Raw genomic sequence first — 60,948 nt, forward strand, 5'->3', positions numbered from 1 at the left:
AGTAAAGAGGCTTTGAAGTGTACTTCAGTAAAAAGTACCCATAACTAGCAGCTGCTTTAAAGAGTACCTGACCGCCCTTTATATTAATAGAACAATAATGTCATTGTTAGCTAATGAATGTTTCCATGCTGAACAACGGCAACATGACAACGTTTCCATTGGTCCCTCTTCTTTAGAGAAGACCAGGAAGTGATGGATACACGGATCGTGTTCCAACCAATAGGCACGCAATGACTCTGAAGAATAATGATCACGCACCAAACACACATTCAGACTAAAGGAACCAGCTGTTTGGGAAATGTGATTTTTTTTTCTGATACCAGCAAAATGTGCTTAAGTACAGTAACGAAGTATTTGTCCTCCACTACTTCCCATCTCTATTACAATAACACGTGACTTAGTGTATCACCTTACAGTCACTTTATTAAGATAGATGTGGCTCTCTGCTCCCCCCCTCCCCCCTGACTTGCAGTGACTCTTTAATTGGGGCTCAGCTGACAGTGTTCCCCTCGGGGAGCAGGAGCCTGAGCACCATCTGCTCGTGCAGCGGGATGAACAGGTGTCCTGCTCCCTGCTGACGGCTGCACCTTACCCAGCCTGTGGACGCAGAGAAGCTGCTGTTTACACTAGATAAACCGGAGTGATTCTCTTTGACCTGTGTGGCTCTCCTACCTCCAACAAAAGACCAGACATATGGAAGTGCCACCAAATCTGACATGAAAGTAAAAGCCTGTTATTGCAATTCTGAGTCAGTTTCAACTGTTTTAGTTTGATGGATGTATCCATTCATAAGTTGTTTCTAACATGGATCATTATATTATATACATTATATTTTAAAGCTTTTCTGAAGCCTACAACCCACAAAAGCATCAATGAACATTTAGCATATCTATATCTATCTATTATTGGGAAGGTAAACCTATTTCCCATTTTACACAGTCCGAATGGATCTGGATGTAAACAGTTCTACATTTCATTTTCAGAATATTAGCTACGACTTGTTTTTGGCAGAAAAGAAAAGTTGTATTCTGTACAACAGACTGACCCGCAAACAAACTCAGAAATCAAGACATTGATAGTCGAATTAGTGGCATGTCTTTGAGTTAGAAGAAACTCCACACGGAAAGTCTTCAGATAATTTGTGGACTCAAATTCTGCAGGAACATTTTGTTGAAGCAATGTGTACAAATATACTTTCTACCGCCTCTGATCTACCCAAGCTGTAACAGGATGGCGTAAATACAGTTTAACGGCCCGTCCACACACAGGCATGAAAAAAATCTTTCAACGCTTCGCCCATTCATTTGAATGGGGTGACGTAGAAGATTTTTAATCTTCGCCGAACTGCATTGTGGGGAGCATGGCATGGCTTTGCGAGCATCGTGAGCATCAAAAGTTGAGCAATGTTCAACTTTTGATGCTCCCGATGCTTTCGAAGCTGGCATCAGCCAATCAAATCCCGTTTATGCAAATCCCGCCAGTACAAGCGCTAGCCAATCAAACCGCGTGCAAGCTGGGAGAGCCAGTTCATTTCCTCATATTCCAAACGAGAAATTATGGTAGCAAATCACCCGGTTCTTTACGACCAGAACTATTTACCGGGATACAAACCGGAGGAGCCAGGCATGGAGGGAGGTGGCAGAGACAGTGGGTGGAACTGGTAGGTCTTCGCCTGTTTGGGGAGTTTATATCCAGTTTACTTAGTTTTAACATTGCTATTGCTTTGTATGCCGGGGGCGGGAGATTCCTGATTGGTTGTTGGTCGCCTTGGGCGCGTGAAATCGCCAAGCCTCAGACACGCCCAGCTTCAAGATTTTTTAAGATTTTTTTCATGCCTGTGTGTGAACGGGCCGTAAGACATGTATGAACACACAAAAAACAACTCCACATCACGTTGTTGTGGATTTGATTGATATGAACATAATAGCAAAGGACACTTATTAGTAACGCACCTCCACACACTCTTTCTGTTTCCTCACACTTCATTTCCAACGTGGCCGAAACAGGATACCGACTTTAGATGAATATGAGATTGCTTTGATAATGTTTCTGCTGTATCTTGTTTTGTTCCACCTTCTGTACTCAAGTCTTTCTTGTGAAAATGATTTCGACTTTCAACGAGATACAGCTTACATACACGGGAGCTAAAACCTCGACCATGACTCGTGCTTTTCTCTTTCTCGAAGTTCATGAATGATCAGATCCTTTCCTTCTTCAACGAAATAAAGATAGAAATGCGTCCTTTAGTCCAATCATTTCAGATGCAAGGCTTTATTGTCATATGCACAGCAGCTACAGTGTAGATGTGGCAATGACAATCTTAAGTCTCATGCTCTTCCAACAATGCAACATAATAGATATACGACATAAAACAATAAAGCAAATACAACAAAAAAAAAAAGTCCAAGAAGAAACTAATAAAATAATAATACGTTTTATTTCGAGGCGCCTTTCAGGACACCCAAGGTCGCCTTACAGTGCATTTAAAAGTTAAAACAGCTAAAACACAAATACCGACATACTTCGAACTCGTTTAGCACCATCGTCACCATGAGCAGTGAGACTACTCCTTCTGCTTGATTACAGTGAAGCCTTGGGGGTTAGGTGGAAGCCTTTTCACACTGACTGACTGAAATCTACTGAGTGAGGATAAGAAGAGAAGAAAGGGAAGGTGTGGAGATAATCCGAGCAGAGGGATGGATGGATGTGAGAGTGGAGAAGCAGCAGGAGAGAGGCTGCAGCCGAACACGAGCAAACACTGATCCACGGATTACTGCTGCCCCTTGACAAGAGAGGAGAGGAGGATGCTGGGAGAGGAAGGAGAGGTAGTCCAGCTGGTAACACACACACACACACACACACACACACACACACACACACACACACACACACACACACACACACACACACACACACACACACACACACACACACACACACACTTCACAGGCTTAATGCTATACTAACAGCCCCCACATGCTCCTACCTTTGCAGAGGGTAGCCAAACTAACCAGACCACATGCTGTGAGAGTGTGTGTGTGTGTAGAGGGGGGATGGTTCAGAGAGAAGGTCACCAAGGACTCTTTTTTTCCACAAAAGCTTGGCCTTAGGCCCAGTGCCCTGTGGGTCACTTAAGGAGGCAAGGACACACACACGCGCACACACGCACACACCACCTGCTGTTCGCGCAGGCTCCCGTTGGTGTAATGGAGATGGAGTGATTCAGCAGACGCACAAAGCAGGACACATTGCTGAGATTTACCGCATAGCTCAGGTCAATACAAACTTCCAAGGCAACCTCTTTAAATGTTCAGTTTTCAAAGGATATTTTCCACCAAACCGTAAGAAAAGCCGCAAATCCTCACTTTTGAGAACCTGGAGCCTGATAATGGTGGATAGAAATGATGTTTCCCAACAAAAAAAGTTCCCATGGCCTCAATTATTCTGTCCCCCTCTCCGAAAGAGTGCAAATGGCTACCTATTGAAACGTTTTAAATGTTTCAGAGTTGCTGATCTTTCTGGGATTCCTGAAGCCCAGAGTTTGAGGGGTTTATTCCAGAAAGAGGACATCGGGGACATTTCCAAGAGAGAGGAACATCTGGGAGCTCCGGACAAACCAGGAAGGGTTTAGTCACATCAGGATTGTTTCTGTACACGTGAATGGAAACGTCATGAAATGTTACATCAACAGCGCTAATGTTGCAATGAAATGTCTTATAGAGTCGATACGCACATACATACGCACACACACACACACACACACACACACACACACACACACACACACACACACACACACACACACACACACACACACACACACACACACACACACACACACACACACACACACACACACACACACACACACACACACACACACATACCCACACACACACACACACACACACACACACACACACACACACACACACACACACACACACGCACACACACACTTATAAATGCACTGCCTTCTAATTAAGTCATGATAGATCGTCCCAACAGGGGGTGTGTGCAAATATCAACATTTCCATATATGCTAGTGCATGCTTAAGTGTGTGTGTGTGTGTGTGTGTGTGTGTGTGTGTGTGTGTGTGTGTGTGTGCCTACGTAAGTGCGGCCATGTGTCTGACCGTGTGCAGGTGTGTGTGAGTGAGTGTGTGTGTGGCACTGGGGCGAGTGCCGGGTCACAGGGGTCACAGAGGAACAAAAGAGCGGAGCAGCTCCCAGCTGCCGGGCCAAACGTCACACAGCCACATCCCCCTTTCCTTTCAAAGGGAGCGTGCCGCTGTCCTGCTTCTGCTGACACACGCACACACACACACACACACACACACACACACACACACACACACACACACACACACACACACACACACACACACACACACACACACACACACACACACACACACACACACACACACACACACACACACACACACACACACACACACACACACACACACACACACGCCCCGCCCAGCGGTCCACAGTCATGTCTTGAGCTGGCTGCAGCAGGCGAAAGGGTAAAAGGGCACTTGGGGACATATGCAGAGCATGCATGGATGCAGATGCACAACACAGACGACCATCTGAACTCACACATCAGTGCTTCCTGCAGACTTTAACAACATTTCGACCGTTAACAGACACACACAAAGACACTGATGTAGCAGCCTACTTGTGGAAATAAAGGATGTTAAATATTGACACTATTGGACTCCCACTTTCTTCACTTTTTAATTTCTGACTATACAGATCTATTACTTCAGTTAAAGTGCCAACATAAATACTCAAGTATAATTAAGTGAAAGCACCAACTATGGAAGAATGGCCTACTCTGAGTGGACTAGGACATTTAAATAATAATGCTGTCACTTTTCTACAATCTTTTAAATCAGTACAAAAATACTTTGAAGGTCCAGTTCAACTGAATATTATGTAATTAGCCTCCAATAGTTTTGGTTGTATCTGCCCACAGTCCTGCGCTATCCACCTATGAGATCAATATCTCAATAAACTGTGAGTTTGTATTTTGAACCACTTTCCCAAGCAGAGAACTAGTTTTAAAAAGAAACGTTACAATGTGTCCTCAGTAACCGGAGTGAGATGTAATTCCACTCGTCTCCATCGCATTGGGTTGGAGACAAAGGAAGACAAAGAAAATCCTGGGTGAATAAAACTTTTTAAAAAATGTACTGCCAGATGCCGTCGATGCAGATGCACGTGATACAATAATGCATCATCCTTTCTAATAAAAACCAACCACATTGTTGTCTATCCTCTTAATGTTATTTACGAACAAATAATTAATTATTCTTCTGCACTTAAACAATGAAATCTGATATAAAAATAAATAACACAGCAGAGATGAAGGGCATTCTGCTCAGAAGGCGGCCACATATTAATATGAGCCAATTCTAGTTGAAATATCCAATATGTGAGATTTAAAGGAGCCCAATAATGCTTTTAGAGGGCTCTGGTTTCAGACAGAGGGTGAAAAGAGGTGCTGTAGGCAGTAAGAGAAACATAAAGAGCTTTTTGAACATTAAAGCATGGAGACATGTCCCAGTAGAGACACTACATACTGATATGAACCTGAAAATGCGTCTTTAAAATACAGTAAAACACAACATGACACGTTTCCATGCGCAGAAGAGTCGCCAAACCAGTGATTTAACTAAATATCATATATAATGACAAAACAACTCAACAACTACTGCACTGCAATCATTTAGGAATGTCTGACTATACTTAAGCATACAGTATGTACAAAGAAAATGTTGATTTACAGCAGGATAAAGTACATTTTCTAAATGTGTCTTCAGTCACTCTCCTCTATCCCTTCTGTCAAACCTGAGCGTCGGCTTTTTGTGTTTCTGTAATCTGTGTTGAGTTACTGCACAAAATCACCTTGACATCATGAAAATAGGCTGTCAGCGGCTAAAGGCCTTTTTTGTTTCAGCTGTCAAGACATCTACTTTTCATATAAGAACAAGGAGAGAGAGAGGGTGTGTGTAAGGGTGTGTTTGTTTGAGAAGAGCAAACTGTACATGTTCAGCAGCCTAAGAGCTGCCTGAACGAACTACATTTTCTTCAGGATTTGAGTGAGTATAATGCTAACAGAAACACTAACGACAGTTTGGGTGCACAGTTGGAAGAAGTAGATCATTTACTTGAGTACAAGTGGATACAAGCACAGTGTAAAAATACTCTCCTAGTAAAAGTCCTGCATTCAAAATGTTACAATCTTACAAATAAGTTTAAAGTACCAAAACTAGTAGTACTCATTATGCAGAAAGAACAATTTCAGAATAATTATATCAATGGCTTATAATTAGTTATCCATGAATGTGTACAATATGTTCATTTTGCAGCTACTAAAGAGCCATCAAAATAGTTGATTTACAATTTGTGTTAATTATATGAACTTGCAAAGTAAAATAATAAAGCAGCATAACATGGAACTACTCGTACAAGTACATCAAAACGTTACTTAAGTACAGTACTTGGTAAATGTACTTCCACCACTGGTTATACACACCACACAGAGATTATAAGGACTTTACGTAACGGCAAACAACCAGGTTTGCCATTACCTGCCGTAATGTATGTATGTATGTATTTTAATCTACTGTTTTTCTGCTAATCATTTACTTTGGACTAGCCATTACGACGCCATTTTAGTAAACATGTATTTATTGACTTCATTTAGCATGCTAGAAGGCTTTGTGTTCAATAACAAAGAAGCATTTTGTGTTGTTTACTGACGTTAAATAGACGTTTTTACCTACTATCTTTCATATCGAGGTAAAAAAGAGGAATGACAGGAGGTTACACTTACTTTAACGTAGCATCCAATGCGTCCTGTGTGAATCCTCCATCACTGAATAAGGAACGGTCCCGCAGAAAGTGGAAATATAACCGCCTGCTGTAGAAACAGTGTATTTCTACATCTTCTGTAGACGCAGAATATGTCTGCTCACTGTCACCACCTAGCGGCAACCACCAGCATCAGCCCACGTGCATACATTATAAAATAAGATATACTTTATTAATCCCAAATTGGGAATGCAAAACAAAGTATTGCACTCATGAGACACATACATTGTTTTTTTAAACAAACAATTAAAGGATATAAACATCCCAAAAGACAAGTTAAAACAGAACTAAACGGAAAATATAATACGTGAGCATGAAGATACAAATCTGTAAACTATCTGACAGATACAACACTATTTAAGGGCCAAATTACAATTTACTAATAATATATATACATACTGTTGCTGCTACAATAAGGAGCCTTGTGACCATACACGTGTCATATTGTAGTGATTTGATCCAGGCCATATTATAATGGCGACTTTACCCTTTTACACTTTTTTGTTTGTTTCATAGACAAAAGGTTTTTGCTCCTTTTTTTCAATTAAATTATATTCCGCTTTAAACTGTCCAACATTAATAATAATAACAAGGATAATTTATCAGCCTATTACTATTATTATAAGTATCATCATTATTATTATTATTATATAGAATTCTACTCCAAATGATATCGGAATAATTTGATTTTGAAAACTTAAAATAATTATAACAAAAACTATTATTTTATTAATACTTTTTCAATCGGGAGGGAAATTCTTCCAAAATCATTTGGAGTAAAAGCCGCATGGATACATCTTCTCATTGCAAAAGTAACAAGGACATGTTGTGCTGTGCTACCCTTAAGATAAAGTGGCTTTAGTGATATCTTGGTAATCTAATGTACAATAAAGACAACCAACCAGGCTCTCTGAATACTTCAAGCAGTACATTTAATATTCCTTACCACATATGGAGTATTAACGCAGGTGTAACTGGTGAAAGACAAGACAAGGTGATCACAGGGGAATTCATTATCTTCTGAAACAGGTCAAACATATCGCAACGCACTAAAAGAAAAACAGAGATGTGTCTCCATCTTCTGGAAAACTGATGCAACAACAACATCAGTAGATTAACAGAAGGTCCATGTCCACAAACATGAATTATACCGGAGAGGAAATGTGGTACCACTTTACAGTAACACTACCCGTATAAAGGATTCAGAAAGGGTTCATAATTAGGTTATTAACTAGGTTGGAAATACTTTATTAATCATTAAGAACCATTTATAAACCAGTTCTAACATAGTTTTCATACATCAACACAGGCTCACTATTTGGCAAGATGACTAAGTCTTATATTGGCTACCTAGCTTACATTCTTCATCAGCCAGCATCCTTGGTATCTGTTGCTCACTGAGTTGATTCCCCCCATCCATCTTGATGTTTCTTGGCATCTCGTATGACCATTTATTTACGAGTTACTAACATTTATAGTCGCCAAAAGGGAGCCTTATTGTAAAGTGTGAAACAAATCACCATTTATTAATTAGTTACTACCATTTCTAATAAGGCTCAGCAGCACAGATACATGTGGGCTCACTATTTGGCAAGATGACTAAGCCTTATATTGGCAACTTGGCGAGAATCAACTCAGTGACCAACAGATACCAAGGATGCTGGCTGATGAAGGAGACGAAGTAAGCTAGGTAGCCAATATAAGGCTGAGCAGCACAGATACATGTGGGCTCACTATTTGGCAAGATGACTAAGCCTTATATTGGCTACTTAGCGAGAATCAACTCAGTGAACAACAGATACCAAGGATGCTGGCTGATGAAGGAGACGAAGTTAGCTAGGTAGCCAATATAAGACTTAGCAGCACAGATACATGTGGGCTCACTATTTGGCAAGATGACTAAGCCTTATCTTGGCTACTTAGCGAGAATCAACTCAGTGACCAACAGATACCAAGGATGCTGGCTGATGAAGGAGACGAAGTTAGCTAGGTAGCCAATATAAGACTTAGCAGCACAGATACATGTGGGCTCACTATTTGGCAAGATGACTAAGCCTTATCTTGGCTACTTAGCGAGAATCAACTCAGTGACCAACAGATACCAAGGATGCTGGCTGATGAAGGAGACGAAGTAAGCTAGGTAGCCAATATAAGGCTGAGCAGCACAGATACATGTGGGCTCACTATTTGGCAAGCAACCAGTCACAGTCGCCCTGTTTATCTCATGTCTTACAAAAGCTTATTAATGATCTATAAAGTGTTCACAACCTAATTAATAAATGAATTACAAACTATTTGTAAACCCTTTATAGGGTAGCCTTATTGTAAAGTGGTGCCTAACATGATGTATGGTTAAGCAGAGAAAATACATGGTTCCCTCTTGTTCTGTAGAACTTCAATAATATAATGTTATTTCTCCAACACAAAGCAAAACACTTTCTTCATTACACTTTTCCATAACAATAGACATTATACAAGAAACAATGAGCATCTTCTAAATTAATAGAGACATTCTTTTATAAGAATAAGCCAACAAACAGAAGGAAAAAACTAAAACAGCTACTCATATTAATAGTATATACTTTTTTGTTTCTGTTGCCAAAGCATCTCAATGTGCAAAAACAACACCGGAGGAGCCTGCCACGTTCTAATCATACATTTGTAAAGAACAACCTGTTCTGTATACAAACACGGTTGCGTTCTTTTCATAACAAATACAGTAACAGTAGAAATAAAAGGGGATGCACAAAATACAATAAATACATTTAAAAGTATTTACATTGTTACTCTACCTATTTGTCTATAAAGCGAAGATGCGTTTACCTACTTTTGATACATGCTCCGATAGAATAACTGTACTGTATGCTATTGGACTGGTTTGGTCTCTTTTAGGAGCTCATGCATATCTATCATGACGGGAAGATCCACAGCTACCCCTCTGGCCTCAGATGATGGCAGACGGCGGATGCTTTCTGGCCGGTCTGGCAGGCATCAGGTATCGAACTCTCTTCCAGAAGCGTGAGTTCGAGGCGGTGGCTCCTCGCGACCCCTCGGGCCACCTGATGGGGGCGCTCTTCTGGATCAGGTGCTGCAGGCCAGCGGGGTGGTGAGAGTATCCCTGAGGCCCCGTGGCCCCCAGCTGGATCAGGATCACACTCATCTCCCTCTGAAGGAGCGCATGATGGAGGCCCACCTGCAACATGAAGAATGTTTAACCCTTTAGAGCATGGGTGTCCAAACTTTTTTCGGTGAGGGCTAAGTACAGAAAAATATAGGAAGGGCTGGGCCGCTCACTAGAGGTGAGATATACTGCCTCATAAGTTAAAGGTGGGGTAGGTAAGTTTGAGAAACCGGCTCGAGATCACTAGAATTTGAAAATACACAACCGGAGAAAATCTGCCACTTCCTTACAGAGCCCCTCCCCCAACACACACATGACCAATGAGGGCACGAGATAAGTTTGTGCCCCGATGGAAGGCTGACAGGCAGGTAGGCCATCCAATCCGTTTAGCCATTACGGCTTCCACAGATGACATTTTTTTTATGGATTTTTTTGTCAAAGCACTTCAGATATTCATTGCTATCGGGATGTTAAGAGCATTCCATGGAATATAACAAAAAGTATATCTCGAGCCGGTTTCTGAAACTTACCTACCCCACCTTTAAGTTATAAGTTAGCAAAATCAATCAAATGTAGGTAAATTATGCTTGATACTTGAAATGCTGTAAGAAACACAACAGCGTACATCACAGCTCTCCATAGGGTTTCATGTATTGTGTTAGCAGCTCGTCCCTTAAAACAGAAGCTTCAGATTGCTTATAAAAAGAGAAAATATGAAGGGTATATTTAAAGCTTATTATGTAAATAAGCTATTGGACTTTTTTTATCAACTAAGATTTGTTTGAAAATGTTTCCGACTTTAATTTACTGAATTTATTTGAAAAGTCTTATTAACACATGAATACTGTGTAATATATTTTAACATATATATATTTCAGAAGTACGATATATGACAAGCACAAGTTTCATTTGTGGGCCGTATTATATTATACTTTTGGAATTATGGGGGCCGATTCAAAATGGGCCGCGGGCCATAGTTTGGACACCCCTGCTTTAGAGAACACACTGGACGTGACTTCACCAATCTGCAGAGGTGGGGACTCGAGTCACATGACTTGACTTGAGACTTGCTTGACTAACATTGATAAAAGACTTGACTTGGTATTCATGACTTGAGACTTGACTTAAGCTTGAGATAGATGACTTGAAAGGACTTGACTGTTTAAAATGTAATATTTGTGTTTGTTTTTGTAGTGAGGTATTACGTTTAGTTTTTTCGAAAAACGGGATTATAGCGCCGTGCGCGCAAACCTGGCAACCCACTAGAAGGCCGGAGTGTCAGTGAACATGGCAGCGGCTAGCTTTACTCCACAAATAGTGAAGTTTGGATTCAAGGATTATTTTGTCGATGACGGTAATAAGACGAGAACAGCGGTATGCAGGGTCTGCAGCATAAAGATCGGTGACACGACCACCACAACATCCAACTTCATTCGTCACTACAAAACAACCCACAGAGAAAGGCTACGTGAATGTGGTGTTAGCTAGAAAGCTAACGTTAAGTTTAAGCTACGTTAGACTTGGTTTCAAATCGATTAAGCAAAGAGAAGACAAAACGGTAAATTAATGCTAGAACCGCCAAGGGATTCATTTTGACTAACCCTGATAGTGACGGGCTGTCGAGAGAGCGAGAGAGAGAGAGAGAGGGAGGGAGAGAGAGAGAGGGAGGAAAAGAGATGCCTCGTTTATTTCCCGTGTTATCAGAAGTTACTGTAAACGTTTGAATAATGTAGTTCATCTACTTTTAGTAGTTTGTTTAAATGTTTTAATTATGTTGTTTGTTTGTAGAAGTGCTTCATTCCTTGATTTATTGTAAAATGAATCTGAACTTTTTGATCTGTTTTGATGATAAGCTGAACCAATTCAAAATGAACCCAATTAAGTGAGTTTTAAATCGTCCTACTTAGTTTATAAGGACATTATGAAAGGAACAAATTAAATGATTGGAAAATGATATCTCTGCAGACGCGGTTCTCGTGTTAACAGACATTTAAATTAAATATGTGTAATGGGAAAAGCCATATATGATGTTCTTACCTGGAGTTCTGCCTTTTTGAACCTTTTGAGTCCTAGCTGCAGTTTTGATTTTGATATACTTTATTAATCCCTGTGGGGAAATTGTTTCTCTGCATTTGACCCATCCTAGTGTTAGGAGCAGTGGGCAGCCATTTTGAACAGCGCCCGGGGAGCAGTGTAGGGAACGGTGCCTTGCTCAGGGACACCTCGGTAGCACTTGGTCTTGCCGGGACTTGAACTGGGTTCTAGGGTTAATATGAATCTAATATGATTGTCATCGGTCTAAATTAGATTTCAAATGATTAGCTGTGTATGTAATGAAGATCATAGTGTGGGTTGAATCCATTTTCATCACCACCGTCTTTGAACTGATTTAAATGTGGAAACTGGACTTATTCATCAGAATGTCGTTTGACTTGCTTGACTTGACTTGCTTGACCTGAGCAATGACTTGCTTGACTTGACTTGCTTGACTCACCACAGTGACTTGGGACTTGCTTGATACTTGTAGGTCAAGACTTGAGACTTGCTCATGACTTGCACATCTAGGACTTACTCCCACCTCTGGCAATCTGTCCTAATTCAAAACATAAATCAAAACTCACTGATTTCACAATTGATTTATACATTTGTAATATGTATTTGTAAAGTTTCTTTGAGTACCTATGTTTAAAATGTTTATTATGATTATAATTTGTTATTCATTATTATTACCATTATTATATTTATTATTAATAAAACAAATATTTTACTCAATGATATTTAATATAAAAGTTTTTTTAAGCCTTAATTTAAAAAAAATATACATCCTTATTTTAATTGTATTTGAACTTGGGCGGATAAAAACTCACCCAATCTGCTAGAATGCCCACATTAGTATTTATCTATATTATGTAATACATGTTAAGAGAACTTCATTCTTTTTGCATTTTTGTATTATATATGTTGCATTGTTGGAGGAGCTCAGGTCAGAAGAATTGAACATGACAATAAAACCTTTGAGTCTTGAATCTTTGAAAAAGTAAGACTCTTACCTGACAGTCAAATCCTCCCATCAGGGAGTCCCGAGGCGAGGTGAGAGTCTCCTCCTTGCTCTCTGGCCCTGCCCCCGGGGTGAGGAGGACCATCAGCCTCCTGCTCTGCTGCATGCGGTCCTCCACCAGCTCCAGGCGGTCTGCAGGTCACACACAATGATACGGACACACAGGTTTATGTTGTGTTTGGAAAATGGGTCAAGGTCAAACATCCCTGCGTGCCACAAACTCTCATGATCGTGTTGCCATGGGGATCATGGATGTTGGGAAAACACTGAATGTACTCTTCCAATGTCAGAGTAACATGATAACAAAGGTATCCCAACTGAGGCGTGTGACGCAGTGGACTAGTGCGTTGGTGTTCGGATCAGGGGAGCACAGGTTCAAACTAGGGTTGCCAGAAACTGACCATGATCAAAATCGATTATTCGGGAGCCCTGGCGAATAATAATCGATTATTCGTCCGACAAAAAAAAAAAAAAAACATAAAAAAAAATATATAAATAAAATTGATTTTTAAAAATAATATTCGATTATGGAGACTGTAGCGAATATTCGAATATTCGAATAATCGCTGGCCTCCCTAGTTCAAACCCCACTGCAGTCAGCATGTCGTGACACTTCCCCCCAAATCGCTCCCGTGGGGATTGCCCACAGTATTGAGTATGTAAGTCGCTTTGGATAAAAGCGTCTAACAAGTGACATGTAATGTAAATGTATTTTCTCTTTGTGTCTCGTCTTGTTTTACTTCCTGTCTTTTCGGTTCACCTGCTGCCCTTGTGTTTGACCTCCAGCTGTGTCTTTTCTCTGAGATTAGTCCTGTCTCTGTATAAGCCTGTCCGTGTTACGCCCCCGCCTTCATTCTGCCCATTAACCTTTCTGTAAGTGTTTGCCGCTGTGTGTTATATATGTATATGAGCTGTGCCGTTGCCCCGACGCCATTGGATGCCAGCTTCCTGTCCCTCCCCCGGTAGGCATGACCGCAGATCTGCATTGGAGCATGCCGGCCCGACTCTCCAATCCCCGCACACACCTCCTGGGGAAGACGACAATAATGTGCGCACCTCAGTTAATCGACAGAGGTCTGTGTCCGACGTCTCTCGCCCGGTACATTCTGTGTTAGTTCAGTTAACAGTTAACTAGGTTGTGTGTGTGTGTGCTTATGTCTATGAATATGTTTGTCTTTTAGTACAACGTTAGCGCTGGTTAACTTGTACACAGGCTGTGTTTTGTTATTGCCTCTTTTTGTCAGCCCTATTCCTTTGTCCACTTCAGAAGTGAGGTTCTCTTCTGTTTATGTGTTAGTTTTTGTTTAGGTATTACCTTGTGACAGCTCTTATTTAAAGAGTCTACCTTAGTTCCTGTTGTTTTGATTGTGGCTGTTTGTTGCCAGGTTTCGTGCACGCTTGCATTAAACCACTTCCAATTTCAACTGGTTACTTGTCACTTTCCATGAGCCGGACTCTGTCTAAGTGTTTTTGGCCAATCTGTGGATGTTTCCTGCCGTCATTGTCTTCCCCTGGTTCAGCTTCCCAAGTTTCCAGTCGTCTCATCCTGTTTGCTACTTTCCATTTGCTTAACCGTTCCTGCTCCATTAGTTTTGTGTTTTTTGGTACAACCTTTAATGTACGCTGCCTCCACGCTTGTTGTGTCCTGGTGTCCTTGTCCCGGTGACAGAAGATGTGGTTTTATCTGTATTTGTGCTCAAAGTAAAGATATGTTTTGAAAAACATTCAGACCTTCCCCGGGCATGTCGTCCCTCCCGTGGATGAACAGTCGATACCCGCACTTTCCCTCGAGGACGGAGGGCAAAGTCTTTGTGATGAACTGAGAGAGGGAGTCTTCAGTGACCTTGTCCATGCTCTGCGTCTGGTACACAACGTAGGCGTCGTACACCCTCGAATCTGGGAAGCACAAACACATTCACTGAAGCTTTCTCTCAGGATTGTTCTGATCTTAGTCGGCCAGTTGTGTCCTTGCTATGAGAACATTATGCAGCCTTGTCTCCACACAGTGCCTTTTACTTAATGAGGCGAACCTACATTTACATTTAGCACAAAAGAGTTTCCCTGGAAAAGTACACCACTGCAGTCGTGTGTCCTCCTCTGGGCAACAATAGCTAAACTGTTTCATGAAGTCTCCCATCTGTGTTCGGTTAACTGGTGGCCAACAAGGAAAGGTTGTCTCATTGTCTGATTCTTCCACAAACAATATCTCTCCGACTCATTGTTACCCAGGCTACGATACATCACAATTCTGTGTGTGCTCATGAAGCCTGTCAAGTTATTCTATTTCCACTCGCTCTGTACGAACAACCGGACACAGCTGAAATCACAGGGGTGAGAGAGGTCAGTGGGCTGCAAGAGGCCATTGTATTCTCCAAGTGTGGCTGGAGTTATTATGCTTCTCTGGACACCGTTTTTTGTAGATCTACACAGACTCAAAATATCACACTGTCCCGTTAACATGTTACTTAAAATCTGAACACGTATGAAAGTACCACAGGAACATCTCAAAACAACACCTTGCATGTTTGGAAGCATGTTCAACAAATATATCGCCGACATTTTGTTTACTTTACACCCACATCATTATATTTCTATTTCATGGTGTACCTTCCAGTCCCTTTTTGACACTAAATAACATTTACATTACCCACAATGCAACTCCACCAGTGAGAGTTTGGTTGGAGATTAGCGGTGTGTTAGCGGTTTATGTAGCCTCGAGCTGCTAGCCTCAAGTAAAGATTAGTCTTGGGTTAAGACACGTTATCATCAGACTTTGCAATGCTACTTCTTAGGCCCTTTTATCAGACTATGATTTATAAAATTGCCCTCCATTAGCAGGCGATTAGCTTAGCATAAAGACTTAAAGCAGGTGCTAGCAGCTAACGTCTGAAGCTAACCTATTAACACATTGTTGGTTAAATCTGTAAACAAGCAGAACTGTAACAAATGATCGGGGTTTTCGACAGATTTGTCCGAAATTAAGGAGAAAACAAACATTTATAGTTTGGATAGGATAATTAAACTTGCCTATCATTCTTTAATTTCTCAATCCTTCATGAATTAAAAATATATATCTTCCTTACCTTTCTTGTAACTGCTTTTTGGGAGGAATGGTCTGAAAAAGAGAGCGAGGTCGATAGCGAAGCACTTGATCAGCACGGCGGCAAACACACACAGCGACAACACACACACTCCACCAGTGACCAGGGGGATTATAGACTCTGGAAAACACAAAAGACAACATTTCAATTAAGAAGTATTAGCCAAAAACCTGATGAAGACACATGAATATACAGAGGTGGGAGAATACTCAGATCTTGTGCTTAAGTAAAAGTAGAAGTACCAGAGAGTAGTAATACTCTGTTATAAATAAAAGTCCTGCAATCAAAATGTTACTCAAAGTAGTCATTGTGCAGATTGGTCAATTTCAGAATGATATGTATGATATGTTTTATAATGATTGATCATTAAAGTGTTATCAAAGCTGGTAAAGGTGCAGCTCGTTTGAATAACTTTGGCCGTGTCTCAATTCAGGAGGCTGCACCCTTCGGAGGCTGCACCCTTCGGAGGCTGCACCCTTCGCAGGCTGCACCCTTCGCAGGCTGCATTTGTAGACCGCATATGTCACTTCCGCCGAAAGAAGGCAGTCCCAATTTATAAAAAAAGACGAGACTCCTCAGAACATAAAACAACAACGTCAAGAATCTCACAAAGACTAACAGAAAAAGCAGAACCTGCACACAGGCCTAATCCTGTGGGGAGACGTGTGGCGCAGTGGGTTAATGCGCTGATCTTCGAATTAGAGGACGGCAAGTTCGAGTCCCACTGCAGTCAGCATGTCGTTGTGTCCCTGAGACACTTCACCCCAAATTGCCCACAGTGTTGAGCATGGAAGTCGCTTTGGATAAAAGCGTCGAACAAGTAACATGTAATGTAATCAAACAAACAAGACACAGGTGAGGAGGAGGGAGAAAACACGGGGGCACAAGGTGAACACAATCGGGAAATCAGGCAGGAGGGAACTCAGAGACAGGAAGCAACACACGAGACGAGGGGTGAACACTTTTCAAACTAAAACAGGAAAACAAAGACAGATCTAGACAGGACAAAATCAAACATGCAGTACTTGAGTAATGTACTAAGCGACTTTACACCACGGCGTACATGATATCCTGTTACTGACCTCTCCTCTTCAGGAATACGTTAGCATGCAACCTTTCGAAGGAGCCGATGCCCAGACATTTAAATTCAGCCGCAAAATCCTTAGCAGACACTTTTTCGATGGTCAGGACTGCAGTGAAGATGGTATTAATTGAAGGATCCTTGGTGACACTAACAGAGAACACACATAAAAGAAAATGACACAAATATCATCATCATCATCATCATCATCGTCGTCGTCGTCGTCTTCGATTACAGAGAGTAGAGTGGTTTGTTGAGGCCAGACTTACACTTGACTGTATCCTTCAATCCTGTCCACAGAGACTCCGTTGGCTTCCCAGGAAGCATTGCAGTCACGCTTCATGTTTATCCCGCAGAAAACTTTGCAGTCGAGCTCGATCCCAAGACCTGAGAGGTTTGGATCAGAGATTAAAGAGGAGCTATGAATAGATACAAACGTCTAGGCACTTTCTTGAAACCTATTATTCAAAATCCACTTTTTCATGTCTCTTCTACATCAACATGTCCCCCCTCTTCTTCATGTCTCTTCTACATCAACATGTGTCCCCTCTTCTTCACGTCTCTTATACATCAACATGTGTCCCCTCTTCTTCATGTCTCTTCTACATCAACATGTCCCCCCTCTTCTTCATGTCTCTTCTACATCAACATGTGTCCCCTCTTCTTCATGTCTCTTCTACATCAACATGTGTCCCCTCTTCTTCATGTCTCTTCTACATCAACATGTGTCCCCTCTTCTTCATGTCTCTTCTACATCAACATGTGTCCCCTCTTCTTCATGTCTCTTCTACATCAACATGTGTCCCCTCTTCTTCATGTCTCTTCTACATCAACATGTGTCCCCTCTTCTTCATGTCTCTTCTACATCAACATGTGTCCCCTCTTCTCCATGTCTCTTCTACATCAACATGTGTCCCCTCTTCTTCATGTCTCTTCTACATCAACATGTGTCCCCTCTTCTTCATGTCTCTTCTACATCAACATGTGTCCCCTCTTCTCCATGTCTCTTCTACATCAACATGTGTCCCCTCTTCTTCATGTCTCTTCTACATCAACACGTGTCCCCTCTTCTTCATGTCTCTTCTACATCAACATGTGTCCCCTCTTCTTCATGCCTCTTCTACATCAACATGTGTCCAGTGTTTCCCACTTGCGCGGGTGGTGGCAGCGGGCGAAAAAAAAGAAAAAGAAAAAGTTTTAACAACATGTTTATTTATTGACTTTGTGTGGTGAGGTGACGTGCAACAACATTAACCTTTCTGTTGGTCGCTTGTTAGCAGACCCTTCACGCGATGGCAGAGCGAACAGGTACAGGCAGGGCCCATAATGATAGCCCTATAGTTTAAGGTTGCGGCCAATTCGGTCGTTTGCGTTACTGTTTAGTGTCATATAGACCGTTCGGCCACACGAGGACGACCGAATATGGCACTAAACGACTGAGGAAACGATAACGGGTCCCAAGGTGGATAGAAATGCATACGCCACTCTCTGGGGGGTCAAACGGCTCCGTGTGTGCGCCCTATACGGACATTTTCAGATCACTGATAGTGATTGCGCAATAGCCCCGCCTCTCCCCACCTCTTCTGCTCACCTCCGCTTACCCCGCGCCAGTGCTGAAGTGTTTCGCCACCAACAACAACAACAATGGCGGATCGCAGAGTTGCTATCGTGCTCCGGACGCTATTGACCATGCTACAGTTGTTTGTGCAACATCTACAGCAATAATGATGAGGCAATAGCCCCGCCTCTCCCCACCTCTGCTGCTCACCCCCACGTCAAAGTAAACTGCACCCTGAATTCAGATTATTTATCTTTCTCTCGATATGAACCTAAACGCGTGTGAAGTCTAATCTGACAGGACGGAGACACGCACCTACAGCTCCTCCCGCTGCAGCAAAACACACACTTCAAGTCAGATCATCACCCTTAGCTATTTTAATTACCTCTCAAACTCCCTAAACTAGTTATAAATATGTTTATTTTTGCTGCCGGCCGGGTCACTCATTACTGGATCAGCTGCTGCATGAGACAGACACTGGCGTTGTCCGAAGAGAGGGAGGAAAAAGAGAGGCTCCGTGTATTTTATTATTATATTATATAGAGTCGTTATTCATTTGTTTTAAAGCTCAATAAATAACAAAGAAGACCTTTGACCGGCACTTTTATCATTTTGTCCGGAAGATTTAAACTTTAATACATGTTGACTGGCGAAAAACTCTGCCCGGTTCCCTCGGCCCCCACCGCGGAGAATAAACAGAAGGGCAACCATGACAACCATGCTTCTTCGCTGCTTTTGTGGAGGAATTTACAGCGCCACGTACAGGCTCCTGCATGTACTGCAGCTTCTCCAGCGGTTGGAGCTAAACGGAGCGGTCTCGTGTGGACAGACACTATCCGGTGACTATTGCGTGTGGACGGAAGCTTGTTTGTGATTGCGTTTGCGTTAATCCTATGCGTTTAGCCGTTTTCGTCCTCGTGTGGCCGCAGCCTAAATCTACTACCCACACATCAACATATGGAAATGGATTACTATTTAAAAAAATTAATGTATTTAGGAACATATCCATGTGATTTTTAGTGGGGGTCGACCTCAAATCCTCTAGGGGGGTCCAGGGGCATGCCCCCCCGGTAAGATTTTATTTTTTATTTTGGAGTGAAATGCATCAATCTGGTGCATTTTGAGGGGGAAATAAAGAGACTAGATCTATGGAAACACCTATATTAAACAGAACTGTATACATTTCAATAATCATAAAATCATGGCCATAACCAATAACATACCATTTCCAATATGAAAAAAACACTGAAACTTGTTTATTAATTTGTTTTTGGTTCATTTATAGTTGTGAGTGTGTCTGTGCTCCTGAATCAGCCTCTCCTGTCTCCCTCCTCTCCCCCTGCTCCTCTTTGAGGCAGCAGCAAAGACTAGTTTTCTCTCAACAAGTTTTAAAAGTGTATCTTACCTTTTTTCACCCAGTTAACTTTTTATTTATGTATTCATGCATATTTTACTAATCACATTACATTTCATTTAGCTGACGCTTTTATCCAAAGCGACTTAATAATAATAATAATAATAATAATGACCGATTACAGGGACATTCTCCCTGGAGTAACTAAGGGCTAAGTGCCTTACTCAAGGGCACACTAGTGGTGGTGTTCCTGACGGGATTTGAACTCACAGCCTTCCGATCTTCAGCCCACCTCACTATCCATTAGACCAATCACTACCCTCTCAAATGGAAATATGTGTTTACATAAATGGTGACCACACCGTTTGAGACCCACTGAGAATTTAGACTAAGTTAACTATCTAAACACTCAGAGAGTCCTTTACCTCACCTGAGCTGAGCTGAGCTTATCCCGAGCTTGAATGACACACAGAGACCAATCAAGGGCTTTGATTTATGATCTGTATGCAGTGTTGGGAAAGTTCACTTTCTACATGAACTAGTTCAGTTCACAGTTCACACATTTTAAAATGAACTAGTTCAGTTCATAGTTCATAATTCAAAATGTTGAACTAAAGTTCATGGTTTCAAAAATGAACTAATTTATAGTTCATAGTTATTTTTTCAATACGTTGCTGCGAGCTATTATTTGTCTCCTGTACGATGTTAATGGGCCATTTCAATGTTTACAATATCCTCAGAGGGCCGTACAAGTTATTGACCTCTGCTTAAAAAAACTAAAATCACAGCCCATTCATTTCATTCTGTGCAAAGAAAAAGCAACCTCTTAATCCAGATATCTCACCATGACTCGCGTATGCATGCACGTGCAGGGTGTGGCGTGACCACCAAAACAGAAAGATATGGACACAAGATGTGTGCAAATGTATTTAGTTTCCTATCCATGTGAACATGATTTAAGTGGGGGGGACCTAACCTCCTCTAGGGGGGTCCGGGGGGCATGCTCCCCTGGCAAGATTGTTTGCACTATGAGAGCAACATTAGGAGATCTATGGACACATCTCTCAACACCCAAACACAACTGTAAGCAGATTTTCTTTTAATTTGTGGATATTTGACAAATCACTCCCCTTTGAAACTGTATTCTTCTTTATTAATAACTGTCATATAGTATTTTATACCCGTTTACTTTATTCTCTTGTTTTTTTTATAACTATAATGATCATATAAAGATGTGCCTTTACCTCACTGGTTGTAGACAAAGCTTCTTATATTCGTTAGCATAGCTAGCTAACCAGATGCTAATGATAACAACAAAGTTATTGACTGTATGACAGATGAGCAGATCGCCACTGGGCTTTCAACTAAAGACACAGACACGCAGAAACTGCGGCATGTGTATGGACTTATCGGTACTGCAATTTCTGAAGTGCTGGAGTGGCGTTCTGGTGCTCCCCGTCAGAACTGCACCCTGTCAGTCGAGACATATACCACGTGATGACACGTTAGGCTCGTGTTGTGTTCATGGACCCTGACCTTGGCCAGGAAAAACAGGCACTAGCTTGTTTAATTTTTTTGCGGTCTAGATTTCTTTCATTTTTTTATTCTTTGCGTGTGTTTATAAATTACCTCGAGGGCCGTACCAAATTGTCTCGCGGGCCGTATACGGCCCGGAGGACGGAGGTTCCCCACCCCTGCCGTAGAGTCTCACTCTGAGCGAGTGCTGCTGCAGCTGCTCTCGGCTTCGTCCATACTAATTCATTCATTCATTCAATGCTCGCCGGTTCCGCGGTTCCACATTGTTTGTTGTGAGGAGTCTGATATATTTAGTATATTTATATTTGAGTGCGACAGCCAGGGGTGACAGGCGCGTACGCGTCACAGGCAGCTTGCTGTTGCCAGATTGGGTGGTTTTCCGCATTATTTTGAAGCCTGTTTAAGGTGTGTTTTAACTGGGTTTTCAGCTGAAAGGCATATGAAATCTGGCACACTTTTGAACGCCGTTATAATACAGTGCTGAGAATGAACGCACTTTTGAACGCCGTTATACAGCGCTGAGAATGAACGCGTTCTCAATTACGTTCATCTAGCGGAAATACAGTACGTTCAGTTCACGTTCGCCCAAAATATGAACGCGTTCATGAACGATCGTTCATTGAACGCGTTCAGGTACATCACTGTCTGTATGACAGTGGCCATGTCGGCAGGCCACATCATGTGGACAGCCAGTCACCCTGTGTGAGGCAGGCCACTTAGCAGGCCAGAAGGAGGCGAGATCAGTGCAAGGGAGCGAGGGATCATTGTCCACAAGTTAATCGATCGCAGATGACGTCGTGGTCACGTACGAATAATTTTTTTTATTATAAAAAAACAACAAAAAAACTAGATGGGTCGCGAAATATACTTGGGCGGCCGTTAGTCTATGTGTGCGAAACCCTGTGTGTCCCCTCTTCTTCATGTCTCTTCTACATCAACATGTGTCCCCTCTTCTCCATGTCTCTTCTACATCAACATGTGTCCCCTCTTCTTCATGTCTCTTCTACATCAACATGTGTCCCCTCTTCTTTATGTCTCTTCTACATCACCATGTGTCCCCTCTTCTTCATGTCTCTTCTACATCAACATGTGTCCCCTCTTCTTCATGTCTCTTCTACATCAACATGTGTCCCCTCTTCTTCATGTCTCTTCTACATCAACATGTGTCCCCTCTGTGGAAAGATTCTCTCTCTTTTTGATCCATTTATATAAAACCTGTCTGAAAATGAGCTGATCAGATTTTGGCCACTTTATGATGTCATAACGATTTTTCGGCTTGTGTAACCGTGCTTGAATTGGACCGGTAATCACCGGTACGCAGTACCGGGACTTCTGATTTGTACCCATCTGCGTACCGTTACTTCTTACTGTGTACCGGCACCTCATGACGCATCTACTGCGCATATTTGTTGTGTTTATGCTTAGTTGCAACTCCCACCCAGTAGGTGGCTCTGTAGACGGCGATAGACCAGAGCAGGCACGGGAGAGAAGGAAAGCAGAAAATACTTAACTTTAGCTACCATTTCGAAAATGTTAGCGTGGCTTAATAGTGCGAAAAGAAAGCGGTTGTCGCCGGACAAGGAGCCGAAAGAAACTCCAGTTAATACTGATGCAACTGCAATTACAGAAAATGCTGTGTTAGAAATGTTGTCTGACGGGGAGCCTTCTCTGGTCGAGCCTCCTGCTCCAAGTTCAGTAGCAGTAGCTCCCACAGAGCCTTCTCTCCCGCTAACGTTAGCTGCTGCTGGCGCAACTGCCCTGACTGCTGGACAAGGGACCAGGTGGAAGATTTTTGCAAGACCTATGAATGGCTCGTTGTTAAAGACAAAAAGCTGGGATGTCGGATGTGTAAAGAGATACAATATTTGGGAATACACACTGGACAAGGATTTACAGTAAATATTCTGTTTAAAAAAAAATGTTTTCCTTGTCTGTTAAAGTTTTGTTGTGTTTCTTTTTAATTACTGAATCAAAGATATGAGGATAAGGATATAGGGAGGCATATTTTGTACAGATTGTAAAGACATTTGAGCCAAATTCTTGTTTTTGGGCTGTATAAATAAAATGGACTTGAAACAGTTGCTGATTTAGAGTACTGGCAGCTTTTTATTCCAATTCAAGCCCTGAGTGTAACCATTAGTCTTAATCACCAAGGTAACCCCCCCCCCCCCCTTATCACCTGAATCTTCTCCTAGAGCACCATTGAGTTCTTTGTAACCAAATGTCTCTCAGAGGGGCGTGGGGAGGGGCTCCTTACTTTCATCTAAAGTAACAGACAGAGAATCAGCACTTTGGAAACAGGGCTGAAACAGAGGGGATTATGGGTAATGCTGCAATGATCTGTTTGGTGTGTCAGCCAATCAGAGACAGGCTCTGTATATATCTGAGAGCTATAATATATTGATGATAGTAGTATAATAGGAGACCGTTAAGAACAATGAAAACAGGTCAGTGCTTTGATGAGACCACAGGGCCTGGCTCCCTGCTGGAGAGAGAGGTCTGACAGCGAGGTAAAGCTGTGAAAATAATCTTTATATAAAATAACGTTAAATTCTATTGTTTCTTTTAGGTATTCAAAATACATTTAGCTGCTGCCCCGTCAACAGCACGACTCTAACAACCAACAGATTATTCACTTAAAAGCAGGATTAATGCAATAGTCGTTAACACATCATTTTTTCAATAAAGGAGTTGTTGTATTTTCAGGGTTATGAAGCTCTGTGGAGTTATCAGCTGTTCATACCTTCATCAGCAAGCTGCTCCTCGTTGGTCGGTGAGATGATCACTAACTTACGGTAGGACACCGTGTCTCCTGCAGACAATCAAAAACTCCTTTACGAGGCTCTACAGGACACTTGATCACTTTCACATTTCAATGTCATATCCTGGGAAGTAGCTAAGTACATTTACTCAAATATATTCAAATATACTGAGGTACAATTTCCCTTGTATGCTACTTTATACTTCTTTTCCACTACATTTAAAAGGGAGCAGTGTGATTTTACTCCACTACATGTATCTAATAGCTACTCTTAACAAAATGCATCTCTAAAATTAAACTCTTTAAGTCATGAAAGAGTCAAATTATTTTACACAAAGTAAGTCATAACTGTGTTTGTCTTCAACATTAAAATGCTAAGTGATGCAACAATATTATCTAGAAAATGTTACATATATATATATATATATATATATAAATAAATATAATTATACACACACATATAGGTAATTTGTCTGCACAATGATAACTTCTATTTGTTATACTTTCATTACATTTTGTAGTACTTTTGTATTTAAGTAAGATTTAGAATGCAGGACTTTTACTCGTAATGAAGTATTTTGACAATAATGTTTTTTACTAAAGCTTCTGAATACTCTCACCGCTGGTTATATCGTTGTCTGTTGACCTCCTAAATAAAGAATAATACCAGCTCCCAACATGCTAAATCACTTTCTATCCAATTTACCTTAAAATGCCGTCTCACCTTGAACTATTAGACTCCTATGTCCTGAAGTGTTGTACTTCTTGCCGTTGTGTGTCCAGGTGCAAACGCAGGTGTAGATTCCCTCGTCCGATTTATTAGCATTTGCAACCCAAAGAGTTTTTTCATTTTGACCATGAAGGGTCTTGTTATCCTGAAGCCGGGCACAGACGAAAGGAGGAGAACAATTAAAGGTGGGGTAGGTACATTTGAGAAACCGGCTCGAGATCGCTAGAATTTGAAAATACACAACCGGAGAAAATCTGCCACTTCCTCACAGAGCCCCTCCTCCAACACACACGAACGCGCACATGACCAATGAGGGCACGAGGTAAATTTGTGCCCCTATGGAAGGCTGACAGGCAGGTAGGCCACTTGTACTTTTTACAGTATTACGGCTTCTACAGATGACATTTTTTTATGGATTTTTTGTCAAAGCACTTCAGATATTCATTGCTATCGGGATGTTAAGAGCATTCCATGGAATATAACACAAAGTGTATCTCGAGCCGGTTTCTGAAACTTACCTACCCCACCTTTAAGCATGCCATAGGAAAGGTATTTTAAAAAAGGACAGAAGATAGACCCTAATAAACCCGGTTATTATGTAATAATCCCGTTCAAAACATGAAAAACAGAAATAGGATTTAATCTTTTTTGCAATATTCTTTTGTTTACTTGTCAGTATATGTTGCACTGAACATAATCGTAATGCAAACATAGGAAAATTAATATTTATTGGGGGAAAAGAAATCCCCATTTAGTGATTACCAATTGAGGAAAATAAGAAGTGTTTTCAAAGCTTCAATGTTTTGATTACATACAGATGCATGCACACACACATAGATAATATAACTCAGCACAGGACAGGTACATCTTTACTTATAATTAGTGCTTAGTAATCCACAAAATTGTTGAAGCTACATGTAATCAAAATGTATTTGTGAAATGAACTCCAAAAATGGAAATTGACAGCGAGAATAAAAAAGAAAAGAAAATGGAACTGTTTTTAAATGTAGGTTAACTTAATCTGTTAAAGGTGGGGTACGTAATGTATTTCAGAAACACTTGTTATATTCCATGGAATGCTCTTAACATCCCGATAACAATGAATACATTAAATGCTTTGACAATAAATACATACAAAATTGTCTGAAGGAAGAGGCAGATTTTTTCCGGTTGTGTATTTTCAAATTCTTGCGCACTCGAGCCGGTTTCTGAAAATTACCGACCCCGCCTTTAAGTGAACCTAAATTACCTAAAAACCGAAAAAGTGGTTAATCTTAACATTTGGGTCAACAGTGCACATTTCTCTTTTATAACCTGTAAACATACTTTCTATTCACACACAGTTCTCCCTTAATGCAGGTACCTTGTTCCAGGTGAGTTCTCCTCTCAAGGTGGCACATGTGCGGCGGACATGATTTGTGCATGTGACCTTTTTGTTAATGTCAGAGTTAACGATAGGTTCGTAGACGAATTTCTTGACGACGTTAATTTCTACTGTATAGTTACACTCCCCTGATGATGTGTTATGCCTAAGGGGAAGAAATAGATTGATTCAAAACCAGGGACCACGTTTACAGAAAAGGTAGATCAAGAGTCAATTCTAGTGTCCTCACCGGGCGCTGTACAGTCCAGAGTCCTCGGGGAGAAGGTTTAAGAAAAAGAGGGATCCCCCGTGGTAGTGCACGGTCTCATTTTCGTCAGCAGTGATCTCCGTGTGGTTATTATTGAACCATGTGATCTCTTCATCAGGCACGTTGGTGTCGAGATTGTCGTGCACAAAATTAAACGCCTCCCCCTCATTAAGCTTGTAAGTGTTTGTGTCGAGGTCGTGACATCCGGGCTCCGCTGTCTCTGAACATGTGGAGAAAAGATGGAAGAGATGAGCTTTATGAAGATGATGTATTAATGTTTCTTGGTCGTGTAAATGTGCAGGTAGACCGGCTTTTCATTATTAGAGTGTTGATTAGAGTGAAGGGCAAATTAATGAAATACGAAATGCTAGCTTTATTCTATATTTACACATAGAGTGCAGTAAGGATGCGTTTTTGTAGGCCTCGACCAAAAGCAATGGGATTTTTCCAATGGATTTTGGAATAATGCACAAAAAAAGCTCCTTGGCCAACACAATGTTATGATGCTTAACGAGTTCTGGTGCCACTTTGTTATTTTTGAAGCTTGAAAGTAATCGGCAGAAGTAGAAAGCTAATGCTGGGTTATATTTTATTTTTTGATTTCTTATTATTATTACAATTATTTGTTTAATCTCTCAAAGTGTATCAGTATCCCTTGTTGTGAAGCACTTCGAGATTTGTCTTGGCAGATGAGAAGCGCTATATAAATTAAATATATTATTATTATTTTATAGTATACTGTTGAATCCAGCCAGTGCAGTCAAGTCAAATCCAAAACAAATTCTTCAAATCTCCGATAATGAGGGCTTAACGTGTTTAATGTATCATATTGATTTATGCTTTATACTTCCGCCACATCCTAGGAGTGTATTAACTGGATGGGTGGGTCGATAACGTGGGTAAACAGATCATAATATTACCCTACCTGAACATTCAGATGTGGTTATCACCATGGAGACGAGGAGGAGAAGTCGGGAAGTGTCCATGTTCTGAGAGACGGAGTGAATTCAGAGTTAAACCACATGCGTCTGCACCACACACACACACACACACACACACACACACACACACACACACACACACACACACACACACACACACACACACACACACACACACACACACACACACACACACACACACACACACACACACACACACACACACACACACACACACACACACACACAGATACCATCATGAACCTTTTGAAAGGAGTCTTGAAGGACATTTGCACATTACACACATTACATTGCCTTTATTAAATTCCCTGGTATAGTTTATCTGTATGACCTTTCTTTGCATAGTGGATAATATACTTCTTAATTACCTGGAGAATATATCTTGTGTTTTAAGGACAAAAAACATGGTTTACTGTGTATTTGAAAGAGGCCCTATTTTTTTTCCCGGGTTTTTCTTATCCTGTAGTGGAGGGGTTCCCAACCTTTTTTCCCAAGAGCCCCCCCAAATGACTCCTGTTGGAAGTTGCACCCCCCCCCCCCCCCCACACACACACACACAAGGGGGGGGGGGGGCGCAACAGCGGTAATTAAAGTTTAAAAGTCTCAAAGTGCTACAACTACCGTCACAAACTGGATGAATGTGAAGTATTGTGTTAAAGGAGGATGAAAGCGTAATCAAGGAGCACTATGGAGTGACTTTGAAGGTTATTGGACTCAGGATGAATTAATTTGGATTCCCGCTGAATGAAGAAACTAAAGGACGGCGCGGAAGTGGAAACAATTCACAAAGGGATTAAACTGTTTAAAACACACGCTCAAAGTAAGCCGGATGTTGCCGATGTGTTTATGTGGATTCAAAAGTCGTAAATAATCTACAAAATGGAGGAGACCGATCTGATCGGAGCAACTGACAAATAATCCAACTGAAACCGGCATGGACAAGGACTGTGTTTTAAAAATGCGCTTATCCAGAAAAGTCCGGTTTGGACACTTTACGGGCAGAAGAAACATTTCTATTAAAGAAAGAATTATACATTTCTGTCTTTTTATGCCTTTAATACTAACTTGAATTTTTATTACAATTAATTAATCAATTATTTTTTATATTTTGTTGTAATGAAGAGACAAGGCTTTTAGTGACAATCATGTATTGCCTTACAATTATATGTATACAAAAAAGTCTAAATATGATATTTGGCCTCAAATCATCTGAGGCCTGGCCTTAAAGTAGAGACACTACATACTGATATACACCTGAACATCAGCAGGAGAGGACTCTTTAAAGTAGAGACACTACGTACTGATATACACCTGAACATCAGCAGGAGAGGACTCTTTAAAGAGACACTACATACTGATATACACCTGAACATCAGCAGGAGAGGACTCTTTAAAGTAGAGACGCTACATACTGATATACACCTGAACATCAGCAGGAGAGGACTCTTTAAAGTAGAGACACTACATACTGATATACACCTGAACATCAGCAGGAGAGAACTCTTTAAAGTAGAGACGCTACATACTGATATACACCTGAACATCAGCAGGAGAGGACTCTTTAAAGTAGAGACGCTACATACTGATATACACCTGAACATCAGCAGGAGAGGACTCTTTAAAGTAGAGACACTACATACTGATATACACCTGAACATCAGCAGGAGAGGACTCTTTAAAGTAGAGACACAACATATAAAAATGAACCTGGAAAGGAGTCGAATATGTCGTCTTTAAAGTACACAATGCTACAAGGATACTATTAAAATAGATAAACTAAATAATCAAACATACAGTCTGTCTTTATTGATGTCTTCAATTTCTTTGCACGGCTGCTGTTTCTGGAACGTGCAATAATCTCCGAGTAACATTAACACAACACAAATAAGAACTGTGATGAGGAAAGAAGTCGTGGTTATTTAGAGATGAAGCCACAGCTGGGACACTTTTAAAAACTCTGGATTAATGGATTTAAAATAAATGATAAATGTAAAACAAATGTGTTATTTTCTTTGCAACAGGCAGTTATGAATGACATGGAATATTTGTCTTGAATGCCAAAATGTGTTGACGAATTGCAAAAGTCACGAATGAATTGTAATGAAATACATGACAACAATAAGGTTCCTCCGAGTGAACTGGAGTGTTCTCTCTAAAGACGGGTCAGCTTTCTGTCCCCAGAGTCAGAACTAAACCTGGAGAAGCAGCGTTCAGTTATTATGCTCCAAATATCTGGAACCAACTCCCAGAAACCTGCAGGTCCGCTGCAACTCTGACTACTTTTAAATCCAGGCTGAAGATTTTTCTTTTTGCCGCTGCTTTTAATTGAGTTTTTAGATATCATGTTTCTTAATGACGTTCATGTTTGTAAAGCAATTTGAATTGCCTTGTGTTGAAATGAGCTAGATAAATAAACCTGCCTTGCCTAGAATAAACATACTCTGTAATTCTACAGTTGAACGCCTTTTCAAAAAGACATGAAGAAGAACAAATGAAACCGTTGGCTTACCTCATAGCGTGTGAGAAGACTTGAGAGGATCCAGTGAGACTCTTCTCCTCTACCTGCTTTATGTCGCCTCTGTGAGAAGTGTGAGTGAGTAACACCATGAGAGCAGGACACACACACACACACACACACACACACACACACACACACACACACACACACACACACACACACACACACACACACACACACACACACACACACACACACACACACACACACACACACACACACACACACACACACACACACACACACACACACACACACACACACACACACACACACACACACTCATATACTGTAGGCCTATATACTCAAACACACGCACACAAAATGACCTCTAAATATCCCTTACGAATTGGTAGCGGACCCAGAAAGAAAGAGAAGAACACATGAAGGAGATAACATATCGGCGGGTCTCATATCCTGTAACTGACTCCATAATCTTCTAAGCATAGGACACTGTGATGCGGGTGGTTCATGCCTGCTGTTGAGGAAGGACGCTTCATAGTTAGGGGGTCAACCTTTCCAGCTAGGTTTCAGCTGACCTCATGAGATGCCAGTCAAAGTTATTATGTCATACGGCCACTCACCAAAGTCAACACACAGCGGCGTCCGGTGGAATCTCCCCACGTGAACTAATGCTTTACAACTCAAGCAAGCCACAGACACTGACTCCCGCTCAGGGAAGTGAAGACCACGAGCGTCTCCACTGAACCAACTAATCCACTGTAAGAGCTGAAGGATAAAGAGATCTGGATGGGAAGTGCTTCCTCACAGCGATGCTCATTTTCTGTTCAGACGGATCAGGTCGTGGGCGACATTAATGAAAGCACTTAGAGGCGGCACTGTTACAGTGTATGGCATTCAGAGCATTCGAGTTCTTCGGTTCGGGAGAACTGAGCTTGTTGTTCGACGGACCTTATTTACACTTGTTTGGTTCGATGGTTTTCCCTCAACCTGGTTTCCAATTCCGTAAAAAGCTTTTGGCAAAACTGTTTTTCTTTATGGTTTTCACTTTCTTTGTTTCATTTGTTCTGTTTCTAATTCAGCAGGTGGACCTATACGTTCATAACATAGTGTGTGTGAGCTCAACTGTGTGTGTTCAACTAAAACGGAGAATTTTCTGTCGGCTCAGATTTGATTTCTGTACTATGTGCTCACGTGTTTCAGTGTGGGCGTACAGCCGACTGCCTGAATGTGCTGAATGAAAGGCACGTTTTCCTATAAATAAAATCGTTTTTTGTTTCCATCTGTCAACCTCTCAGCCCTGATCAAATGTATGAAGGATACACACATCAGATTTCTTTTTTACCCTAACAGACCACAGCGAGGAGTTGTTGATGTGGCTTGTAGTGGCAAAAGGCCTGTGATTGGGGGAAGAGATAAGATGTGTTTCGATGCCCTAACTGTCAGTGAATTGGAGCACAAACTAAAATATAACACAATGGGTGCGAGTGTTTCGATGGGCGTCATGCTGCAGGTGTGTTAGGTCAATGATCAGAAGCTAAAATCCTTTTATGTCCTTGTGACTTCGTCACTATGGACTGACGGCTTCAGGCCGGGTAATATGGCACTTTATAGCGTGATTGCACAGTATATGTTGTCTGTGGCTGATGACGGTGTGCACCTGGTGTCCTGTGTTGTCTCCTCCCCCCTCACCTGTGTCTTGTTGTGCTGATTGGAGTGTGTGTATTTGGGCTCTGTTGCCCTGTCTGTTGAGAGGCTGGGTGTGTGTGTAAGATCCTTGTGGCTGCAGGATGTGTGAAAGGAGAACCGCAGATTGAGGCGGCGAACTTTGTGCCCATGTTTTTAATAAATGCCCACGTCGGGTTATATTTTTGGACGTTCTGCCTCCTTGCTTGGTCGGGGCCGCTCAACGGTCAGCTTCACAGTCCTATAAGTTAAAAAGTTAACTTATGTCTCAGACAGCAAAGTGTTAAGCCTTATATAAAAGTTACATTTGAATTAGGAACATTATATTTGCAAGTCAACGTTTAGAAAAGTTGCCAATAAACTAAATGTTTCATAGACTTGTCAAATATTACAAATAAAAACAATGTTATTCGGTTATTCTCGGGTGTATAAGGCTGTATGAACGAGGTTGAAAAAAAATGCAAGTACAGGATGTGTGAGAGAAAGTGAGATAAGTCGACAAAGATAAGAACAGGAAATATCTTTGCAAGATTCTTCGAATTTGTTGATAAGGGAGATCCTGTCAGTCACCAAGAAAGTAAGAGCACGCACTCACTTATACACGTTCTACTGGTTTAACTATATATGCAAGGTTATAAAACGCATACACAATGATACCCTTATTAGACAAAAATTAAACATTACTGAAGGGTTACTTCAGTCTAAAAGGGCCTTTCTCTTCCCACACTTGGGTATGAAGAGTTTCTTTAGAGAACATGCATAGTTTAGGCCTTTCATTCGTTGATTTGTAGACGGGTGCAAAATACTAGCTAAACATCAAGGGATTTGTACATAGCACGAAAGCAGAAATGCCCCTGTGTGTACAGTATCAGGATCCTTGAAAAATGCCAAGGTTTCGATCCATCCATCTCACTCTGCATCGTCTCCTAACTCGAGAACAAGACCCGGAGATACAAGGTTTCCCCAGCGCTTAGTACAGTCCTCAAAAGAGAAAGGAAATACATTTAAATCACACCATGACGTTACATATTGTTATGCACACAGTTTTTGTAATACCTTGGTTAAACTGTTTTTGTTTAGCACCTGCTTCCTGCTTCTGGTTGCCACATGCTGCTGCTTTTCATTTTGTAACCAAACGGTGGAGACCCGAGTCCCTGCACAACAACAACACCCCGATTAGGTTTGCTGGTGTCGGAAAGACAGGCTTCAATAACGTCCTCACTTCATTATGTCCGGATGTTTCTAGCTTCCCCAATAGATGGGACTGGCCAGAAGTGTAAGGCTGAGGATCGAAATGAAGTTTCCAGGGACGTCACACCCTCACAATTAAATAGTTTCATCTGCGTTTCATTAATGTTCGCAGAAGTGGAAAAGCCTCACTCAGTGATTGATCCAAATGTGGGGTTCAAATTACGTTCGATGGAAAGAATTCGGTCATGTTGAGACAGTAACCCAGCAGATTCCCACTAGTTAGCTGGCTCATATAAATCTCAACAAGGTGGATTTGGAAAAATCAGAAATTCCAGGACATCACTTCTCAAGAACCAGGCTGACGAATACATACTGTTCCAGAAACCATGACTTCTTAGGCAAAAGTGGTAAATAACACCCTTATCAGGATGAGATGAGGCAGAGTCAGTACTAATGAAATACAGGTTGATATCAGTGTTGAGTAAACATCCTTTCAAAACGTATACACCCTTTCTATTAGCTTATAGTTAGGGCTGATTAGATTCAGCGCCTAGTTTTGCTGATACAGGCTTAGTTTGTCGGGGGACATCTTACTTCTTCCTTCTCTCTGTCTGTCTATACCTGTGTACTCTCATGTTCCGATTAACCCAGCTTCCCCAAAGGTCTTTCTTTTTGGTGTCTATATACGCCGGGATCCGGAGTCATGGATGATCCTGCGGTCCTGTGTCCTGGATCGCGAGCCCTGGATCGCGAGTCGTGGCTGTGGTCCTGGATCATCGGTCCTGGATGGAAATCCTCGTGGATTCATCTTCCTATTATACACACATGCATTTCCAAACATTTGGACTACCTATGTTGCAAATGTATTATCTTTTCAATTTACACACGGCATCTATTGCACGCCTGTCCGTCCTGGGAGAGGGATCCCTCCTCTGTTGCTCTCCCTGATTTCTCCCATGTTCCCTTTAAATTGGGTTTTCTCCGGAAGTTTTTCCTTGTACGATGTGAGGGTCTAAGGACAGAGGGTCTGAGGACAGAGGGTCTAAGGACAGAGGGTCTACGGACAGAGGGTGTCGTATTGTCATACTGATATTCTGTCCTCACTGTGAAGACCACTGAGACAAATGTAACATTTGTGATATTGGGCTATAAATAAACATTGATTGATTGATTGATTCTAAGGTGGCTGACCGGTGCCAACCCGCTTCAACGGCCCAAAACATTTCTATTAGGAGAAAGCCGCAGCACAAATGTGCCAAAACATGGAGGCTGTGGCTCAGTGGGTGGAGCCTTGGTGTTTGGATCAGGGGGTCAAGGTTCAAACAGGTTCAAACCTCACTGCAGTCAGCATGTCGTTGTGTCCCTGAGACACTTCACCCCAAAGTGCTCCTGTGGGGATTGGCCACAGCACTGAATGTATGTAAGTCGCTTTGGATAAAAGCGTCTCACAAGTGACATGTGATGTAATGTAATGTAAGAACAAAGCAAATGAAGAAACATCTCCAACTTCACAAGAAAACATTGCAAGCAGCTCAAAGCAGAAACCAGAGGACACTAAACCCTGACGCACACAGCAGGGCAATGAGCGCCTGTTGACGTCCGGGGGTAAAAAGTTACTGTTGTTTGAAACTTATCTCAAATGTAAGTTTGATTGGCTTCTATTGAGAGAAAGACTGCAACACAGAAGCGCCACACATCCGGATAATGACTTTCACATTTGTTTTAATAAACACTGAGACATTAGTCAGATAATAAATACATAAAGTGTTTAAGAATTAGGCTGCAGTTCAATGCAGTCCAGGGCAGCTGAAACAAGGCAAGTGCAATTGTTTCATAAAAGTGTTCCTTCATTGTTCCTCTTCACGCGCGCTTCTCACGTTTCTTTCTGATCATTATTTTACAGAGCTGTGTGTGTGGAAGGTGTCTTTCTTCTTCTTCATTAAGCCCATTTCCAGGTACACGGACATTTTTAAATAATTACTTGAATATATACAAAACACGCGTCATATAAATATAATAGTACATTACACTGGTCCACCCTTTGATCTGTTGAGCAATGTGAGCATCGCTGAAAGTCTGTGACATGTCGAGCAGGATTGTTTAAGGGGTTTGAATCCAGGAAGAAACCCAGCAGACGTCTCTCTGGGTTGCATTCAGTGTGCAACGAGCCAGCCTATCAGTCTCGTTTGTTTACATCAGGGGTTCTCAAAGTGTGGCCCGCGGGCCAATGGCGGCCCTCGGAAATGTTTCTGGCGGCCCGCGATAGTTAATGTGACACGCTGAAATGCATGCGTTATATTTTAATCCTCCATGGTTGTATCTAGTAAGAATTAGAATGGAATTTAAGAATGGTAAAACTGCGCCCCCTGGGCTGTCATTCCTAAATTATGAATGACAGCTTGTGGAAAGTTTGCTAGACTACTGGTTGCATGGCAACTAGGCATCTCGCGAGTTGCGGTAATTGGTTAGTACAATAAAGAAAGGATTTGTTTTGGAATTATTTTGTGTTCCGTTTTTTCTTGGGCGGCCCTCAATCCAATATTGGGAACCTCAATTGGCCCTCACTCATGAATCATGTGACAACAACAAACCGCTCCAGGATGCCTTCTTCGCCAAAAGAAGTATTCCCAGGACACAGGCCTCACTTCATTTAAACAATGGTGTGGAGTTTCCCTGAAGGCACCGAGGGCATGTTGTACCTCAGACCCTTCCAGAAGTTTCTGTTTGAGCGAAACTCGATACATGTGTTGGTTTTGAGGGAGGGTTTCTTCCACTTCAAAGCTCCTTGTTTCCTCTTGATGTAGCGCAGAGACTCCGGCAGGCACCTGTAATCCACCGAGCCTAGAGGAATACAATAACATGTTGACCATATATTTAAATAAAGACATTCATACATTTACATCTTTACTTTAGCAAACCTTTACAACGATGAGAGAGACCACTTTAGCATGTTTCATAACGACACTTTTCAGAGCTCCTGTAATTGCAGTTGTTAGCAAAGGTGGAAAAAGTCCTCTGATGCTAATTTAAGTAAAACAGAGCCCAGTCTGCTCTGATTGGTTAGCTGGCCGGCTCTGTTGTGATTGGTCAATCGCTTAGAGATGTCCTGCCTCTTAGCCTATCACGTACAAGTGTTAAATATAGCTGTCACTCTGTTACGGAAGTAAACAAAATAGTCCAATGGAGGCGTTTCAGGCATTCAAAAAGTTACTTAAGTAATGCAGCAAAACATACTTAAATACCAAATCATAAAGTACTGATTATCCAAAGTGGCAATTTTCAGGCAAAATATTTATTATATAATTTGGCAGCTGTTAAAGCAGGGGTGGGGAACCTCCGGCCCACGGGCCGTATACGGCCCGCGAGACCATTTGGTACGGCCCTCGAGGTAATTTATAAACACACGCAAAAAAGAAAAAAAACTAAAGAAATCTAGACCGCAAAAAAAATGAAACAAGCGAGTGCCTGTTTTTCCTGGCCAAGGTCAGGGTCCTTGAACACAACACAAGCCTAACGTGTCATCACGTGGTCTGACAGGCATGCAGTTCTGACGGAGAGCACCAGAACGCGGCTCCGGGCCGGGACTTCACAAATTGCAGTAGCCATAAGGAGCCGTACACATGCCGCAGTTTCTGCGTGGCTGTGTCTTTAGCTGAAAGCCCAGTGGCGATCTGTTCATCTGTCACACTGAGTATACAGTCAATGCCTTTGTTGTTATTAGCATCTGGTTAGCTAGCTATGCTAACGAATATAAGAAGCTTTTTCTACAACCAGTGAGGTAAAGGCACATCTTTATATGATCATTATAGTTATAAAAACACAAGAAAATAAAGTAAACGGGTATAAAATACTATATGACAGTAAACAAAAGTTGTTATTAATAAACAAGAATACAGTTTGAAAGGGGAGTGATTTGTAAAATATCCATAAAGAAAAAGAAAATCTGTTTACAGTTCTGTTTCATATGGGTGTTGAGAGATGTATCCATAGATCTCTTCATGTTGCTCTCAAAGTGCACCAGATTGATGCTTTCAACTTCAACATTTAAAAAACAAATCTTCCCAGGGGAGCATGCCCCCGGACCCCCCTAGAGAAGGTTAGGTCCCCCCCCACTTAAATCATGTTCACATGGATAGGAAACTAAATACATTTGCACACATCTTGTGTCCATATCTTTCTGTTTTGGTGGTCATGCCACAACCGTGCACGTGCATGAAAGACAGGCCAAATGAATGGGCTGTGATTTTAGTATTTTTAAGCAGAGGTCAATAATGTGTACGGCCCTCGGAGGATGTGGAAAACATTGAAATGGCCCTTGAGAGGAAAAAGGTTCCCCACCCCTGTGTTAAAGGATCTCCACCTGTGTGTGTGTGTGTGTGTGTGTGTGTGTGTGTGTGTGTGTGTGTGTCCTAGCATTACTATACTTGTGGGGACCTACATCTGTTTACATAGTCAGGTGTGGGGACTGGCTTCCCTTATGGGGACAAATTGGAGGTCCCCATAAGGGGAATCATTAATTTTAGGGTGAAGACTTGGTTAGGTTAAGGGTTAGGGGTAGGCATGTGTTGGTTATGGTTAAGGTTAGGATAAGTCTCCAGGAAATGCATGTAAGTCAATGTAATGTCCCCTGAAGTGATGTATACATGTATGTGTGTGCGTGGGTGTGTGTGTTTGTTTATATGTCTGGGAGGGAGCGAGGGTTGGGTTTGTTTTATTTTTGTTTAATTGTATTTCTTTTTCTTATGTACTTCTAGTAATAACATGTTGTGTATTAAACTATAACAATTTGATAAAAACAAGGATCTCCATCCATAAGAGTATATGTGTGCATTAGTCTATGAAACATTTTGTATGAATGATATAAACCTGACTCCTTACCGATTTCCACCAGAATGACTCGGGGCTCGTTGCGGGTCAGAGCGTCGTGGACGCCGATGTTCTGCTCATAACACAGCTGAGTTTGGTTGTCACACAGGGTTTCCTCTTCCTGCGTTTCGCCCTCAGTGGAGGATCTTATCTCTGGTGACAGGATGATAATCAACCTGTGGCACCGGCGCACCATAGCAGCGATGACGTCATGCACCGCTGCAAGAGACAACACAGGAAACAGAACTAATTCAGTTGAAGGCCAAATATTTGTTTTCCTTGTCAAATGGCTCGATTTGATTCAACATTACAATCCAATGACAAAGCATAACCCAAACCTTTAGACACATATCCAACTTATTTTAGTTGATTTCATTTTTTTAAATTTGATTAGATTTATTTCGAATGTGAAAAACAACAACACAAAAATGTAAGATGAGAATTATTATACATTCTATAACACATAGGTTTGAGCAAGCTCTCTGATTGGTCAATAGGCGTGTTTGATTCCACGATCAAATAGAACGTGCCTAATCACAAAGTATCCAGTGGCCTACACACGCCACTAGCCTACCGAAACTACTTCCATGAGCCTACATCGTGTGGTTTCCATAGCGACGTTTAGCGACACACAGCCGTTACACTGTTATACATTGTCTCTCGTTGGAAATCGGCCAGAGAAATCATGTCCGTTAGCGGACATAAAAACAAGTCATCGCTTCGCAGCTACTGGGCTCCATCTCTGGACAACAGAAAGATGTGGAGCAACGCGCTTTTTGCCGGTCCGGGACACGCCATGAAACGGCCACTGGAGGAAAGCTCTTCCTATAACGTAGTCCTACCCGTGAACACCACAGCACCGCCTGCAAACAATTCTGGCATGGAGTTCATGGAGAGCGGTTTCAAGAATTGCACTTTTAATGGCAGCATGAACATCCACCTTCATTCTGAACCCAACATGTTTCAGCACCATGGACCGCCTGATTTGATTTGTTCCGCTAATCCCACACAGTGATTACTCAGATATTTAAATAGCCTAATTCAAGAATTGTTTTCAATAAATTGGTTAATAATATATTATTTACTATAATTATATCAATAACTGTAAGCGGGGAAGCAGGAGTGTTCCATTGATCGGCTATCGTTACCATGGGAACTACTTTCTAGGAACTACTTTCTGACGGAGATTAACTCAAGCAGAAAGCGTAGGTTTGGGAGCAAATTATGAAATTATTTTACGATATTGTTGATTAATAGAATCGCAATCATACACAAGAACGGCCTCTCGTGTATGATTGCTTAAATACAACATTAAGCAGTGTCAAATTGATACACAAATATTACTGATTCTAAATTATATATAAACAAATTATCTACTTAATTACACATCCGAAAAGTTCTTGGTGGACCTAATTTGTTTTAATTACCCAAAAGTGTGAGAGGCAATACAGCTCATGATGCGGTATATTTGGTCAATGAGAAAAGTCAGTTGAACCAAATCAGTGAGCAGTTCATCTTTTGAGGGATGTCGAATGCAAGAGGGTCCTTGAACGCAGAACTAAGGAACGCAGCAATAATAAAATAAAACACAACAAAAACAAATAAGGACATATCCACTGTGATTGGTTTTCTTAAGTGCATTTCAAAAATCTGCATTGTGTGTGTGTGTGTGTGTGTGTGTGTGGTGTGTGTGTGTGTGTGTGTGTGTGTGTGTGTGTGTGGTGTGTGTGTGTGTGTGTGTGAGTGAGTGTGTGGGTGTGGTGTGTGTGTATGTCTGAGTGTGTGTGAGTGTGTGTGTGTGTGTGTGTGTGTGTGTGTGTGTCTGTGTGTGTGTCTGAGTGTGTGTGTGTGTGTGTGTGTGTGTGTGTGTGTGTGTCTGAGGGTGTGAGTGTGTGTGTCTGAGTGTGTGAGTGTGTTTGTGTGTGTGTGTCTGAGTGTGTTTGTGTGTGTGTGTCTGAGTGTGTTTGTGTGTGTCTGTGTGTGTGAGAGTGTGTGTGTGTGTGTGTGTGTGTGTGTGTGTGTGTGAGTGAGTGTGTGAGTGAGAGTGTGTCTGAGTGTGTGTGTTTGTGTGTGCGCGTGTGTGTGTTCCTGACCTTCTCCAGGGCAGTCGTCTCGTCCTCTGATGAACAGCGAGTAGCCGTGTTTCTCCATCTCCTTCGGCAGGATCTGCAGGGCGAAGTTTGCCGTCACGTCTGAAGTGAGCGTGTCTGGACGGAGGAAACTCACGTAGGCGTCGTAAAGCTTCCCATCTGAAACTGAAGAGAGCACTAGGTAACAATTGCGCTTCTATTGGCTAGCGCTACAATACATTGTACGTGTTGTAAGGGGCGGGACATCTCTAAGCGGTTGACCAATCACAACAGAGCCGGCCAACTAACCAATCAGAGCAGACTGGGCTCTGGTTTCAGACAGAGGGTGAAAAGAGGTGCTGCAGCACAGGCAGTATGAGCATGGAGAGCATGGAGACATGTCCCAGGAGAGCAAAATATTACCTGTGTACAAAAGTATTACATCCCCATGGAGTCCTGTTTGTGGCCTCATGTTTATGTCCTCCTTAATTATTCATCTTTAATGTGAAGCACCTTCTTTCCTGACAACATTTCCTATGGCACCGAAGTTGTGTTCATTCCATAAGGCTGACAAGAGATTTCCAGATGATTCCTCCTGAAAAGCACCTTCAATAAACACTTACTTTGTTGTTTGGAGAAATGTCTCAAGAGAGTCCTGTAGGCCAACACCAGATCTACTTTAAAGAAGAGGAAGGCAGCGACAGCGAGGGAGGCTGAGATGCAGAGAGAGACGCTGGTGTAGAGCGCACTGTGGTCCGCTGGAGGGAGGAAACGTTCACACATGTAAACCAAACAAGAATAAACAAGGACTCTGGGAAGTCTTTCACGACGGATCCATTCTGTGGAAACCTCGTGAAAAACCAGTTGTTTATTTCCATGTTCCAAGGAAATGTATTGTTTAAGTTTGTGTAGTAACCAATGAAAGACATGTAGGAATGTTTAAGAGATGCCTTAAATGGTTAAAAATGACTACTAAGAAAAGAGGAAAACAAAAGACTTGAAAAACACTGAAACAAGCAGAAGGAGATGCAACGAGCTTCACAACAGTTATGAAAAGGAAACCACAAACGATAAGGTTCCAAATATCCACAGTTAAAACAGAAAACCAAAACAGTTACAAAGTTACACCAAACAAAAAAATACAAAAAGACCACACATGAAACCACAGAGAGACGAGTAGCAACTACAAAGACACACTATCACAACACAAATGAGAAAATCACTAAAAAGTCTGTGTGTCTTGCTCCGGGCGAGACTCAAAAGTATTTAACCATTCTACCTGGTCGGCTACCTGGTGCTGGGGATCTCCGGGACCGGTGTCGCTCCCGACGCTGAACACCCACAAGACACACCTGCGCTTGATGTGTGGCCTACCCCAGGCACCATGGCTTCCCCGGATTTAGGAAGAGTTGTTGCCATGATGACAACCCCGCTGCTCGCGGAGGACCTTCTCTCATGGACGTCTCATCTACCCGGGGTTCTGCCGCGAGGACTACGCTGTCTATGGGCCCAGGGAAATGGGAGACTTTCCCCCTATGCAGCGCGCACTTGCGACGGCAAGCCGACCAGCCCAGCGAGGAGGACCTGGCTTCTAATTCTCCTACTCCTGATGTCGGGTAACGTGAAACCGAATCCAGGCCCAGAACTGTCTCAGCTGCAAACACCAGAGGAGTTTAGAACGAAAGACGGATTACGTCTTTTTCACCTTAATGTTCGCAGCATGATTAATAAAATGGACTCCATCAGAATATGGGCCGATTCGACTGACTCTGATATCATTGTCCTTTCTGAGACGTGGCTCAAAAAGTCGATTACAAATGATATGATAAATATAAAAGATTACAATGTCTTTAGAACAGACCGTGTGGGAAAAGGGGGCGGGGTTGCGATTTATGTTAAAAACCATTTAGACTGCACCTGCATCGAATCCCTAACAAAACCAAAATGCTTTGAACTCTCTGTAATTAAACTATTGCTCCCAAGTGGTTCAGACATTATAGTGATCGGATGCTACCGCCCGCCCGCTGCCTCAAGCGAAGCCACGAATATACTCTCCAATCTTCTCCATAACTGGACTAAATCCGAGATGGTTTTACTCGGAGACCTAAACTGGGACTGGCAAACGGATTTACAAAACTCTTTCAAGGACACTTGTGACTCTCTCTGTTTGGTGCAACTAGTTAACTCGCCAACTCGGTTAAACCAAAAAGATTTAGAGAAGTCCACTTTGATTGATGTTATTCTTACAAACGCACCTCAGCGTTTCTCCGCAGTAGGCACGTTTTGTAATGATATAAGCGACCACTGCGCAATTGCTTGTGTGAGAACCTGTAAGATCCCTAAAGGAAAGCCACGTTTCATTCACAAGAGGCGATTCAAACATTTCGATGAGCAGGCGTTTCTACATGATGTTTTTAATAGTGATTTACACATTGTTTCACTTATGACCGATGTTGAGTTAGCATGGAATTATTTTAAATCCACCTTCTTGGCTATATGTGACAAGCATGCTCCTTTTAGGACATCTAGGATAAGCGGTAAAGACAACCCCTGGTTTAATGATTCTATATCCTCTCTCATTCGACAGAGAGACACTGCCTGGGCTAAAGCAAAGAAATCGAATATTCCATTAGATTGGAATCTGTATAGGACATTAAGAAACAAATGCACTAAGCTGATTAAAAACTCTAAATGTGCCTACTATCTTAATGCAATACATGACAATTTGAATAACCCTGCAAAGTTTTGGAAACTTGTTAAATCCTCCTCAGGTTCTATCACTCCAAACAGCCTTCCTGATCTCTTAAGGGTAAATCAGAGTGAAATCAAGGGCAAAATGGATATTGCAGACAGCTTTAATAATCATTTTATTTCTGCTGGCTCAATCTTTGATTCTAGCAACTCAGGGATGATCGCTGCAGAAGGAGAGCCAGGTCCTCCGCCACTTGACCCTGATCAACTGTTCACCTTTGCCCCCATCTTGACCTCTCAGGTTCACAAAGCTTTAATGAGCCTAGATGTAAAGAAATCTTCAGGCCCAGACAAGATAGAGCCGTTCTTCTTCAAAGTTGCTGCAGGTCTGATTGCAGAACCCATAACCTCTATTCTGAATCTCAGTCTTTATGCTGGTGAATTACCTAGCTCATGGAAGTCGGCCATGGTTCTCCCCTTGTTAAAGGGCGGAGACCCCTCTGACCTAAATAATTATCGCCCTATTTCCAGACTGTCTGTAATGGCCAAAGTCTTTGAATCTCTTGTAAACGAACAACTGAAAAAGTTTCTAACTGACCATAATATTCTTAGCGAGTCTCAGTCCGGCTTCAGATCAGGCCATAGTACTACTTCAGCGGCTATGCTAGTCTCAAATGACATCATTGAAGCACTAGACAAGAAAAAACACTGTGCAGCATTGTTTGTTGATCTGTCTAAAGCTTTTGATTCTGTGGATCATGCATTGCTGCTGCAGAGGCTTGGCTGCATAGGTCTTGGCAAAATGGCTTTGAGCTGGTTTAAAAACTATCTATCTGAAAGAACTCAGTGTGTCTCAGTAGAAGATTATACCTCAGCTGCTCTTACTATAAACAAAGGTGTTCCACAAGGCTCTATTTTGGCCCCTGTCTTATTCTCCATCTTTATAAATGAACTAGGAAATGGGATAAACCCAGCACGGTTTCATTTATACGCCGATGATACAGTTGTTTATACAGTGGCTTCCTCTTTAACTCAGGCTATAGAGCTTCTACAGGATGCTTTTAATACACTGCAACACTCCTTGCTAAGGCTAAGACTGGTCCTTAATGCAAAAAAGACCAAGTACATGACCTTCTCTCGCTCTCGAGCTAATACAGCTGTCCCTCCGATTCTTACACTGGAAGGGACATGCCTTGACAAAGTAGCATCCTACAAATATCTGGGCTTATGGATTGATGAAAAGATGGCCTTTGATGTTCATATTGGGAACCTACTGAGAAAACTTAGACCTAAACTGGGCTTTTTCTTTCGTTTAAGGAAATGTTTCCCGTCTGAAGCCAGGAAGAGAATTGTGCAGAGTTCCTTTCTGTCTGTATTAGACTATGGCGATGTGATCGATATGCATGCTTCTTCCTCCCTGCTTAAAAAGCTGGACTCTGCGTACCATACTGCTATACGTTTTGTAACGGGTGCAGGCTCTCGCACCCACCACTGCACTTTGTATCAGTCCTTAGGATGGTCCTCTCTGTACCAAAGAAGACAATCACACATGTTGATTTTTATCCTTAAGTCATTGCTAGGTAAGCTGCCCTTATATATCTCCAGACTTCTGTCATTTTATACTTGCTTTTTTAATACTAGACGAGCAGCAAATGGGATGCTTTTAAATGTTCCTTTGATGCAGTCAGAGCTTGGTAAAGCTGCATTCTCCCACTATGCTCCCTTTTTATGGAATACGCTGCAAGTAAAACTTTGTCTAGAGGCACTTCCTACTGTAAATGCTTTTAAAGGTATGCTACGATTAGCCCTTCATGAAACATGTAACTGTTTTACCTGATGCTATTGCTGATGTGATTATGCTTCTTGCCACTGCACAAATGGCCTTCTGTATTTATATTTGAATTGTATGTTTTTTTTGTTTAATGCCTTTGTTTTATGTTGAAACTTGTTGTGTGCCGTGTTGGTCAGGACTCCCTGGAAGAAGAGATCTTGTATCTCAATGGGACATTCCTGGATAAATAAAGGATAAATAAAAATAAAAATAAAATAAAAAAATTTAAAACTATGTGGGTCCACATATAGCAGGGGTGTCAAACTCAATTTAATTGCGGGCCACATCAGCTTTATGGCTGCACTCAAAGGGCCGGGTGTAACTTATATATAAATATATAAAATAATGTATTATATTACATTGTTGCCTCTGCATTGAATTATTATTGGATAGGGTAATAACTTCATAATTAACTACGTCTGAAAGCAGAAGTCTGGGGCAAATAATTGCAAGTCTCTTCAGTGGGAATGTTACAAAATGATTTAAAAAGAAAAGTAAAATGTTTAAGAAAAAGTCAAATTCTGAGAAAAGGGCACATTCTGAAAAAAATATATAATTTGAGATGCATTGTGGGACATGTAGTTTATGGGCAACGTGCTTCTGTAAATCATCATGTAACCGTATAATAAACATATTATATTCTTTGCAAGCTCTTGTGGGGCCACATGACATGAAGTCAAGGGCCGGATTTGGCCCCCGGGCCTTGAGTTTGACACCCCTGACATATAGTATCTATCCAAAAGTAATGTAAGTCACAGCTGAAACCAATTGTGTTTTAATGTGTTGCTTATAGTTTCAAATCCCTTTGGGTTGGCATTGTCTCTGATATGTGTGTGTAATTATTGATATAAATGGAGAAAAAGAGAAAACACATACCTTCTTGAAGCCACGCCATACCACATGTACGTTTAAGAGTGGTCCGTACGCAGCAGGAAATGGGGACGTTGATGAACTGACGGTGAACTTCTGAGATGGACAGGGTGGACACACCGTAGTACACTCGGTCACCCTCCTGAACACTTGAAGGAAAAGCAACAGTCATACAGTTATCGATCAGTTCGAACAATAAAGAAGGAACAATGTCGACTTCATGCTTTTCTTTCTCGATTATTCTGCTTATGGTTTTTGGGGTTCTCCCTTTCCTGTAGTTTGATAATAGCTTTGTTGTGCATGTAAATGGTCTGCAAAGGCTACACTCCCAAAGTTCTCTCCAGAGGAGGTCTCTCTCCCACAAACTCCCCCCCCGCCTGAAACGCCTCCATTGGACTCCTTTGCTTACTTTCGTGAAATAGTGACATAACTTTGTAACACTTGCAATCCTATTGGCTAGCACTCCGACACATTGTACGTGATTGGCTAAGAGGAGGAAAATCTCTAAGCGGTTGACCAATCACAACAGAGCCAGCCAGCTAACCAATCAGAGCAGACTTCGCTCTGGTTTCAGACAGAGGGTGAAAAGAGGTGCTGCAGCACAGGCAGTATGAGACAAATAAAGAGCTTTTTGAACATTAAAGCATGGAGACATGTAGAGACACTACATACTGATATACACCTGAACATCAGCAGGAGAGGACTCTTTAAAGTAGAGGCACTACATACTGATATACACCTGAACATCAGCAGGAGAGGACTCTTTAAAGTAGAGACACTACATACTGATATACACCTGAACATCAGCAGGAGAGGACTCTTTAAAGTAGAGACACTACATACTGATATACACCTGAACATCAGCAGGAGAGGACTCTTTAAAGTAGAGACACTACATACTGATATACACCTGAACATCAGCAGGAGAGGACTCTTTAAAGTAGAGACTCTACATACTGATATACACCTGAACATCAGCAGGAGAGGACTCTTTCAAGTAGAGACACTACATACTGATATACACCTGAACACCAGCAGGAGAGGACTCTTTAAAGTAGAGACACTACATACTGATATACACCTGAACATCAGCAGGAGAGGACTCTTTAAAGTAGAGACACTACATACTGATATACACCTGGACATCAACAGGAGAGGACTCTTTAAAGTAGAGACACTACATACTGATATACACCTGAACATCAGCAGGAGAGGACTCTTTAAAGTAGAGACACAACATACTGATATACACCTGAACATCAGCAGGAGAGGACTCTTTAAAGTAGAGACACTACATACTGATATACACCTGAACATCAGCAGGAGAGGACTCTTTAAAGTAGAGACACTACATACTGATATACACCTGAACACCAGCAGGAGAGGACTCTTTAAAGTAGAGACACTACATACTGAAATACACCTGAACATCAGCAGGAGAGGACTCTTTAAAGTAGAGAGACTACATACTGATATACACCTGAACATCAGCAGGAGAGCACTCTTTAAAGTAGAGACACTACATACTGATATACATCTGAACATCAGCAGGAGAGGACTCTTTAAAGTAGAGACACTACATACTGATATACACCTGAACATCAGCAGGAGAGGACTCTTTAAAGTAGAGACACTACATACTGATATACACCTGAACATCAGCAGGAGAGGACTCTTTAAAGTAGAGACACTACGTACTGATATACACCTGAACATCAGCAGGAGAGGACTCTTTAAATTAGAGACACTACATGCTGATATACACCTGAACATCAGCAGGAGAGGCCTCTTTAAAGTAGAGACACTACATGCTGATATACACCTGAACATCAGCAGGAGAGGACTCTTTAAAGTAGAGACACTACGTACTGATATACACCTGAACATCAGCAGGAGAGGACTCTTTAAAGTAGAGACACTACATACTGATATACACCTGAACATCAGCAGGAGAGGACTCTTTAAAGTAGAGACACTACATGCTGATATACACCTGAACATCAGCAGGAGAGGACTCTTTAAAGTAGAGACACTACGTACTGATATACACCTGAACATCAGCAGGAGAGGACTCTTTAAAGTAGAGACACTACATACTGATATACACCTGAACATCAGCAGGAGAGGACTCTTTAAAGTAGAGACACTACATGCTGATATACACCTGAACATCAGCAGGAGAGGACTCTTTAAAGTAGAGACACTACGTACTGATATACACCTGAACATCAGCAGGAGAGGACTCTTTAAAGTAGAGACACTACATACTGATATACACCTGAACATCAGCAGGAGAGGACTCTTTAAAGTAGAGACACTACATACTGATATACACCTGAACATCAGCAGGAGAGGACTCTTTAAAGTAGAGACACTACATGCTGATATACACCTGAACATCAGCAGGAGAGGACTCTTTAAAGTAGAGACACTACGTACTGATATACACCTGAACATCAGCAGGAGAGGACTCTTTAAAGTAGAGACACTACGTACTGATATACACCTTAACATCAGCAGGAGAGGACTCTTTAAAGTAGAGACACTACGTACTGATATACACCTGAACATCAGCAGAATATTCCCTGTGTACAAAAGTATTCGAGTTTGTTGCCTCGTGTTTTTACTTATCCAAGAAACGTGCTCATTGACAGTCTTATTTAATTACTAAACAAAATAGTGTTGGTAATTTTGTGATTTTCCAACTAATCAAGAAGGTTTTTTGGGCTCAACTGGTTTTGATTTGCAGCGTCCTGAACACGGTCTTCATGAAACAACATAACGGGAAAAACAAAACTCACGAGTCCCAGGAATCACTGAGCTGCGTAAAATCGTCAGTGGAAACGTTGTCGACAGTCCAATACATGTAGCTGTCGTTCTCCTCACTGAAGCCGATGTAGGCTTTACATTTCAGCTCCGCTGCCATACCTGGACATCAGAGAGAGAAAGGAGCAGCTCATCATGGCTGAGGGGAACTCTTTACATTCACTGTAATCAGTTGCTGAAATAAGTCCTTGAATACTTTTACATTTCAAAAAGACTCGTAAGTTGACATGGACAAAGACAACTAAACAAATAATGTCTCTCACGCTCACTAGTTGTTTTAGTTTTTCTGTCCATGTCCCATAAGGGGTTCCTCCTCCTATCATTCGGATTTAAAGATGTCCGACAAGTTAACGCTCAGAAAGAAAGCTCAAACTACGGTTGGAATTGTTTTCCTTATTGTTATAAGTGACAGTGATATTTTCAGTCGATGACACATCTCAGACCTGAGAGACATACAGCATGTGTGTGTTAGTCTGCATTTTTAAAGAGTGACACTTACCCTCTTTAACCACGACCACTTCCTGTTGAGGGTAAATCACCTTTGGCTCGGCTGCAATCCTCGTTTCAATCGCTAAAGACAGATAATCATCGTAAAAGAAAACACAATAAAAAGGAAAGGCCAGTCTGAGAAGGAGCCACGGGTAAATCAGAGAAATGGAGTGTTACTTATTGACTTTCACAACCCAACATATAAGCATGTTGTGTAAGGGATAATCCTTAACTTTTGAAATACAGTTTTATTTTTCAGATAAATGGCATCACTAGTAATATAGAACATTTACATAATAATGAAAAAGCATATTGATGTCTAATCATCAGGACATATCTTCAGGCTGGAGTGACCTTCAGTGCTTACTTGTGACAGTCAACCGTATGCTGCGTGCCGCCGTGAACTTCCTGCCGTTGAAGGTGACGTCTACCATGCAGGTATAATTCCCAGCATCGCTCTCTGAGGATCCGTTCAGTCTCATCAAGCCACGCTCCTCTACAGAGATGCTCCCCTGCAGTGGTTTGCAGTCCTGGAGTGAGGAGAAGGACACGATTTTATTTAAAGAGGGCCCTTTTATTCTTTTTGAGGTTTTCCCTTTCCTGTAGCAGTCTGGTTTCAGACAGAGGGTGAAAAGAGGTGCTGCAGCCCAGGCAGTGTGAGAAAAAAGAGCTTTTTGAACATTATAGCATGGAGACATGTCACATAGAGACACTTTCATAATGTGAAACCTAATCATTTGCAGAATAGGGCCTCTTTAAAGAGCACTTTCCAAAACATTGAAGTGCCTCATACAAAGCAATACATTTAAAGTGAATGACAGTAAAAGCAAACACATAATTTGAACAGAAGGGGACCTGTTTTATGGGTGAGACACAGTTGTATGCCTTGATGAGACAACCTAGGCAAGGCAAGTGTATTTATATAGCACCTTTCAACACAAGGTAATTCAAGGTGCTTTACAAACATGAAAGACATTCAGACAAAGGCATTTAAAATCAGTCATTAAAAAGAAAAGATAATAAAAGAAACATTAAAAGAAAAAATACATGAATAAAAAGTTACAGTGCAGTCTAAGATATGAATAGTTCAATTAAAAGCAGCGGCAAAAAGAAAAGTCTTTAGCCTGGATTTAAAAGTGTTCAGAGTTGCAGCGGACCTGCAGGTTTCTGGGATGTTCCAGACATTTGGAGCATAATAACTGAACGCTCCCATAAAACCACATTTTTACACTGTTTTAGTATATAGTATATACTCCAAAAATAAGCTTGATAATACACATACAATTGTTTTATGATCTACTGCACTGTACATATAGTTTAGGAAGATGTTTGGTATACATGTTCCTGATGTGCACAACAGGGGGCAGTGTTGCATTTTTCAAGCAGTAACGTACAGGACATGATGCAGTTTTTAAACCATGAATAAAGAATAAATGTTGTCCCTAAAAATGGGGGACAACGTTTATTAATTTATTTATTTTAGTTGCTCTTTTCATTTCTATGCTTTCACTGATTGGTAATGTGTACTAACTTAAAGGTGGGGTAGGTAATTGAGGAGAAACCAACGCGAGTGTGCTAGAATTTGAAAAATCTGCCGCAACACACACGAACGCGCACATGACCAATGAGGGCACGAGGTAAATGTGTGCCCCGATGGAAGGCTGACAGGCAGGTAGGCCATCCAGTTACTTTAGCCGGCTCAGATGATTGGTTGTTCTTTTTACAGCGCCACGGCTTCCACAGATGGATTTATCGTCAAAGCACTTCAGATATTCATTGCTATCGGGATGTTAAGAGCATTCCATGGAATATAACAACAAGTGTTTCTGAAATAAATTACATACCCCACCTTTAAGAATTAAGTTCAAAGAAAATAGAGCACATAAAAATGCATTTAAAAAACACATGGATCTGTGCATACCTTCAGCCATCGCGTATTCGTCGTGGTTTTCAGATTGAAAATCTCCGTCTGTTTGCAGGGAACACCCTCGTTGACTCCCGCAGTGATGCGTTTGGTTTCAGGAACTTCAGGACACTTTTCACTGGACACTGACAGCGCGATGCTCACACCGGCCTGACCCCTGAAGAGGAAACACACTGTGAGGCAGATTCACGACCTAAACTCCAGCGATAACAACTGTAGGCTACACATGTTGTTTATTTGAGGAAAAACCCACTAACAAAGACAATTACTGGAGGAATGATTATAGACAGTTATAGATAGATGTTCCATTATTTAGTTTGACTTTGAATCCATAATGATGAATACATAAATACAACTGTATTTGTAAAGAGCCTTTCAAAATAAAGTTACTACATGCCGGGTTGGAGCCAAGACTAAAAACATTACAGGACTCAGGCCTGTTAAAATCAGATACATTAACAAATTAGACAAGTTTGAAAAGAAGCAGAGTGCTCAAGACTCTTTTGAAAAGAGATTTCTGGAAAAGAGATTTAAAATATGATGTTGTACTGATTCTAAATTCTTAAAGGGGTTTTATTTTGTTAATCTTTGGGTTCATAATTGTGTTTTGTGTCTCCACTGGGACATGTCTCCATGCTTTAATGTTCAAAAAGCTCTTTATTTGTCACCCTCTGTCTGAAACCAGAGCCCAGTCTGCTCTGATTGGTTAGCTGACCGTCTCTGTTGTGATTGGTCAACCGCTTAGAGATGTCCCGCCCCTTCGCCTACCACGAACCATGTGTTGGAGCGCGAGCCAGTAGAAGCGTGAATGTTACATAATGATGTCACTATGTTCAGGAAGTAAATAAAGGAGTCCAATGGGGGTGTTTCTTCGAGGGAACACAGAGATCTTAGCCTTTGAATACCATTTACATTGAAAATGAAACCCAAAAGGCATAGGGCCTCTTTAAGACCCTCAGTTAGGGAAATACAGAGATGAGATCTGCCGTAAGATCCCATTATAGGGCTCGATTGTTGATATCATTTAAGTGGACAAAATATTAAAACCGAAGTCTGTACTTTATTTAGATTCAGATTCAGTCTAATCTACTTCGTCACACAAACAAGGTTCTTTTACCATTTCGCACAGGTATACGATCCGTTATGAGACATCTGCACAGGTAGGAACCAGAGTAACCCGTCGATGACCTCCACTCCGGACGGCAGGCTCAGGTCGTGCCCCCCCCCTCGGCTCCACGTCACGTTGGTGTGTTTGTCTTCAGACGGGCACCGCAGCGCAAAGAGGTAACCAGCACTCACATGGTAGGTGTCTGCCTCGCCACTGAGTTCTGCATGGGACAGTGCAAGGGGGGACAAGTCATTAAAGGTCACCTGTTATGCAAAATCCACTTGTCCATGTCTCTTCTACCTCAACATGTGTCCCCTCTTCTTCATGTCTCTTCTACATCAACATGTGTCCCCTCTTCTCCGTGTCTCTTCTACATCAACATGTGTCCCCTCTTCTTCATGTCTCTTCTACATCAACATGTGTCCCCTCTTCTTCACGTCTCCTCTACATCAACATGTGTCCCCTCTTCTTCATGTCTCTTCTACATCAACATGTGTCCCCTCTTCTTCACGTCTCTTCTACATCAACATGTGTCCCCTCTTCTCCACGTCTCTTCTACATCAACATGTGTCCCCTCTTCTTCATGTCTCTTCTACATCAACATGTGTCCCCTCTTCTTCATGTCTCTTCTACATCAACATGTGTCCCCTCTTCTTCATGTCTCTTCTACATCAACATGTGTCCCCTCTTCTCCATGTCTCTTCTACATCAACATGTGTCCCCTCTTCTTCATGTCTCTTCTACATCAACATGTGTCCCCTCTTCTCCATGTCTCTTCTACATCAACATGTGTCCCCTCTTCATCATGTCTCTTCTACATCAACATGTGTCCCCTCTTCTCCATGTCTCTTCTACATCAACATGTGTCCCCTCTTCTTCATGTCTCTTCTACATCAACATGTGTCCCCTCTTCATCATGTCTCTTCTACATCAACATGTGTCCCCTCTTCTTCATGTCTCTTCTACCTCAACATGTGTCCCCTCTTCTTCATGTCTCTTCTACATCAACATGTGTCCCCTCTTCTTCATGTCTCTTCTACATCAACATGTGTCCCCTCTTCTTCATGTCTCTTCTACATCAACATGTGTCCCCTCTTCTTCATGTCTCTTCTACATCAACATGTGTCCCCTCTTCTTCATGTCTCTTCTACATCAACATGTGTCCCCTCTTCTTCATGTCTCTTCTACATCAACATGTGTCCCCTCTTCTTCATGTCTCTTCTACATCAACATGTGTCCCCTCTTCTTCATGTCTCTTCTACATCAACATGTGTCCCCTCTTCTTCAGTGTCTCTTCTACATCAACATGTGTCCCCTCTTCTTCGTGTCTCTTCTACATCAACATGTGTCCCCTCTTCTCCGTGTCTCTTCTACATCAACATGTGTCCCCTCTTCTTCATGTCTCTTCTACATCAACATGTGTCCCCTCTTCTTCATGTCTCTTCTACATCAACACTGTGTCCCCTCTTCTTCATGTCTCTTCTACATCAACATGTGTCCCCTCTTCTTCATGTCTCTTCTACATCAACATGTGTCCCCTCTTCTCCATGTCTCTTCTACATCAACATGTGTCCCCTCTTCTTCATGTCTCTTCTACATCAACATGTGTCCCCTCTTCTCCATGTCTCTTCTACATCAACATGTGTCCCCTCTTCTTCATGTCTCTTCTACATCAACATGTGTCCCCTCTTCATCATGTCTCTTCTACATCAACATGTGTCCCCTCTTCTCCATGTCTCTTCTACATCAACATGTGTCCCCTCTTCTTCATGTCTCTTCTACATCAACATGTGTCCCCTCTTCATCATGTCTCTTCTACATCAACATGTGTCCCCTCTTCTTCATGTCTCTTCTACATCAACATGTGTCCCCTCTTCTTCATGTCTCTTCTACATCAACATGTGTCCCCTCTTCTTCATGTCTCTTCTACATCAACATGTGTCCCCTCTTCTTCATGTCTCTTCTACATCAACATGTGTCCCCTCTTCTTCATGTCTCTTCTACATCAACATGTGTCCCCTCTTCTTCATGTCTCTTCTACATCAACATGTGTCCCCTCTTCTTCATGTCTCTTCTACATCAACATGTGTCCCCTCTTCATCATGTCTCTTCTACATCAACATGTGTCCCCTCTTCTTCATGTCTCTTCTACCTCAACATGTGTCCCCTCTTCTTCATGTCTCTTCTACATCAACATGTGTCCCCTCTTCTTCATGTCTCTTCTACATCAACATGTGTCCCCTCTTCTTCATGTCTCTTCTACATCAACATGTGTCCCCTCTTCTTTGTGTCTCTTCTACATCAACACGTGTCCCCTCTTCTTCATGTCTCTTCTACATCAACATGTGTCCCCTCTTCTTCATGTCTCTTCTACATCAACATGTGTCCCCTCTTCTCCATGTCTCTTCTACATCAACATGTGTCCCCTCTTCTTCATGTCTCTTCTACATCAACATGTGTCCCCCTCTTCTCCATGTCTCTTCTACATCAACATGTGTCCCCTCTTCTTCATGTCTCTTCTACATCAACATGTGTCCCCCTCTTCATCATGTCTCTTCTACATCAACATGTGTCCCCTCTTCTCCATGTCTCTTCTACATCAACATGTGTCCCCTCTTCTTCATGTCTCTTCTACATCAACATGTGTCCCCTCTTCATCATGTCTCTTCTACATCAACATGTGTCCCCTCTTCTTCATGTCTCTTCTACCTCAACATGTGTCCCCTCTTCTTCATGTCTCTTCTACATCAACATGTGTCCCCTCTTCTTCATGTCTCTTCTACATCAACATGTGTCCCCTCTTCTTCATGTCTCTTCTACATCAACATGTGTCCCCTCTTCTTCATGTCTCTTCTACATCAACATGTGTCCCCTCTTCTTCATGTCTCTTCTACATCAACATGTGTCCCCTCTTCTTCATGTCTCTTCTACATCAACATGTGTCCCCTCTTCATCATGTCTCTTCTACATCAACATGTGTCCCCTCTTCTTCATGTCTCTTCTACCTCAACATGTGTCCCCTCTTCTTCATGTCTCTTCTACATCAACATGTGTCCCCTCTTCTTCATGGTCTCTTCTACATCAACATGTGTCCCCTCTTCTTCATGTCTCTTCTACATCAACATGTGTCCCCTCTTCTTCATGTCTCTTCTACATCAACATGTGTCCCCTCTTCTCCATGTCTCTTCTTCATCAACATGTGTCCCCTCTTCTTCATGTCTCTTCTACATCAACATGTGTCCCCTCTTCTCCATGTCTCTTCTTCATCAACATGTGTCCCCTCTTCTTCATGTCTCTTCTACATCAACATGTGTCCCCTCTTCTCCATGTCTCTTCTACATCAACATGTGTCCCCTCTTCTCCATGTCTCTTCTTCATCAACATGTGTCCCCTCTTCTTCATGTCTCTTCTTCATCAACATGTGTCCCCTCTGTGGAAAGAGACTCTGAAAGTTTCAGGAACAAAGTTTCTCTCTCTTTTTGATCCATTTCTATAAAAACCTGTCTGAAAATGAGCTGATCAGATTTTGGCCACTTTATGATGTCATAACGATGTCTTGTCTTGTGTAGCCATTAGCCAATCAGCAACCAAGGTACCCCCCCCCCCCCCCTTATCACCTGAATGTCCTCTAGAGCACCATTGAGTTCTTTGTAACCAAGTCTCTCTCAGAGGGGCGTGGGGAGGGGCTCCTTGTTTTCATCTAAAGTAACAGCCAGAGAATCAGCACTTTGGAAACAGGGCTGAAACAGAGGGGATTATGGGTAATGCTGCAATGATCTGTTTGGTGTTTCAGCCAATCAGAGACATGTTCTGTATATATCTGAGAGCTGTGATATGTTGATGAAAAACAGTATAATAGGGGACCTTTAAAACACACTTGGTGTAGATACTTGGTTCAAAGCACTTTGAATTTCCTTGTGTTGAAAGGTGCTATATAAATAAACTTGCCTAGCCTAGATATACAGTATATGGTTTAACCCAGATTTCAGATGTAAAATCATGTTCAGCAGACCTCTCACAGCCAATCCTGGAACAATTTAATTAAATACAAATAGTTAATGGCCTTTTCAAGGAGCAGTACGTTATTTTAATTGAGAAATGTGTTTTTCAATGAATAAAGACCAATTTCAGGCTTCTTCTATGATTCTTTTTTAAATTATTATTCTAATCAGAGGTGGGAGAAGTACTCAGATCTTGTACTTGCGTACAAGTAGAAGTACAAGAGTGTAGGAATACTCTGTTACAGTAAAAGCATTAAAAATGTTACTGAATTAAAAGTAGAAAAGTATTCTCATCAAAATAAAGTTAAAGTACCAAAAGTAAAAGTATTCATTGTGCAGATTAGTCCATCTCAGAATAGTATATATGATATGTTTTATAATGATTGATCATGAAAGTGTTCTCAGAGCTGGTGAAGGTGCAGCTAGTTTGAATGGCTTTGTAGACTGCAGGGTAGCTGGTGGATTTACTCCAGGTGGAACTAAAGTCTGATTTAACACTTGATTATATTTCACATCATTCATCCAGATCTGTGAAGTAACTAAAGGTGTTAAATACATGTAGTGGAGTAAAAGTACAAAGTACACGCTTTCACTCCCAATCTCACGCTCTCACACTGCCCAAACTATTCTCACGCCAAAAACAAGATGAACCGGGGTCCGGCGATCGTTTTTGGTTGGTTATTTACAATGTTGAGTTGACAGCTGCTCAAGCTGTCGATCGATCCGCCCCCACGTTAACAGACAGCAGAGCAGTGGGAGCCGGTTGGTCAATCCCCGACCCATATTGCGCATGCTCAGATCTAAGATCCAGTAGAAATGATAAAAAGTCTGCTGCTTATTGTTCTACTAGGCCAAAATAGAGTCAAAGAGTAAATGAGAGTGAGAGTGTGTTAATTAATATATTTGGCAGTTTGGAGTAAGTCTGTAGATTTGTTTGTGTGTGTGTGTGTTTCAAACTTTCATGTACAGTATAGGCCTCTCACGATAATTAATTTTGTTGGATACATTTCCCCTGAAATTATTGCGATAAACGATAATATTGTCGGCACCGTTGTATGACCATTTTAGAGCCCTGACATAATGATAATATATAATAATAATTCAAGTACATCCTTTCAAGCTGCTAGTCACATCCTCATGTAAATGGAAATTTATCGAGTTCATTTTAATTTATCGTACGATAAGTCATTTCATTGTTTATCGCACCGGCACACAATAAAACAGTGGAAACAAACATGTGTTTGACTTTCAATAGTGAATGAAACTGTGTGCCCTTTATAGTCTGTGTCCAATATTGTGTATTTGTATATATTGTATATATATCCTATATATATGCTAAGGTCCCGCTGCTGACACGATAGCAGTCATTTAGTGCGCATATGTGTAATTAAACCCATGATATCAAAATCTCACTCCAGCCAGGAACCCAAAGTTGGCAACCCTGGTGTGTGTGTGTGTGTGTGACTTGCTGGGTGAGCGGGAGATTTACTTTCGAGAATCCTTAAGAGATAGGCTATAGCTAGCTGATTTAGAGGCAGCCACCTGCAATGTGTGTGTGTGTTGTCCAACAACATGCTTGTTATACTATCTGTAGGCTATAAGGACTACAGGCCACAATCTGTTTGATGGCAATGTATGTTAATGGTTTATCTAGCTATGGATTTAAGGCCTACAGGATAGTGTTCCTCTTCATTTGGGTTCAGTTTCCCTCTTAGTCGTGTGTAAAACCAAACGTTGAATATCAACATGGTTGCAGAATGGAAGGATTCTTGCTCTAGTGTTTGAGCCAAGTTCTTTTTAAGGAAACACCTTATGTTTCACCTTTCTTTTAAACAACTATCTTAAGCCTCCTATGTTAAGCGTGCGTTGTGTTGCATAACATCAGGTGAAGAATTTCCTTTTTAATGCCATGCTGACGTCTTTCAAGCAAGGGACTTTCTGAAGTTTCAATCTTAACTATTCGACCTACTTAATACACAAAGGTGTCAGACTGAAAGAACATACCTTACAACCTCTTCCACTCCAACATCTTTTTATATCTTGAGGTAAATGTAGTTAGAGGCCTGTTTTGAGACAGAGACAGCATCTATCCTGTTGGCTAGGCAGCTGTTTATGTTTTCAGATGGTCCTGTTGATGGCCGATAGCCCGATAGGAGAACAATGTGCTATAATGCATCATGTTGGCGTTTGTTGCAGCCTGGTTTAGGATGGTCGATTATCTTAAATGTGTTGTTTTACATAGGAATGAAGAAACCAACGTTTGGTGACACACACACAGTGTTTCCCTCCATTATAAGACTTAAAACAAAATAACTAACATTATCACCAGAATGGTAAAGTCACAGTGTTGACGTTTTGTCACAGAGCACTGAATAGATCTCTTCAAATGAAGTCAATTGAACCTTCCCTAGGCGTCAGCCCTTCCTTGTCATTTGAGTTGCTCTTAGAACAAGTAACCGGCACACATACAGAAACACTTTACGAATGTTCAGCTCCCACCGATGCAGTTGCATGTGGCTCGCGGTTAGTTAGGACACATTGCAAAAGTAAACGTTGTCGCGGTTCACTGGTCCATGATTAATGTCAAACCTCGTCTAGCACCTACGGTTATTGTAGAAAGTGAGAGGACACAGACATCACTTTATATACTTACCTAATCACCGATACCTACTAGGGATTAGGGATGCCAGTGATTATTCGAATATTCTCTCCATAATCGAATATTATTTTTAAAAATCGATTTTATTTATATATATATATATTTTTTTTTATGTCGTTTTCTTTTTTCTTCTGGCTTAGTTTCAACCAAAATATATATAATATATATATGCTAATAATAGTAATAGTATTAATAATTGTAAATGGTCATTGGTCACACCACCAGTTTGTTTTACTGTAAACTTGGAGGAAGCCTGCGTGCGATTATTATTCGCCAGGGCTGCCGAATAATCGATTTTGATCATGGTCAGTTTCTGGCAACCCTACTAGGGATGGGAATTTGAAAGCAAATGTATATTCGAATATTCGACCCCCCAAAAAACGGTTAACCGATCAACCGAAATGTACATCTCCTATACAAATAAAAACATTTGGGAAAAATGTTGACAAATAAAATAAATAAATACATGTTCAAATAAGTTTAGAAACCAAGTGGAATTTGTCAAATGTGTTGAACTGGTGATCACAGTTTGAACAGTTGACAGGCCTACAGCCTGCTTAAAACACAACTTGGTTTTTAAATGAAAGAGGGATCAGACACGAACAACATAACGGGTTAACGTAACCCGTGACAACAGAGATCAACAACCTATAACAGGCCTAAGCACAGAATGCAGCTATTCAATACTCATTCTTGTTTAAGAATGTGAGCATGCTCAGGGGAGAGTGCGATACAGGCCAGCTGTGGAGAAGACCCTCTCAGCTATAAGATGAGGGTTGAGTCTGCGTGGTCTGCGTGTAGGGAGGGGCTAGATCTGATGGATTTGGACATAAACGCGAGTGAAGTATAACCGGACGCGAGAGAGGGATCAGCACCATCAGCTGTGCCCGCTGTGAGGGGCCGGTGAGCAAAACACACCTTTAGACCTGACACACTTAGCTATAGCACTGTCGTACATTGAATTATTCAATTTGATCATATGTAATCAACTTAGGCACCCCTCCCAAAAAAATATATATATATATATATATATTCATAACTCATATTCGAATACCTGAATAATTTCGAATATTCGATTAATCGTTCCCATCCCTATCGCTGCAGCAGCACAGTAAAGGACATGTTGTTGTTGTTGTTGTTGTTGTTGTTGTTGTTGTTTAAGCTTACTTCTTCTCGGTGATCTGTGTTGGCCTCTCGTCTCCCTGTGTTGGCCTCTAGATAACCCCGTGATGTAATTATGGCTTCAGCAGTAAAAGGGTGGAACTAACCTTTAGACAGATTCAAATGTAAGTTGTAACTGGGTTGCTCATGGGTAACCTTTTTGTGGTGATAATATGTATACTTCACGATGACACCTTTCAGATTATAAGTGTGTTTTTCCTTTGTAGAAAAGGCAGGCAATATGTTCTGCATTCCTCAATTTTGAGTCATTCTCAATGTCAAGCCTGTTTCTCAAATCTGCCGACTCGTCTGAACAGGGTATACACAGGAAAAGCAGTGTTGCAACACACCTACGGGGACGTGAACTCCTTCATATTAACCTGTCTTATTAATAACTGTGTCACTCAACTTTCTACGATCTACTTTTCAGTTTGGTAATCACACTGTGTTGAAAAGCGTTAATTCTTCACCACAATCCATAGAAGTCCGTGTCTTGAAGAAGGACTTGAAACTGAAAATGCTTACAGTCAGCAAATATTTCAAATCAACACTCAACACAAGTCAAACGCTTTTGTGTTGTACATTTCCTGTAAATCAGCCAGTGTCTGCTTCTTAGAAATGATTTCCGAAAGCAGAAGCTTTTACATCTTTAAAGAATGGAAGAAAGAAACGATAAACAAATACTCACGTTGCGCCACGGTGAATGTGACAGACAGCAAGATGACCCACCCGGCTGCGGTCATTGTCCTTGTGTGTGGATAAAGACAGGACACATGTCGTTAAAGTCCCCTTTGATTTCTCAGACATGATGTTTTCAGCCACTCTGACGCTCCGCACAAGACGAGAGTTCTTGGCACATTTCCTGACGGGTCACTGACTTGAACAACTTCCAATAAAGGGAAGTGAGAGCTGCTGCTCACACGAGGAAGGCGTTCCAAAACACTCCCAGTGAAATCCCAGGAACTTCCACTGACAGGAGTGGGTGTGGAAAGGTCAAAGATTTAAAGGAGCTCCCTCTTTCTCCGCCTACCTCTTTTCAAACTATCTCATACTATTGATCGACATTTACTTTCTATTTTAATGACCAGGTTCAACTGGTTTTGTCATTTAAAAAAAAAAATCAATTCCAAATATGCAGTACGGTCCTTTCTTATTCTGCTGCTGAGACGTGGACGGATATTTATATTTAGCCTGGATGAAATGGCAATCTGGGTAAGGTATGACTTATTTGTCTTTTGTGCTGTACTTTTTTAATAAAATCTTACGGGCTATAAACACACATAGCAAGTCTTTGTATGTCACCATTGAATTGCACA

The 60,948-nt window shown here is 41.5% G+C and overlaps 2 protein-coding genes across 4 annotated transcripts; both read right to left on the reverse strand.

The window, feature by feature from the left end:
- Positions 1-7,800: 7,800 nt before the first annotated feature.
- On the reverse strand, positions 7,801-30,367 carry LOC117466804 (interleukin-1 receptor type 1-like). 2 transcript variants are annotated; one of them, XM_071207101.1, is made up of 13 exons: positions 30,291-30,367; positions 27,745-27,808; positions 26,802-27,039; positions 26,552-26,717; positions 25,183-25,333; positions 24,441-24,509; positions 17,519-17,636; positions 17,251-17,399; positions 16,151-16,288; positions 14,799-14,963; positions 13,060-13,199; positions 12,504-12,602; positions 7,801-10,081 (listed from the first exon to the last, which is right to left on the reverse strand). In XM_071207101.1, the coding sequence occupies exons 2-13, from the start codon at positions 27,803-27,805 to the stop codon at positions 9,833-9,835; spliced, it is 1,743 nt and encodes a 580-aa protein (XP_071063202.1). In that variant the 5' UTR covers positions 27,806-27,808; positions 30,291-30,367; the 3' UTR covers positions 7,801-9,832. The 2 variants fall into 2 exon arrangements, with proteins under 2 accessions (XP_071063202.1, XP_033966155.1); XM_034110264.2 differs by lacking the exon at positions 12,504-12,602.
- A 4,475-nt stretch (positions 30,368-34,842) lies between these two features.
- Positions 34,843-60,562, reverse strand: LOC117466781 (interleukin-1 receptor-like 2). Of its 2 annotated transcripts, XM_034110226.2 has the most exons (11): positions 60,321-60,562; positions 51,821-52,031; positions 50,701-50,860; positions 49,147-49,309; positions 48,790-48,861; positions 48,266-48,392; positions 45,471-45,613; positions 40,696-40,830; positions 40,097-40,258; positions 38,016-38,222; positions 34,843-35,978 (listed from the first exon to the last, which is right to left on the reverse strand). In XM_034110226.2, exons 1-11 carry the CDS (start codon positions 60,373-60,375, stop codon positions 35,788-35,790), a joined length of 1,626 nt encoding a protein of 541 aa, XP_033966117.1. In that variant the 5' UTR covers positions 60,376-60,562; the 3' UTR covers positions 34,843-35,787. The 2 variants fall into 2 exon arrangements, with proteins under 2 accessions (XP_033966117.1, XP_033966119.1); XM_034110228.2 differs by lacking the exon at positions 51,821-52,031.
- Between the last annotated feature and the right edge of the window lie 386 nt (positions 60,563-60,948).

Source organism: Pseudochaenichthys georgianus, chromosome 21 (assembly GCF_902827115.2).
Source record: "Pseudochaenichthys georgianus chromosome 21, fPseGeo1.2, whole genome shotgun sequence".
NCBI classification, from domain to species: domain Eukaryota; kingdom Metazoa; phylum Chordata; class Actinopteri; order Perciformes; family Channichthyidae; genus Pseudochaenichthys; species Pseudochaenichthys georgianus.

Coding starts and splice junctions, on each gene's coding strand:
- LOC117466781 (XM_034110226.2), bottom strand. CDS start 60,375: ATGACCGCAGCCGGGTGGGTCATCTTGCTGTCTGTCACATTCACCGTG. Junction 52,032..60,320: donor CACATTCACCGTGGCGCAAC/GTGAGTATTTGT, acceptor TGTCCCATGCAG/AACTCAGTGGCGAGGCAGAC. Junction 38,223..40,096: donor AGACGACTGCCCTGGAGAAG/GTCAGGAACACA, acceptor TGTCTCTTGCAG/CGGTGCATGACGTCATCGCT.
- LOC117466804 (XM_071207101.1), bottom strand. CDS start 27,805: ATGGACACTTCCCGACTTCTCCTCCTCGTCTCCATGGTGATAACCACA. Junction 25,334..26,551: donor GAGAACTCACCTGGAACAAG/GTACCTGCATTA, acceptor GCCCGGCTTCAG/GATAACAAGACCCTTCATGG. Junction 17,637..24,440: donor GGAGCAGCTTGCTGATGAAG/GTATGAACAGCT, acceptor CAAACCTCTCAG/GTCTTGGGATCGAGCTCGAC.